Source organism: Scomber scombrus, chromosome 1 (genome assembly GCF_963691925.1).
Source record: "Scomber scombrus chromosome 1, fScoSco1.1, whole genome shotgun sequence".
In the NCBI taxonomy this organism is placed as follows: domain Eukaryota; kingdom Metazoa; phylum Chordata; class Actinopteri; order Scombriformes; family Scombridae; genus Scomber; species Scomber scombrus.
Window position 1 is genome coordinate 19,491,687 of NC_084970.1, and position 72,089 is coordinate 19,563,775.

The 72,089-nt window shown below is 38.8% G+C and overlaps 4 protein-coding genes across 5 annotated transcripts in view; 3 read left to right on the forward strand and 1 right to left on the reverse strand.

The window, feature by feature from the left end:
- The window catches only part of phlpp2 (PH domain and leucine rich repeat protein phosphatase 2), a 48,386-nt gene extending 46,990 nt beyond the window's left edge, over window positions 1-1,396 (forward strand). The window contains exon 19 of the mRNA XM_062422669.1: window positions 1-1,396. This exon is cut by the window's left edge and continues 5,652 nt beyond it. The gene's annotated coding sequence lies outside the window, so the exon portion shown is untranslated.
- Window positions 1,397-1,521: 125 nt separating this feature from the next.
- On the reverse strand, window positions 1,522-4,298 carry marveld3 (MARVEL domain containing 3). Its single transcript, XM_062422682.1, has 4 exons — window positions 4,247-4,298; window positions 2,765-3,031; window positions 2,515-2,612; window positions 1,522-2,329 (listed from the first exon to the last, which is right to left on the reverse strand). Exons 2-4 carry the CDS (start codon window positions 3,019-3,021, stop codon window positions 1,719-1,721), a joined length of 966 nt encoding a protein of 321 aa, XP_062278666.1. The 5' UTR covers window positions 3,022-3,031; window positions 4,247-4,298; the 3' UTR covers window positions 1,522-1,718.
- Window positions 4,299-7,293: 2,995 nt separating this feature from the next.
- On the forward strand, window positions 7,294-33,795 carry usp10 (ubiquitin specific peptidase 10). 2 transcript variants are annotated; one of them, XM_062422695.1, is made up of 15 exons: window positions 7,294-7,540; window positions 15,680-15,748; window positions 16,498-16,543; window positions 16,988-17,047; window positions 19,065-20,294; window positions 23,432-23,523; window positions 24,049-24,158; window positions 24,252-24,310; window positions 24,395-24,498; window positions 24,866-24,965; window positions 26,338-26,518; window positions 27,774-27,939; window positions 28,601-28,745; window positions 29,672-29,737; window positions 30,601-33,795. In XM_062422695.1, the coding sequence occupies exons 1-15, from the start codon at window positions 7,520-7,522 to the stop codon at window positions 30,786-30,788; spliced, it is 2,637 nt and encodes an 878-aa protein (XP_062278679.1). In that variant the 5' UTR covers window positions 7,294-7,519; the 3' UTR covers window positions 30,789-33,795. The 2 variants fall into 2 exon arrangements, with proteins under 2 accessions (XP_062278679.1, XP_062278687.1); XM_062422703.1 differs by having other exon boundaries at window positions 19,068-20,294.
- Window positions 33,796-38,719: 4,924 nt separating this feature from the next.
- crispld2 (cysteine-rich secretory protein LCCL domain containing 2) lies at window positions 38,720-54,278 on the forward strand. Its single transcript, XM_062422714.1, has 15 exons — window positions 38,720-38,840; window positions 41,073-41,436; window positions 42,513-42,631; window positions 43,867-43,999; window positions 45,476-45,591; window positions 46,046-46,146; window positions 46,233-46,412; window positions 46,500-46,560; window positions 46,660-46,726; window positions 46,816-46,946; window positions 47,082-47,125; window positions 47,217-47,289; window positions 47,759-47,834; window positions 48,829-48,959; window positions 52,395-54,278. Exons 2-15 carry the CDS (start codon window positions 41,161-41,163, stop codon window positions 52,444-52,446), a joined length of 1,560 nt encoding a protein of 519 aa, XP_062278698.1. The 5' UTR covers window positions 38,720-38,840; window positions 41,073-41,160; the 3' UTR covers window positions 52,447-54,278.
- Window positions 54,279-72,089: the final 17,811 nt, after the last annotated feature.

Sequence of the window (72,089 nt, forward strand, 5' to 3'; positions counted from 1 at the left end):
ATTGCTGCTAAAATTTAGTTGTGTGTTTAATAATCAGAGAAGAGAGATTATTTAGGAAAAAGACTAACAATGAGCACTTTTGCTGTTTGCCACACAGAATTGTACTCCTGTGAACTTGGAAGATGGACGTTATTTTGTTTAAAATGCTGCTATCATTAGTTTTGAGCAGATGAGCTGTTTTTTAAATTAACTTTAAGCCAAGTAGCAATAAAACTTTTAACTGTGAATTTCTGTCCAGTGTCCATTTTGCTCACAATTTAATGATAATTTCATTCTAATGCATATCAGAATAATTTTTTTGTTCAGCAGATATCTTCAATTTATTTTGCATTTCATTTCAAAGTCCCAAATGATAATGTAATAAGAGGTTATTTATGTGTTTATATTAGTTTTCTTACATTCAATCATCCCACATATACTGATGTAGTACTCTCCAGCTACTGTAGACATTTGTACAAACAAGCTCCATTTGCTGGGGTCTTCATTAATTCCTGAACACAGTTGATCTGCCATCTATTGGTGAAGCCAAGAATGACATCCTAAAGTCAAGTTAAATGGTTTAAAAAAATTAGGACGAAAGAAAAAAACAAATTAAAAGACAAAACTACTAGTGTCAGTGAGACCTTTAGGGAGAAACAAAGTATGTCTCTCGGCTTCTTTCAAATAAAGTCTAAAAAACGGAAAGATATTGTACCTCTAAGGAGAGGAGCCATCATTATCACTTATTCCTTGGGGAATACCGTAGATGTTTTAGGCTTTTATCAGTTTTAAATGTGTATTATGACCAATACGCTTCAGTGATGTCAAAAGGATTTATGCCCAGCCCGATTAGTGAGGATCACTCTGTTGATATGAGGACACAAACAACGTAAAAACTGTTATGTACTAGTCAGACATAATGCTCAGACGGCATTTGACACTGTTAACTGGACATTTTCCTATCAAGTGCTGCTTACATTTGGATTAAAAGAAATGTCGAATCAATCTATCACAACTGCTGTTTGTTTCCAGATCCAAATGTCGGGATTAATTATCAACAGACTGAGCTTCACCCTGACAGAGTCGAGATCTGTGGAGGGTATATACAGTCATGCAGGTGTGGACCACAAATAATTGAAACTTGAAAGAGATCTTCGACTATGAAACCCTTAAAGACTGTACCTGAAAATGTCATTCTTAAAGATATTGTTTGTGGCAAGTTTGATGTTTTTCTCTGCTGCACAACTGTCTCTAGGGTTTTTTTTTCTGGCAATGGAACACATTTACTTCGAGATCAGTACTGTCTGTACAACAAAGAGAACCATAAAATTTAAAATATAGCTGCTTGTACTGTTCTCATTGTTCACTCTTTGCAAAGTTCTCTGAGTTTCACCCTCTAGTTGTTACTTATGCACAGAAGTTGTTAAAATTAGTAATACATCATTTATAAAAAACATTTAAGCAGTTTATTATAACTAAACATTTATATAAAATGTAACAGACAATTTAAAGTGGAAACGTGTAATAAAAGTGGTTAAAATAATAAAAAGTCCTACAAAATACAATTTAGAAACTTATAAAAACTTCAGAGGATACAAAGTGGAATAAAAAAAGCTGATTCACAAATCACATTCAGCCAGAGTACACAAAGTTACACCTGATGGGACAAAAAACCCTCACATGTTCTCTTGTCACTCCATGAACAAATGTGTTCAAATATGTCAAGGAATAAATGGTGCTTAAAAATTATTGTCCTCATTTCTCATCTGCTTCTTCAGCTCCCGCACTGACCTGAAAGCTCTGACAGCTAACACTGTGCCAAAGATGAAAACAAACACACCCAGCACCCCAAATAGACCTCCTGCGATATCAGCGCCGTGAAACTGGCACTCAAAGCCCTGGTGGTTTTTGCTCTTGTAGAGTTTCTCTCTCTCCTTACAGATGGGATTATCGTAGGTGTCCTGTAGCTTTATAAAGTAGAAGGCCAGCGCAGGGATGTAGCCCAAGCCAATGAGGACATTCAGCAGAGCCTCTCCCAGCAGCACAGGGGGCCAGCGGAAAGGGACTCGGAAAATCCCAAGAGCCAACATGGCGCAGGCATAGATCATCAAAACCCCTCCACAGGCCATGGTGAAGACATATGGAGGCCGCTTGAGCTGATGGTACAACCGGTCCAACTCCTTCACCCTGTCTGCATCGGCTCCGGTGAAGGCATTTGCTCCACCAAAATGATAATAGTAGAGTCCACCGAGACTGGCCAGGTCACGGTAACCCCCATTGTTGCTGTATGGCACTCCGGCACAGATGATGATAAGGAGATTCACAAATACCTCCATAATCTGACAAAGACCTGGGAGACACAGGATATAAACATTCTTGATACTAATGTATAGTAAAATGAAGCAATGAAATTAGAGCTGAATTGATTGGTTCATGAATCTGGTAGCGAAATTTTGAATGTTGACAAGCATGAGCTTTGATTGAAACTTATATTTTACTTTCTCACAGAAGAACTATAAAACAAATATGACTTGCCTCTACTGGTTAGGATATATCTGAGATTGTAAAGAGCTTGTCTATGTTGTTGTTCATTATATTCTTCTTCAGAGTGATACACCGAAGTCTCTCTGGACCTGTAAAGAACATGAAATATTTGACATTGAGATGGTATGTCATTTTACATGGCAAACTAATAAAATGAGCTGCATGACTGACACATTAGTCTATGAAAAAGACATGACAGTGAGTGCATGAGGCCATGTACACAAAGTATGTGGTTTCTTACAGTCTCGAGGGTCCTTGAGGATTGTGGCCTCTGTAAGCATGTGACTCCTCATGAAAGTCAGTTGTCATGTCACTCTGTCTGCCTTCTTTGGCCCTCCTGTCACCAGCAGATCCTCTCTTGTCCATGTATATGGGCTTTTGGTTGCGATCTCTGCTGTCGTACATGGAGTGGTCTGCATTGTGTGAGTAGTCTCTGTCCCTGCTCTTGTACTCTGCATAATCATCACTCCTCTGGTGGTGTCTTCCCGTCTCTGGCATCTTTCTCTGCCTACATAAGATGATAATCGACACAAATCCTATTACGGACCCTCATTGACAAAGTTGGCTTGTATCTCTGTAACTGACATTGGTCTACACAGTAAAGCAGCACAAAGGATCATATTATAAAGATTAATAGTTGGATGAGGTAAAGGACCAAAGACTGAAGTTTACTGATACAATGGATAGTGAGCAAGAGGTGGTGATTCCACACAGTGGTCCTACGTCTGGAGAGCAGTGAAGGAAAATAAATAAGTTCATTTACTCAAGTTCTGTTCATAAGTACAATTTTGAAGTACCCCTTCTTGAGTATTTCCATTATGATTCTTTTGACTTCCTCCCTGCTACATTTCAGAGTGAAATATTGCACTTTCTACTCTGCTAAATTTATTTTTAGCTACTTTTTAGATGAATTTTTGACACAATGGATAATATAACAAGCTTAAACCAATGGTTTCCAACCTTTTTGGTTTTTGATGTCATACAAAAAGAGGTGTGCAGTCAGAGCCACCTTTCAGATGTTTATGAACTGTGAACAGCTCCACCAAATTGTGATTTCTTCCCTCTAAGCTTCTCACATGGTATAATTTCAATCTATTTTCAAAGTATCCAATATTTCACCAAAAATCAAAGATTAGAGTAAAAGTGCAACACCTGAAAACAGATTTGCATATCAGACCTTTGTTCCTCTTTCCTCTCTCATTAATCATCTCACAACCCCTAAGATTCATCTGGTGACCCTTTCAGAGGGGCCCCGACACCTACAGGTTGGGAACCACTGGACTAAACCAGCTAACTGTAGGCCTATACAAAGTAGCTCAAACTAGCTCTACTTCCAGCAGCTACAACATCAGTCATCAGTCAGAGGAACCATACCACTACTTGTACTACTTCAACTAGCCTACATTTTGTTGCAAATAGTTATGTGCTTTTACTTCAGTAGGATATTTTCTGCAGGATTTTTACTTATAATGTGGTAGGCTACTTTTACATTGCTGAACTAAAGAGATCTAAGTTCCATCACTGCAGGGTCACGATTTCCTGGTAGGGCCCTATTCAAGAAGTAAACAAACTCACCCGTGTAAACATTAACTGATAACCTATTTTTTCTTGATGTCTGCTCCCTGCCTTCCTCATTCATCCATGTCTCAATTTCATGATTTCAATTAAGGCTAATGGATGTAGGGCTCCTGAATAATTCAGAGATACGCCATTAGTTTCCTACCTTTGGATTATCTAGACAGCGGAGATTGATGGTCCTCTTTCGTTTATGTCGAGAAAAAAAACTCAACCCTTTTTAAACTTCCTGTGTTGAGATTTCCTGCTTCTGCTACTCACCTGTGCCGTGCCACGCCCACTGGTTACGAGGTGGATTTCTGCAAAAATGATTTCTGAAATGTATGCCTAAAATCTAAGCATTTTAGGCATATTTTCAATGTATAGTAGTTCAGTGTGTTTAATGTATTTATTGTGTATAATTGTGCATTGAACAATACGTGTTTTATTAGGCCTGTATTGGGTTTATGACAGAATAAAACCGAACAGCAACATGTAATGCACTCAGTATCAGTTTGGTCTCATATTTCAGAGCACAGGCAGGTTCACTGAAGATCAAGAAAAACCGGAGTGTGAATAAAAATGGCTGGTTTCAGTCGTGCTCTAACTTCCAAAAACAAAAATGTGCGATTCATGCCTCAACCCGGACGTACACACCGCACGCGGTCACGCTGCCATCGTGAAGCACGCGGCTACAGTCCACTACGTCACTTTTACTTTTTCCGCCTAGACATGGATGCATTTCAAAATAAATGTAACGTAAAACTTGTTACCATGTTCCATGTTAATGAAGTCGTGCTAATTGCTAATTGCAGCACTACTGCATTTCTGAATGAAGTCATGGCCATCAGAAGGTTTTTTCCCCAAGTAAACTACTCCTTGCATTTACAGGGAGAAGATCACTCCACCTACTCTGAAGTTGCACTCTGAACTACATTTTCTGGTAGAAGGGTGTCAAGATCTTAGTTTATATTATGCTAACATGGTGCATATTACTAAATCAATTTCAGAATCAGAATCATATTTATTTGCCAAGTATGTTTACACATTTGACTCCGGTTTAGTTGTTCTTAATTTACTTCAGAAAGATACACAAGAAATGACTACAGGTAACACTGTTTATGTGAACTGTAAGCAGGTCACAAACAGCGCAAAGAAGAGGGCAAGGAGTGATAAGATAAATATTAGATGGTAAAAAGTGTCATTACTTTATATACATAGGTGGTTATGTACAATATATACAACCTGTTCAAGTGTCAAGTAATTGCAGTAAATGTGTGTTTAAACGAACTTGAGGGCAACATAGGAGGGATCCCTCCCCTAGAATAGATAAACATGCAACAGACATGTTGTACAGATTAGAGAAAGAAACACAAATTAAAGAAATACAGCATAGACAAACAAGATGACACATTTAACATGACAGCTTTAATATAATTAAGCTATCATGTGTAGTCCTCTGTCTGCAGTTTACTCAAAGGGTACTTGGAGGCAACGTTGCACACACACACACACACACACACACACACACACACACACACACACACACACACACACACACACACACACACACACACACACACAAACACACAATGGGCGTAGGGCAGGAGGTTGTGGTGGGGGATGAATTTGAGGCAAAATATTTGCTTCAGGGTTCCCTGTTAATTCAGTTTTATCATTTGTGAATGTGCGTTAGTGATCATAAAATAACCTGTTTTTTTTCTTTTTGTTGGAAAGGCCCCATATGTACTCCCAGGAGCTTTACAGTACATAAAGTTAGCAGAGCAGTCTACGAGTTTACAAACATGTTCCCACTTTTTATAAATAGCTTTATTCTTGTTTTATTTTGTTTTGTTTTATTATCGTCTCTTCCGTTCATATTAGACATAGGTTTTATAAATAATAATTTAATTTCTTGAACGTGTTTTCTGCCTGGGAGTTTTATGCAACAATATTTCACTTGTATGCAGTGTTGGGGAGTAACTAGTTACATGTAACAGTGTAATTTAATTTTAAAATAAATGTAACTGTAATCTGTTATAGCTACTGAGAAAAAATGTGTAATTAAATTACACTTACTTATGAAAATGATGATTACAGAGGGGGTTACATCTGAAGTCAGACCTTTAAGATGTTGCTCACAAGGATTTTTTCCTCATTTTTTTTACATTTAACATGTTACTGAATACACATATTTCTGTTTTTAATTCTTTGAAAACAATATTTTTTTATATTTTATAAAGAGATCATGACGTGGGCTTATTTGGAACACACATCGGCTTAAATGTTGTCGCAGTACCAATTAAGACCATGCCAGACTTTTGACTTTTTTCATGAAATATGTTTATTTTATATTGCAAAATCTACATGAACTAATAAATACATTTTCAAATGAGAGATAAATCTTGCTTTATAAGAAATTATTTCCCTTATACATCATGCCAGTATCCATGCAAAACACCTAAACCTAGATTTTGGTGGGCTTAATGGGTGCACTTACTCTAACAGCTAACAACATTCGTTAGAAAATTAGAAAAGTAATCAATCAAATGTAATAAGTTAAATGACTGTGATTAAGTAATTGGAATAGTTATGACATAATACATTTTAAATAGTATATTTATATATTCTCACTTTAAACCTGTACAATAACAATCTCAACTCAGATATATTATCACTTAACATCTATATTACTTTTGTAATATTTGTATTTACTTTTGTACATAATATTACTATTATTATTTACTATATATATACAGTATGTGTGTGTGTGTGTGTGTGTGTATATATATATATATATATATATATATACACACACACACAAATATACATATATATATTACCACTATTGTTTTTATTGCTTGTGCACTTATTATTTATTGTTCTTTATTATTTTTATTGACACTTTTTTTACCGTCCACTTTGCTGCTGCAATATTGTAAATGTCCCCATCGTGGGACTGATACAGGAATATCTTACTAAATAGGGTAACTAGTAATCTGTAACCTATTATATTTCCAAAGTAACCTTCCCAAGCCTGCTTGTACGCATAGGTGACATAAAAAATGTCTCCATCTGTCACTACAGGGGATTCATTACATGCACGGGGACTATTACCGTGAAGCCTGAGAGAAAACCGTCACCGGAAGTGTCTGTCGTTATTCCTCGAGCTCACGCTGCCACTTACAACCGACCGCGCGCTGGTTCGGGCTAGCGAGGCGAGGAAGATGCTGGATAGAAATGGCGGTGACGGCAATGCGAGCGGCATGAAGTGCTGATGCATTACACGGATCGAGACGTACGACTGCCAGGACAACATTGGAGAAAATGACAATGGCGTCGAAGTAGGACACCTTCTGTAGCGGTCGTTACAAACCTTACAACACCTTCCCGGTAGAGTTTTCATCTTGTCAGCGGAGGAGAGAAAAATCTCACCGGGAGCATGGCTTCTTACAGCAACCAGGTAGCTAAGCTAGCTCGCTAACGTTAGCCTGCAAAAACAACTCCTGACGTTCTTTATAGACCCACAACCGCCATACATGTATACAACAGTTTGACCTAAAATAGCGGCACGTTGTAGTAGCGGTTTGGTTACGTGTGTGTTGCGATTTGAGACACCTGGGCTAGTCGTGTCATTGAAAATGTGAGTGCTAAAAAAGTGCTTGCTAATGCCCCTCTTTAAGCCTCATTGAAACAGCACCAGCATGGTAGCTAACAGGCCCCGCCGTCCCTTCATTCAAATGAGCCAGAGGCACAATTTGCTGTAGGGTTTTACAATTATTTCTCACAGTATGACAGCCACGTTAAGCAAAATGTCACGAAAGCGTGCTTGAGCCCATGTCAGTGGCACTTTGGTGTGAGATCCCGCAAGTGTCATGAGTTAATTCTCAGAGCAAAGGGACACAGAAAACTGCTGCGTGTATGCATGGCCCACCTGCTCCAGTGTTGCGACGGGCCTTCCCCCGAGCGCACATTTACCATAACTGCTTAAAATTGCACACTAGTAGCAAGGAAGTGTGCTGACGGCTTTGTGAGTTGTTGTGCATGTGATAAGTTGCGTGGTTGTGAGCTAGGGTGTGTTAATTACGTGCCGTTCACTTAGCAGGTAGCCAGCTAGCAGCTTTGCACAGGTGGTGTGGCTCTACTTTGCAGTCAGTTCGCTAGCTCGTGAGCTAGATATATGCGACAGTCTGGGGCCTTGGTTGATAGCAAGGATTGATCTGATATGGAAATACTTATAAACCAGGATTGAGTTTAGCGAATGTTACCACCGCAGGTTTCTGTGTGACATAGATTTTAGGTGGCATGCTGGGTATGATTTCTGAGGAAGTTAGCTATCATGTGGGAAGGCCCATTTTGAAGTCTTAGCTGTGCATGGCAGAGACATGCCAGGTCCGAAGTTTCTTGTAACTTAGTTGATTTGAAGTAGCTTTTAACCCTAGACAGAAGTCCACACAATATAAATAAGATTATCTTAAGATAAATGCTTCAGTGTTCAAACTGGCTGATGAAGCAAGAGTTGAAACATGGCTAACGATCATAGGAAGGGAAACCTCAGTGAGGACCTGACTCTGCATGCTTTTACACTTCTTCCTGGCCCTTAAAATTCAGTGGCTCTATTGGCTTAGTGTTGTGCAAAGTGAAAGCTTAAAGGATAAAACCCGCCCTAGCTTCTTTCAAATACAGATTTCAGCTTTTGTGTGTTTGGTATGATGACCAGGCAAATTATATTTGGCCTATCAAATGAAGGATCATACATGTACTCATTAACATATCAATGATCTTACTATGGTATTGTGTTTGTACTATTATCTAAACTTCAATCAAGTATTGACTAACTTGTTCCTCAGTTTCCTCAGGCAACCAGATTTGGATCACTGTCAACTATTTTGTTTTTTCTGGTTGCTCCTGTTGGCAACCGTTTTTCCAACAGGAAAAAAAAGAATCCCTCTCATGACTTGTCTTATGTGTAAAGTGCTCAGTAAATGAAAGTGCTGCTGTTACATTAATCAACTTTAATAAATTACAAATATGAAAGCGAGTGGAATTAAAACAAGGTAAAAAATCTAAAAGCTAGTAATGTTAACATTTATATTCAGACACTCAAATAAAAGAGAACTTTCGTTAAAACTCCTGAGGCAAGTTAGAGCTGATAAACGGGAGGAGCAACAAAAGAACCAAAGGCAGCAGCACCTCAAGAGACATCATGCTTTTAAAACAGCTTTCCCAAAATCAGTTTCAACATTTCCTCATTTATTGCATCGGCATATAAATAAAGCTTTGATCTGACAACTGTCAAAATACAGCTGCACAGCACTTTTTTTTCTTTTTTCTTTTCTCCTGGTTACAGTTCATCATAAATATCTTCAAAGTGCATTGCCCAAGTGTGTTAAAATGCTTGTTCGTTTAATTTTGCTGAATTAGCAAAGCTGAGCTACTTGTTAGTCATGTTTACTCATGTGTATGTGTACATATGACAAGGGAGAAAGAAAACAAAAAAAAAAACCTAAGTAGTGGTTAACCAGTCTTAATTATAGGGTCATGCGGTATAATTACACAGGGCGATTATTACTGCAATTATAAACATTTAAAATATGGCACATAATTGTCAGCTTTGGCAACCGAATGCTGATGGCCAGTTTCCAACCTTGCAACACCAGTAACCTTATTCGAAATTGCAGTGATAAAAGCTTAGTCAACAATTTTCAGGACATTCAGAAGGCCACTGCATGGTCTACACAGAAAATTTGAATTAATTTATGGTAATGACAATTTAATTATGCATTAAAACTGGCTCGTCTGTGTCACATTTATCCACAAAGCAAACCATGATGATTTTTGGGGCATAAAATTGGGATTATTCTTCAAAAAGGACATTTTTTGATAAATAATTTCATTGCATTCAAGAATTTACCTCAAAAATTAGTCATATCAAGATTTGATGGCTTAAGTTGATACAAGAGATTCATTATGTTTGTTTTTTTAGTTTTGACAGTTCTATAATGTTCATGACACTGACATTATGAAACAGTTCATTAATATGTGGTGAAGTTTTCTGTTAAGGTGTCCATCAACACACACATCCTTTAAAGACTATTAAACACACACAAAATGCATGGGTTGCATTCGGGTGTCATATTTTAATTTTGTAGTGTAGTTTATTCCTCTCAGCTTGTCAAACCAGTAAAGCAGTGTAAACATGGAGCTTCCTTCTAGAAAATGCACAATGATTTCTGAGTAATGTCATCCAGTGAAATTGTATAATCTCATAAGTTGTATTCAAGTGTTTGTGCCATTAAATTAACACAAGTTATCAGCTAGCAGCTGACCTTTTAATATCAAATTCTGATAGTTAACTTGACAGATTATGCCACACAATGTTAGCAGAGAGCTCTTATGTTACCCCATTACCCCACCATATTTATGTCAGTGACTGAGACTACATTTTAGAAACACCTCAAGCCATGCTCAACAATTAAACAGCAGCTTTCAAAATGCTTTAAAGCAGACCAAAACCTTTCTAAGCATTATAGCCTTAATGAAGGTTTTTTTATTTTAATGCATTAGTTTTAGTTAGGTGTACCTAATCAAGTGGCAGATAAGTGTATTAGGCTGTTTTATAAGGAATGGTTGAGGGTTTGATTACAGGGAACAGCAGAAAGTTATTCACCAAGTGAATTTAACTTGTATGCAACACAGCCAATTGTCTTCAGGATGATTAATTAGGTGGTGGGGGAGGAAAGTGTCAGACCAATTCTAAGATTTATCTTCCAAGCCTTGCTGCATGTTGAAATAACTTTTAACAATTCACATTTATTTATAAAAGAGAGACAGGGTTGTTTTGTTGTTGTTTGGTGTAAATGGTGTTGCCACAGGGTTCAAGCAGTTGCTCTTCTCTGGTGGCACCTTTTTAGATGTTTTTTAAGCAGAATAGATGACTCTCCCTTTGTCATACTCCTCTTTATTACTTGTTTGGTGATTATTGTCACTGTATTACTACTTCTAACCAATATGCAGGCACAGGCATGCTCCAGAGATGCATTGAAAACGAGTCTGACCTTATTTGTAGTGGCGCTGCAGCATTTTCATGCTCAGCCAAGTTGTCCATTAATAACTCTGCATTCCAATTTAAGAGAACAATCACATTAGTGCTGGCTGTGTCACCTGTTATGGTTTGAGTACACAGATTGTTTGTGTAGAAGTCAGTTTTGGGGGGTTTTACATTGCTACTTTGTGACTCATAATTGTGTAAAAGCTAATTTAATGTTTAAGAATCTGTACATATTCATGTAGTTGTGCCTTTTAATGATTGCTTATAGTACACATTTCAAATATATTATCCCATATTACTAAGAATACTTGGGCTAACTTTAATAGCATTTAGAAATACTGCTCTGGGGTGTTTTGATTGATTGGATTGTAAATGGGATGCACATGAGGAGTTCATCAGGGAGCAACAACAGTGAGGATGTAGTCTTAATTGTGCTGAATGTCAAGATTCATGTTTTTACATTTGGCTATGCAAAGAAGACAATGTAGTCTTTATGTGACTTTAGTCAGTTTTAGGGTTTAATGTGTGCTTTGGACAAAGCACAAATTTATATTTTCAGTGGCACACATCTATGGTGAAGCTGTTATCAGAGGGTTTTGAAAAATCAATGCAGAGAAAGTATCAATAATGATAGCTTAAAAAACACAATCAATCTCTGGTACATCCTGTTCTTCATTGTTACACTTTTAAAGTTGCGTTCACAATTTGACATTATTTCGTCCCTGCTCACTCTGTCATGTGTGGCCTTCCCTATTGCCCTGTTTTGTGTGGTGTCGTCACTAAACTATGTTGAAATCATACAGATGGCTAATTTGTTGTAATCCTCAGTGCAAAAGAACAGCAAAGGAAGCTTAGTATGGTACGTGTGGCACGCCTGCAGAAAGAAGCAAAGGGACATTCTTTCTGTTGTGATTGTTTTAGCCATCCTGAGGCCTTTGGATTACGGCTGGCTGGCTGTCGCTTGTAGTGCCATTTCAGCAATGTGGGCCCTCGCGTGGGGCCTCGTTTGCAAAGAGTTACATATGCTTGAGTTGCACTTTCTTTTCTGTGCGCCTCCCCTTTCACGTTCCACTGTTTATTTCACTGGGAGGATTAACAGCATGGCTAGTGAGTTCATTTCATCTTTTCACAGTTGCATTACTGTTGATAAAAACATAAATAAAACTGTGACAATAATGGCACTAATAGTATTAACAATACTAAAATTGTAAAGTGACAAAGTTAACTTATTTTAATATAGGAGAACACAGTAAGGTGACATTGCATCCAGTTTTTCAGTCATTTTTAATTGAGTGGGAACACACATTTAGGGTGGGTGAAAAATCAATCAACGCAAGGAATAAGGAAACTGACCAGATGTATAGAACACAAAACACAATGTCACACGCTGAAGAGATAAAAACTTTGTTTTACATGCTCATTGAAGGACGCTTAATTTTGTTAAAATTATCTCTGATGAAAACAGGGATTTCCCGGCGTTTGGCCAAGGTCTTGGAAATTCCCATTTTTATCCAAGATTATGTTAAGAGGTAACATAACCTGGTTACTCTCAATAATTGGCTTTAGGCATGGGATGTTATCAATATTATCTTGATAATCTTCAAAATATGGTTAAACCTCTTAAAATGACACTAAAACATACTGTAATCACTAGGGGTGTCACGATCTCGATTGTAAATCGAATATCGGTCAAATGATGACACACGATCTCAACCTTCGAAATCAAAGGAGGAATCGAGGATGTGGCCACCCCTCCAAAGTCACGTCCCGCAGGCGAGTCAATAGGGGAAAAAACACAGACGTGCAGGGAGCTGCTATCAATATGCGGGAGACTCAGAACTTCTGGGAGAGTTGGGATGTCTGCACTAAAGCAATAACTAGCACTATAGGGGTATTTGTAGGGCTGCTTGATTATGGAAAAAATCATGATCACGATTATTTTGGTCAAAATTGAAATCACGATTATTAAAACGATTTATTTTTCTTACTTTAGAAACATGCTGCATTTATTGGACATTTCTTGCCAAAAACACTTTGTAACTGAGGACTTCCTTGTACTTTCCTCTTCCCCATATCGTATGGTGGAGATAAGTACACAAATTATTATTTGACTTATTTGGTATTTATCTTATTCACTAGTGTTTATCTTACTTGGTATTTATTTATTCATGTTTCTATTTTTATTACAACAAAACATTAACATCACAGTTTAATATTGTGGTATGTAAAAACTTTTGTCACCTTTAAACTTTTGAATTCGGCTTAATTAATTTTCTCTCCAAGCATCTGCCGCTTAACGCAACACATAGCAGAACATGTGCAGAGATATTAGTGCTTAGCAGGTTAAGATGATGATAGTTCACACAACACAACCTGGTTTTTAATAATTAGCCAGTAAACTCTGCATTGTCTGACGCAGGCTGGAAACTGTGCACTTTTATTTATAGTTAAAAACATTTCGCTGTGTGTTTCAGCTTCTGTCAAACTAACGGAGCTGCGGCGGCTTCCGGTCTAAGCTTTCAAAATAAAACCTTTGTTATTATACGCTTCTCTTTATTATTAACAAAGTTGGGGCTTGTAAAATTACGGGACATTCCCGGGAGAAAAGACACAACAGGAGAGCGGCAGGAGATGGGTCTAAAATACGGGAGAAACCCGGGAAAAAAGGGAGTGTTGGCAGCTGTACAGTGCACGCTGTGGAGGAGGGACAGAAATACACATGCGCAGCTTTTTGCAGACTGTTTCTATACAACGTTGCACAACGGAAAAAGACAAAAAAACGTTTACACCGATTTTATTAGTTTCGAGATCGTAAATCGTAATCACGATCAAATTTAAATTAAATGAGCAGCCTTAGGTATTTTTAGCAGGTGGTCGAGTGGTTAGAGCGCATGCCACGTACGCAGCCGACCCCGGTTCGAATCCTGGCCGGAGGTCCTTTGCTGCATGTCACACCCCCCTCTCTCTCCCATGTTTCCTGTCTGTCTACTGCTAAATAAAGGCGTCTATGCCGAAAACAATCTTTTTTTTAAAATGGCATAGACATCTGTGCTAAAAGGACCGAGAATCGAATTGTGACCTTAAAATCGAAATAAAATCGAATCGAGGATTTGGAGAATCGTGACACCCCTAGTAATCACTTTACCCTAACAATTTATTAAGATATAAATATTTTTATTGCATCATAGGACACCTTTTTTGTGCGTGTGAAAACAAACAAGGACAAACTCAGACTCACCCTCACCCAGCAGGTAATCACAATGAGAGAAAAAAAAATCCATTAATGAAAAGAATTTACCTGTCAACCTGAAATCCAAGCATTCATATTTAGAGCTTTCATCTATGGTGACAATTGACTGGAAAGATGCTCCCCCTCGTGGCAAATGGCAATTCAACATAAATCAGGAAAGCAATAAGACTGTTAATGAGCTACACAGATTTTTCCAGTCACTCATGGGGATATTCGCAATTATCCCCATAATGGAAATTCACCATAATTAAATTATCTTGTTAATGTACTGATGTTCTCGCTAGTCAGCACAACCTCAGTGTGACAGAAAATTGGCTAGTCCATACTCAAAGAGACCTGCTGGTTCCAGTCTGAGCTGATAATGCATAAAACCATCTAGTTTTGGTGGCCAGTCAATCGGTGCACCCCTAATGAATTGTCTTCAGTTACATACAGTTTTACTCATTTACAGATATACAGTTATTGGCAATCATTCATCAGTTGAGTACTTGAAAAGTGTTTCTGCTTCTAACGAACAAATCCCCCTTCCCCTAGTTCCACCACACCTGGTTCAAGTGTTCAGTGTGTATATACACAGCCTCCAACTCTGTTATATTAAGATATTGATACATTAATTTGTGACAAATTACTACAGAAAATTTCAGGATGATGTTAAAAACAAGTTAGCAGAGACACTCTCCTGCATGGTTCTGTGTGTTTTTTTTTTTTTTTTTTGTTTTTTTTACAAAAGAATTAGTCAAATGTCTTTCTGATGTCTTCAAGAGGCTCAGACTGCATTCTTAGAGTCATTCTGTCAATTTACAAGCACACATCTGGTTTAGCTTGTTTTGGTGGTGAGGGCACTTTGAGTTATTTGTTTCAGCAGCCTCTAAATTCACTATAGTCAAACAGTATCGGAATTAAATCTGAGCTTTTTGTGTTCATGGTTTATGTATAACGCTGCATGACTCATCACTTCATGTAGTACTTTACCATTGCACAAGCTAGTGTTGCAGTCTTGGCTGGGTGACTGACTTTAGAAGGAGCCCTTGTACCTAGATATCATTGACGTTGCCTTTTGAATCAGTTCCAGGTATGAGGTGGAGGACTTACCTGTCCATTTGACATTTACATTAATTTATCCTTGTCTTTATGTTGATGAATAACCTCAAGTTTTGTGATTGTTTTGATGGTTTGTCAAGCCATTCATAATTAGTTTCCTAATTTTTATATTTTTGTTTTAAATACATATTTTTAGAAAAGTGGATTTCACAATATTGCTTCTCTTTTCAGCTAACTGTTGTATTGATTTCTCTCCTCAGTACATCTTTGGGGAATTCAGCCCTGATGAGATCAATCAGTTTTTTGTGACTCCACGATGTTATGTTGAGGTAAGGAACTGGATTACAAAGTAACTATAATGTTAAATATTTTAAAATGTCAGTAAACAATGTGTAATGTGTGTCATATTTACGTTGACAAATCATTATTTTATTGTGATGGACAATCAATGAGACAAAGGTAGCCTATATTGATCAGCAGTATTACTATAAGTGGAAACACGGTTCATTGGACAGGTTCAAAAATGTTATTACAAAGGCATCATCATTAACCGACAATGAGAACGGGAACACGGTTGCATTTACAGAGTTTATATCACAACTTGTTGACTTTGTGCTACATTGCAAATTTCTCAAAGAGCTTCAGTACAAGAGGTTGTGATATTTAGCACAACAAGCTTGCAAAGCTCAGTAAATAGAACCACATTCCTGTCCATACGCAGTGGCCTTACACAGAACTTCTCTCTGGAGACTGAAAATGTGATCGCAGTTGCAGTCAGAGATGGGGATGGATACATGTATTTGTTTTTCCTCACCATTGCTGGGTTTCCGCAACTCTGACACATGTTGTCCCCGAGAGGCTTTTCTTTCACCACATTTCACTCTGCTGTCTATACAGCTTTATTTAAAATGACAATCTGTGTTCTCCTCCGGTGCTCACTTTGTCATGTGAAGTTTAAAAAAACAAAAACAAAACAATTTTGTTGGACCACTTAAAGATATTCAGTTATCTGCTGAAACGTTAATGAATCAGGTTGATTTGAATATTTTAACTTCTGATTTTGCCTTTTGTCTCACAGCTTCCTCCGTTCAATGACAAAGTCCCATGTGTCAGTCAGTCTTCTGGTATGTACATTTCACTTTCACTCAATCATGTATAATTACAATGTAATGAAATAATGTACTTTTCAAATTCATTGGCATCAAGGTACCCTACCTTCTCTTGTAGGAGCTGGCTATATTCATGCAGTTATTTAATATCACTGTAGTTTGTAAAAGCAGGTCTTTTTAAAATGTAACATTGAAGCCCAGGCTGAGCTGACCTGATCTGCCTGGCAGGGAGATATTTTTCATGTTTTTTTCTGTGTATTTATACATACAATATTTATTAAATTACAAATCCCAGTAGATCTCCACCCTCTCATTATTTTAAAGAATACATCAACCATTTTCATCTTTTGATTTTCAAGCCACAAAGTAATAAAAAATGGAATAGCAGCCACCGTTATTTAAAATGGTACCCATGTGCACATGACATTTGCCTTACCCTGATTTGTATTGATTATTTAGGAAGTTACTGCACTCCTGCTGTACCTTATATTATGGAGTCTATGGGACTGCAGGTTTGCGGTGAGTTGAGGAGTCTGACACCCCGTGGCTTGACTAGCTGTTGTACGTTTGCTGTAAACTCAAAATCCAGGTTTCAAAAACTGGTGGCTTTCTAAACCTTGCACCTATATTCTTTCTCTTGCCTGTTGGTAAAATCTGTAGAGCTTTGCATGCTCAAGATACTGTTAAGTATCTTATCCTCTCTTGCATATAATGCATTTTCACCACTGCAGGGCTCCAGGTTGATTTATAATCAGATTGGACTTTCGTATGATTTAACAATCACAACTTATTTACTAAGGGCATAGTGATGGTTTTATGTGGTTGCTAACATGTGTGTTCCTATTTAGCCTTACATGGTTATGGTTTTACTACTAAGTGCATTTTACATTTATGAAGTGTGATTTCAGTAACACTAACAGAGGACTTTTCTAATCCTAGTAGAGGAGGTAACAGCTGTCTTCATACCCTCGTAACCCTTACAGAATATCAGGGTTTTCAGTTTCGGTGACCAGTCTGCTGTGCCATGATAAAAGACACTTGGATGATTTTTCTGATTAGCACCTACTAATGTTTCCTGTTTGTTCACTTTTCCACCTTTTGCGCCTCACACTGCATAATCATTTATTATTTAAGCTGCCATGCAACACATTTTAACTAAACAATGAAGTACAATTGTTTTATAATGGTGACAGACAGGTTTGTGTACATTGTTCTACATTACTGAAACTGTTTTGACAATGTTAATCTAAGAAGTACTCTGTCTTCCAGAAATGATGCACTTTGATGTACATCATTCATGTGCAGTCCATTGTGAAGTATCCAGACCATTTCACTTTTGGCACATCCAAAATATTTAAGTTGTTGAAATGTATTACTTTCATTCCAGCTACATATCAGGGCATATGAATAATAAAACACAACTGAGGATATTTGTGAAAGTATAAAATTGAAATGAAGACTGAGTTTGTTTAAATAGCCAACTAACTTCATTTGGGATAAAATGGCACACCAGCAAACAGCAACATATTTTGAAATAAACTTATTTTAATTAGATGTCTCCACAAGAATATATCATGCAATACATGGTTCATTTACAGTTTGTTAATTTATAGATGACATTTGAGTCTAGGCCTCAAGTCAGAAAATAACAGTTGTCACCTTGCTATACATAAAAAAAAGCTGTTTAAAAATACATAAATCATGAAGAACGGGACTCAGTCATCTATAAAAGAATATTTCTTAAATACTTTTAAATTAATGTTGGAAGGTTTAACCATATAGGAAACGGTAAGGTAGGCATGTTATTTCTTGTAGTTTATCATTTTTTATCATGTTTATCAGGATTATTTTTACACATCACTTTATTCTATGATTTCTGATTATTTTAATCTTTATCAACGTACCTCCTTTTTTATGAAGATCTTATCACGCTTGTCAAGAGACCAGGTCTCATTAACTCTCAGTAACTTTTAAGAAATGATGATTGTTTTGCTTCTGTGGCAGTTTAGCCTCAACTGTGCAAAGTGGTTGGCTTCTAGTGCCAAGCAAAGCTTGGTTCAATTTTATACATTCAAATTTATGTCTATACATAAATAGATTTACAACAAATCATTCAGTCTGGCTATATAATTGCTAGCTAATAGTGTCAGTATGCTGTAGGATATGTAGCCTTTAGACTTCATTGTCTCTTTGTGCCGAATGGGAAATGTTAGATGTTGAATCATCCTACTTCTGGATTTATTAGCAGTATCCTTGGAAGTTGCATAAATAAGGAATGTGGGTTTAGTCAAGCATAGACTCAGCAATAGTTGTTGGAGCTAAAAAAATAGGTCTAGCAGATTTTTTGTTTTGTTTTTATCAGTATGTCAGATTCAGTCAGAGCTCCCACAATCACTTTTGGGTGATGGCTTATTTGTACAGAAATACAGTTTTTATATGAGGACATCTCATAAAGCAGTGTTTTTTCATATTTAGGCTGTATTTGAGGAAAAAAACGTGTCGTTTCTAATTAATTTATGTGTTATGTTACCTGCAGCAGAAGACTATCAGCGCATTGAGTTTGGCGTTGACGAGGTGATGGACTCCAAGCCTGTTGGGGTGAATGATCCCTTATACAAGGTGTCGAGCACCCTCAACCCCCAGGCTCCAGAGTTCATCCTGGGCTGCCAGTCAGCCCAGAAAGCCCAACAGACAGTTCCTCCAGCAGTTGATGTCCCTGATGGAGCCCACTTCAACTCGCTGGATGGCCCTGACACAGAGGCCTCAGCCTTGGACAATCACCAGGCCTGCCAGGACATGGACGGACTCCCTGGCAGCCTTGGACAGCGTGAGAGGAAGAAAAAGAAAAAGCGACCGCCAGGATATTACAACTACCTGGACCCGGCAACTGGCAACAACAACAGCAGCAGTGCAGCAGATGGGACGCCTGTGACAGCACTGGTGAACGGACATGCACTCGGCGCCCCACACCACAGTGCTGAGGATGTGGACGGTAAGGCATTGTCAGGGGCTGAACTTTCCACCCCTGGTCTTGTCTCCACGGCAACGGCCGCAGTGACAGCAGCCAAGTTTGCCCCCACATCCGCTGCCGATCAGAGGACTTGTGATAGCCCTGATGACTCTTCTTTGGACTTAACAAGTGGAGCTGCCTCTTTATCAGATGGCAACAATGCAACTTCCTCCTCTTCATCCTCCTCTCAAAGCAGAGGGATGACAGAGGGACCGAGGACTGCAGATCAGCAGCCAGATCATTTGGCTCCACAGAGCCCTGAACTTTCAGATACTCCACAAAGCCCCCGCTCCAAATCACCTCTTCCTCCTTCAGATGCTGTGGCTACCCCCTCTGTTGCCGCATCCATTACTACTACTGAACTGGAGGGAAGGGAGGTAGCAGACAGTGGGGTGGCCAATGGGCTAGCAGAGCCTGATACTCCTGTCAGTGCAGATGGACACAAAGAAGACTGTGAGAGTGGGGAGCAGGCTCAGCAAGTCTCCCCAGACTCTGCTGCCCAGCCAGTAGTGACAGAGCAGGCTCAATCGCCTGTGATTCCTGCTGCACCTACTGCCAACCTCCCCAAATCCTGGGCTAGCCTCTTCCACAACTCCAAGCCTCTGCCTGGGGGCCCTCAGGCCTTTGTGGAGGTAAAGAATGTTGTGGAAGTCGTGGCTCCCTCCCTTGCTACGCCAGAGCAGCCTGAGAAAGTTGTGGAGGTCAAAGATGGCCCTGTCCACGTATCAGAGGATCCTATGGCCCCTAAACTTGCAGGTATTACATGAAGATGTTTCAAAAAACAGCCTGTTCTACCTGTTTTGTAGTGCTTTGCTGTAAGAAATGTGCATCACTGCTTAATTCCCTCTCTGTCCACTTGGTGGCAATGTTGAGACAACTGTACTGTTTTGCCTCTTATATTAAGTGATTGTAAACTTTTAAACAATTTAGCAGGAGAGATAAGTGACCAGTTTTATTTTGCAGCCTATGGTCATTTTCATGAAAATCTAAGCTGAATTTGTTCATTAACACATTAACCCAGGGAAATGTTTAGGGCATGTTATATTCATGTTCAAAAAATGAAATGAACACTAGATGGTGGTATTACATCCAGAATAGCTGCCATATACTGAGTCATTAGTCACATTTGTGTAATCCACTTTGTCTCATTCCCCATTTCCAGTATAACACCAATATATGTAGGCCAGGAATGCCTTGGCATGCCTGCCTCCTTCCCCTCACACAGCTGTATCACAGGTGGATGGTCTATATTTTTTTTACATGTCATAAGGATTCGGTTATCTTTTTTGAGGCATCTCAAATCACATGTTCCCTTTTAAGTGTGATAATCAAAGAGGGACATGTGTATTTATCCGGCAAGCTAGAAAATAAACTAAGGCCAAACAATTGTGGTTTGGCTTCAGCAATCGTTGAAGTGACCACAACAACAAGCACAGTTTACTGGTATTTTAGAGGACTTTGGGTTTCAGTCATTTGAGGACTTGCAATGAGATACGGGATGCAAAGTATTTTGCTCTGCTATGTTTAAGACTAAGGATGTGCACTGTCAGTCAGTGGGTTAGTCTAGACTAGAATATCTCAACTATTTGATTTCCATGAACCTTTGGAAAGACATAAATAGTTGCATGGGGAAATAGTTACAAGATGAATTCTACTGACTGCTATCATCTGACTTTTCCTCGAGTGCCACCAGAATGTTCCCATTTTGGGCTTTTAGTAAAATATCTCAACATTGACTGGATGGATTGCCATGAGATTTGGTTGATATATCTGTGGTGACTAGAAGATGAATCCCAATGACTTTCATGATTCCCATGTCTTTTCTCCTAGTGCCTTCATCAATCTAAATTTGTAATTTGGCCAGTTCTTTGGGTATAACCAAAAGCCTTTAAAACCGATGACCTAGCAGCCTCAGCTGAACTTTGTGTTTAGTGCTAACTAGATGGCAAACTAACTAACATGCTAAACTAAGATGGTCATCATGTAGATGGTGTGATAGTGTTCAGCTCAGAGCACTGCTGTGTCTTGTTACAGCCTCACAGACCTGTTAGCACACCTGTAGACCATGTTCTGGTTGGTCTACAGTTGTCTCTCAAAAGACCTAATTTGTTTCTATGTCTCCAGTTAACTTTAAACAAAAAACAGTTAAATCAAATGGGAGCATTTACAGCACACGTTCTCTTAAACTGCCAACTACTTATTGTGTATAAATTAATGCAACGTTTTTACATTACAGCAATAGTATGTTCTCTATTAACATTTAAAAATGGTCTATTTTTTTACGTAGAAAACCTTGGGGCTGTATTAATGTTTTGCAGAAAAGGGTTTCCTTATCTTCATGGGTGTCAGTCAAAGACTGCTCTAAAGTACCAGTGCTTCATATTGATCTCCACAAGCTATAATGGCTTTTTTCTGTAGGAGAAACATACAACATAACACTTTAGACTGTGTTAGGCAAAGCAAGTATGTACAGAAAGAAATGTCCCCAGTGTTTGGATTATTGTGCACTTTAGTTTCTTAGCGCTTTTACTTGAATGTGTTTGATAGTGTTTAGTCTGCTGTTCCAGTGTTTAGTACCATGGACCTCCATGTGAACAGCATTTTGAAATAGATCAGCACACAAGCCACAGACTACCTGTTTGTACAGTCTATACAACTGATTGGCTTGATTGAAACGGGGGAAAAAATTGTGCAATAAGCCTCAGTATTGTGCCAATGGTTTACTTTTTCCTTAATATGTAAGCTGCTGGAACCATTTGCACAGGACATTGAACATTGGCGCAGTTAGACCAGAGTTGGTCACTGTTGTGTAAAATTACAAATGAGGACCAGAAGCAGATCTAGTTATTTACTAAAAACTGACCATAGGTTTTGTCTGTGTGTATTTTATATATTGTGTAAATAACACACACAGTCCACATGGGTTTGAAAAAAAAAAAAGTTTTCTTTAAATTCACAAAGTGCTCTTGTGCACAGCATGTTAGATAGTCAATACAGTCTGTAGTCTGAGAATGATGAGCCTTTTTTTGCACATGAAATGATAGTGAAGTCTTTGTGGGTCAATATGGCCCACTGGCACTTTCTGGTATACATTCTTAATACTTTTTTCCCCTTTTGCTCTATAACTGCATTTCCTTAGGTTATGTTCAATGACACTGTTTTACAAGAAGTCACTGGGTTATAATTAACAGAGTTGACTACATTTTTTTAAAAAGAAAAAGAAATACATCAGTTTGTAGCCAGTGCAAAAGTAAAATCAGTTTGGCCTAACAGTGATTGGCTTGTACTCATAATGCAATGTGTTTCTGCAAAGCTAAATGTTAAATCATGTACATACAGGACCAGTGAAAAGTTTGGATGTTCGTTTCCATTCGCTTGATTGAGATGGTGTGTCCAAACGTTTGACTGGTAGTGCATGAGTGCAATCTATGTAAATGTAGGTTAAAGATGCACATCTTGAAAATGCTGTTGATGTATTTGCTCTGTGTGATGTGTATTGTTTTGTAGTCACAGCTACATCGACAAGTTTAATCATTTTACTGAACATCACTGTTTTTAATATCACTTGTGTCTTATATCCACGTTACCATGGGAGCTGTCTTTCTAAATGACTGCCTCCCTTCCTAGGCGTGGTACAGCATATACTTCCTTTTGTTCAGACAGTCTCTTGTGCTGTTGTCACAAGACGCAGGAATGGAAGAAAGAACATTTGTTTTGTTAAAGAAAACTTGCTTGTTTTGTCATATAGAAATGGTCGTCTACTACATATCATATCAAAGTGTTCATGAATGAAAATATGTACTCAAAACATTATATTGATGTGGGTTTTCATTTTTTGTTGCAGTTGTACAGAGCTGTCTATTTAAGAACATTGTGTCTGTTTGAATCCCCAGAACTTATTGAGAATGTGAAGTTGATACATAAACCAGTGTCTTTGCAGCCGAGAGGACTGATCAACAAGGGAAACTGGTGCTATATCAACGCTGTATCCTTTCACTCCGATGTTTTGCTACAGATTTATTTTTAACACTTCAGAGCTGTGCTTACACATTTACCCATTTGGTTGTTTTTAATGTTGGTGGAATAACTTGTTTTTATTTCAGTGCCAAGCCAAGGCACAAAGGATAGGTGTATCGGCAGATTGCGTGATGTCCCAGCCATTGTGAACCTTTGTGTTTTTCAGCTCTGGCTGGAAACTGTGAATGCCAGGAAAATTATGTTTTTCTTTTTAAAGAAAGCACAAAACATGTTAACAGTGATTAATCTTACTGTGTTTTTTGGAAACTGATAGAACATTTGAGACCTTTCCATCCTCAAGTTCGATTGGAAAAACTTGCAAGATGAAAATATGAAATGTCTGAAGATATTTTAATTTTATGAGCTTCTGAATTACACCATGTGTTTCAAAATGTTAGAATTGATCTACCTGTCAGTATATCAAGAATATTACAGTGACTTGTCACATTGCTTTTACTACACACTGCTTTCCTCCCTGACTCTAAACACTCAGACCCTACAGGCCCTGATTGCATGCCCTCCCATGTATCACCTGATGAAGTCCATTCCTCTGCATAATGAAACACAGAGACCATGTACTTCCACACCCATGATAGACAACTTGTGAGTAATGTTTCAGCAAACTGCTATAGAAGTGATTATCAGTATGCTCTGTCAAAATATGTTAAGCTCATCACCTTTGTTTTTCTCTGACAGTGTAAGGCTGGTAAATGAGTTCAACAACATGCCTGTGCCATCTAAAGCCAAACAGCAAGGTACGTTGTTAGAAAGCTTTTACACATTTTGATTTCATTTTCTTTCCACACAACTCGTGTACAATTTTGAAACCCTGTCCACAGCTGTTGGCGATAAGGTCATGAAAGACATTCGACCTGGTGTACCTTTTGAACCGACTTACATCTATAGACTTCTCACTCTCATCAAGTCAAGTCTCTCTGAGAAGGTAGGATCTGCTACCACAGGATCTCATTAATTACACATTTTTTGAATACACTTCCTCTGGAACAGACAGTGCTCGAAGGAAATGTGCTTGTTTTTTCAAAAATGCTTGTTTTTTTTTTAAATTTGTAGAACAGAATTTGATAACTTGCATGAATAATAGTGAGTCAATTATGATTCACAGTTTTAATGAATGAAATTACTTAAACCCTGAATGAGACTGTAATCTTTATCCAATGAGGCCTGTCTGTTTACCTCAATGAATGACTGTGTATGCACATTCATTGTTAGTCATTAGTGTTTTATTTGACTGTCGGCATTTTTAGTGGTGTGTTTTAATTGGTGGCGCTGTCCTCATGCTCTGTTCTCAGGGTCGACAGGAAGATGCGGAGGAGTACCTTGGCTTCACTCTAAATGGATTGCACGAGGAGATGCTGGCATTGAAAAAACTAATCTCGCCTCAGGAAGAGAGTAAGCACTTTTACCACTTATCAAAAGCATATCACAAGATGCATAAAGTCTTTATAGATACTGTCTAATTGAATTAATCTGTTGAATGTTATTGCTCCTGTGTGTAAACCTTAAACTTTCTGCATACTCGAAGTACAACGTAGTAGACAGAGCCTTGAGCTTGTGAAGTTTTTGCACTGTTCTTGTTTTCAATTAAATACAAAGCAAAAATATCTGACCAGCTTTTTATTGTCAACACGGATGTATTATTTACTGAAGTGATAAAGTTAGATGCCGTTTTCAACTGAACAGGTGTAACATTTCTCAGTAGAACAGAGTAGCAACTGTCTACAACTACAGTAACATTTTTAAACTCACATCACCAAAATGAAACTTAAATGTATTTTGAATAACAGGTATGGCTAAATTTGATCCCATGGCAGTGCAAGTATAAAATCAACTTTACTGAGCTCATTTTCCTAGTAGTGATTGGCTGGTTTGGGTTTTTGTCAAGGGAAAATGATTTATGTAAATACATGTTAAAGATTGATGCATTCTTTTTGTCTGATGTGGATTATAAAGTCACAGCTGCACCAAGTTTAATGATTTTTAAAAAAATCATATTTTAATTTATATCCACGTTACCATGGGAGCTGTCTTTCTAAATGATTGCCTCCCTTCCTAGGCGTGGTACAGCATATTCCTGCTCTTGTTCAGACAGTCTCTTGTGCTGTTGTCACAAGAGACAGGAATGGATGAAGGAACATTTGTGTTATTAAAATGAAAACTTGAATGTTTTGTGATGTAGAAATGGTCTACCATTTACCACTGGAGCTGCAATGACTAAATTTGATTATTTCGATAATTGAATAACAGTAATAGTACATTTTTAGCAAAAATGTCTGGACTGTTGGTTGGACAAAATAAGACATTTGAGGAGGTAATCTTCGACTCCAGGATGTTGTAATGTGTGTTAATCAATATTTTTATTGACCAAATGCTTAACCATGAAAATAATCAGCAGATTAATTGATAATACATAATTATTGTTAGCTGCAGCTATTTACCATACCATCATATGAGTGGTAACGACTGAACGTATACACTCCAAATAAAATGCTGACATTGAGTTTTATTTTTTGTTGCAGTTGTTCAGAGTTAACTATTGAGGAACATTGTATCTGTTTGAATCCCCAAAACTTCATGAGAATTGTTTAAAATGAAACTTGTATCTTTTTATCCGTATATCAGTTGAAATACTATTGAATTTCTAGCTAACATTAAACTGAGGTGGGATTCAGGAGAGGAGTTCATTTTCAGTGTATTTCAAGGCAGTTTGAAGACTTTGGTCTCTGGACCTCTAAAATGTTTTTCTTTCATTTTCATTGAGCAGAAGCTCCCACGCCTAATGGACCAGAGTCCCAGCCAGGTGTGGAGGAAGATGTTGCTGATAAGGAGGAAGAGGGTAGTGAGGATGAGTGGGAGCAAGTTGGCCCCCGAAACAAGACTTCCATCACTCGCCAAGCTGACTTTGTCCGCACGCCAATCACTGACATATTCGGCGGACACATCAGGTACATTGTGACTGAAGGACTTCTGGAAGTTTGAGTTTTTGACCTCGGTTCATGGTGGCATCACAAATCGGTTTGCCACCAGCCATCTCCAGCTTTTATGCTACTAACACCATAGTCCTTCAGAATAACAGCCACTGTGGACTGAGTGTGGTAAGAAGTCTCGACAGTAAGATGAGGGGCACACATTCACAAACAAAGGTCTTAACTTTCAGACGAATTTGAAAGTTAAGAATCTGTGCAGGCATAGCCTGCCTAAATAACATGGTCTATGAGGTTCTGGTCTGGCACAGTCCAGGTCTATACTAGTTGTGCAGTGGCTCAGAGGATTATTTTCTCAGAAATGGTTGCAACCAGAGAGAAATGGAATACAGAAGTGTATGTTTACAGAGTGTGGTATGTACACCCACTGAGCTTGGCTATAACCCATCGCTTTTTTTGGAGGCTCTAGCAAAAGTAATTTGTTTGTCTTGGGGAATCACTCAGTGAGTTTACATGCACTTAAGTAACCGGGTTACAGTCGATTTTCTCCAGAAAGCTCTCGGGGTAGGGGATTAAAGAAACCTGGTTTCCCCAGATAGATGTCTCCTATTACTCACCTATGTGACAGTTTTTCAATCGCACTGTGAAGTAAGGTGTCTGACTCTCTCTCTCACTGCATTCTGACAAAGACACACACCAAAACCCCCCACAAAAAGTCCGGAAGTAGCATATTCTATCACTAATGGGTTAAAATCTGTCAGCCTCTCTTCCAAAATTAGGTTGGGGTTGGAGATAAATCTGGTTACTGTTCTGCTGCATGTATACACACATTTACAGTAACCAGGTTGGTTACTATGGTGCATGTGTAATTCTGCAATTACCCACATAACCTGGTTTCTGAGTAACCTGGTTACTTAAGTGCATGTACACAGTAAATGACAATTCAGTCTTTTTTTGTCTTTTTAATGGAATTATAGCAGCCAGGATGTTCGGTGCCTTTTTTCCTTAAAAAATTTGATGTTGCATATATGATTTTATGATTCCAATGTCAATAATCTTGAGGATCTACAGATGTAATTACATTACACTTATAATAATTTAAAGCCACTTCACATATTAAAGACTGTAAAATTCTAAATATGTTGCATAAAGTGTGTGTATACTCAGCAAAGCAAGTTATCAATAAGAACCTGCCCTGATGGGAGAAGGCCAGGTTCTTCATGCGTAACTGGTATTTCCTCTAGATATCTTACCTGGTGTTTTGATTTTCTGTCAGATCGGTGGTGTATCAACAGAACTCTAAGGAGTCAGCCACGCTGCAGCCCTTCTTTACTCTGCAGCTGGACATCCAGTCAGAGAAGATCCGCACTGTCCAGGAGGCTCTAGAAACCTTGGTGGCACGGGAGTCTGTCCAGGGCTACACTTCTAAAACCAAGCAGGAGGTATGAAAAAAGGCTCTTTTAGGTGTCAGTAACACTATCAGTAGCACTCCGGATCACCATCAAATTTTTATATGAAACCCTGCCTCACTGATGAACTGACTTCTCTTATTGCCTTTTATTGTGTTTTTAAAACTGTAAAAACATATATTGTGCTCATTGGATCCCTTAATTTTCTTCACAAAGATTGTAATTATTTCCTTGGGTGGTATCAAATACTTAAAACAGGACAGTCAGTGAACTTTGAGCTTCTATTGTACTGAAATAACTGCTGCAGCTTTATAATGGGCATATTTATAGTTTTTTAGGTTTTTTTTTAATAGATGAAGCTATCATTCTGGTCTTTTTTATTTCAGAGACAGTAAACATTGGTCCACAGCCTGATTCTTGTCCCTTTTTTAAAAAACCCCAAAACAGAGCGATTTATGAGTCATTGCTTTGAAGCTCTAGCGTTTTGCAATGAAATGTAACATCTTGTTTTGTACTTGTTTTGCTCTGTTGTTTTGAAGCATTTTATTGGGTTTAAGTCTATAGCTATAAATAAATGTTTGAGTCTTTTAATGTTTGAAGAAAATGTAACAAAGCTGTCTGGGACAAATCTTATTTCTACCACAATGTGTTCTCTGAATGCACGTCTGTCTTGTCTTTTTGTCCTTCGTTTCAGATTGAGATCAGTCGGAGGGTAACTCTGGAAGAGCTGCCCCCTGTGCTGGTGCTCCATCTTAAGAGATTTATTTTTGAAAAGACTGGAGGCTGCCAGAAACTGACCAAGAACATCGATTACCCCGTTGACCTGGAAATTAGCAAAGGTATGGACCACACCAGGTGTTAATATTGGCCCACACATTCTGGTTTGGGGGGGGCGGGGGCGGGGGCACTGATTACACTGTTCCTCATGATATCGAAAGTTGACCTGTATTGACCAATGGCATCTAACTTTGCATTTAGCTTTGTATTTGTGATCATCACCAAGCATGTGTACATGTTAATGAAGGCCATCCTTTTTATGTAGTTTTGTAAAGTTGATGTCAGCTAATCATGAAAGCGCTATTGTGGCTAAGAAACAAGTTTACAGGACTCCATATTAGTCATAAGAACTCTTAATGTGGGGCAAAAGTTAGTAAATATGCATCTAAAGTCTGACAGATAATTATTTCCATGATTTGGCCAAATGAGATGCTGGTGTCGGAACGATTTATACTCTGTTCCCTAGAGAGAGAAAGAGGAGTCTTTGTTAAATTCAAAAGGAAAGAGTGGTGAGTGATAATCTATCTGCTCAGCTTGGGAGCCACACATGAATATGACACAGTATTCCCCGCACAGCTGTAAAAGAGATCAGGTTCAGAATGAGTCAAAATGACAATGTTAAAGTTTTTAAATACACGTAAATATTTTATTCTCTTTTTTTGTACAGAAAAAATAAATAAAATCATATCTTTCAGACTTAAAGTGAAATTTACATTTCAGTTTTTAACGTTGTCGCCCAACAATAGCTGTTAACATATCACACTACCACAGAACAATGTCCCTGTCTGGCTTCTAAGCTGTTTACAATTGAGAACTCTGTATGAACATAAAGCCAAAACTCCCCCAAACCTGTTCATTTTTCTGCAGTATGAATCACAATTGGTCAGCAGCAGAACATGGTGCAACACATCCTGTATTTTATTATACTTTGAGTGATTCTTTGGAACGTCATTGTCTAATCAGGGTATTTTCTGTTATTTTCTTTCAGATCTCTTATCCTCTGGAGTGCGGAGCAAAGTTGTCAAAGGCCAAAGAACTTACAGGCTTTTTGCAGGTGTGTTTTGTTTTTTTATGTACTACAGTCACATTACATCTGCTGAAGGGGGTTACATATTGTCACTGTAATAATTGTTAGTTAAACATGATATGGATCCTTCATCCATCCAAATAATAATGTTGCCAAGGGTGCTTTAATGTCAGTCCTCTCTGGTGTTGACAGTTGCTCTTATGTTTGACATCAGGGGGGACTTTGGGATCGTAATAAATGAGAGATTCTTTGGAATATCTCAGGGTTTTGCTGAGTTTTCCAAGTAACACTTGATCCAGCTGGAGGAAAAGCAGTTCATAATTAATCAGCCTGTGTTTTCCCTCTGCTTTCATAATTGCTGAATTAACAAATGAGCATCAGAGCTGCCTTGACCAACAGTCGAGGAGTGTGTGCTAAATAAATGAACAAAATGTCAAAACAACTGGCAATAACTATGATTGATTTAGCTTTAGTTCTGTCCCTCTTTTAGTCCCAAGACTACATTAAGCTAAAGTGTTTGAAGATAATAAATCACTCCCTGTGCACAAATTAATAAAATGGACCTGTGCAGTTGAACACAATGTAATCACATCTGGCATCTACTGATTAATGGTTATTTTCAAATGCTGAGTGTCCTGTAGTCATAATTGTGACTCTAAACTAATGCCCGTCCTGTGCACTGTATCAAGTCATTAAATCTCTGGACTGTGTTGTCAAGCTAAACTCACAACATGCCTCCTTTTAAAAACAATTAGTTTTTTATTGGTGTTTTGTATGCATTATTGCAGTTACATTGCACAGCATTGTGGTTCAGACTTCAGGTTGAAGTCAACACAATTTCCCACTCGTTGTTTATTTCTTTTTTTCCCCCTGTCACTTAACTCTTCTAGTGGTCTATCACCATGGGAACAGTGCGACAGGCGGTCATTACACCACGGATGTCTTCCACATTGGTCTTAACGGCTGGCTGCGCATCGACGACCAGACGGTGAAGGTCATCAACCAGTACCAGGTGGTGAAGCAGACTGCAGAGCGCACCGCTTACCTGCTGTACTACCGCCGTGTCGATCTGCTGTAGACACGCACATCACACACATCACACACATCCTGTCATATACGCAAGCATCCCCGAATATAATCACAAACACACAAAACATACATGCTCAAAATGCACTCGTTGACAATACATGTACACGTGATACAAACACACACCAAACAAATGAACAGGAACACTGCCCAACTTGTTCTCTTGCAAGATTTTCCTCTTCTTCCCTCCTATCCCTGCTTCCCTGAGAACCAGCTTTTCCAACACCCTTTTCCTTGTCTCTTGGAAGAAGAGAAACAAGCTGCATTCACGAAGATTTCCCTGTGACTGCTCTCTTCTCTGTGCACCACTGCTGTGTTTTGTTTTTGTTTTGTTTTTCTTTTACTTTTAAAGCAGCAAGGAAGGACTGTTGAATAGACGGTGAGTTTCGGTCACAGTTATGGACCCAAGATTCACCTCTGGCTGAGCTGAGCCCACAGCTCGACTCAGTGGACTCTCACACAGGAAGAACTATCCACCACAGGCTGCAAATGGACTGCTGGGGTAACGTCTCTTGTTTGGATTACCTTTTTTTTTTTTTTTTTTTTTTTTAATAAAGGAAAATGACATAGAAATATCAGTGTTTGCCTTTTAGTAAGGATAACTGTTGGCCTAATGAATTTGCAGCAGTCTAAAAGCATATTTGAATTTGCCCTAGTGCATTGAAAAGACCCAGCACCAGCATTTACAAGTCTCTCTTCCCAAGACCAGATTGTCTTTTCTGCCACCAACACCAACTCCTCTTCCTCCATTTCCTCACTTTTATGATGCTTTTAAACCTTACTTGAGCCATCAAAGGCAGGAGATGTGGTACATTAAATGAGAACTGAGCAGCTTTCTTGTTTGAGAGAATCTTGTTATGGTATCTGGGTTTAGATTTAGAAAGACTATCTTAAAAAAAAAAAAAAAAGCGCTTTAGAATTTAAGTGATAACAAATAAGCTTCTGTGCACAAAATATAAACTGATTGATTACGATATGACAGGCAAATACGTATTTTGCAAATATTTAGACTAAAATGTAAAAAAAAAAAAAAAAAAGATATAAAAAATTAAAATCTAGCTGACTGGAAACTTGTTTGGGTCCTAAAGGACTTTGCTAGTTTTTAGACTCAGTTCTTGCACTGGAGAGATGGCAACCAATCAAGACAGATTCCACTGCAAAACCCGCCCTTGTTTACGTTGTACATTTCCTTTTCTTTTCCATTCTTTTATTTTTATTTTTGTCTTTACTTGTCTAAAGGTTCCACCTGTGTATAGGTGGCTTATCAGTGTAGTTTTGAGCCACACCTCCCATCTAACCCCCCAAGTCAGCAGAAAGTGGGGGCTGCCTTAGGTTCAATCTGTGATGTTATTCCACTCAGTGTACGTTTCTAACCTTAATCAGGCAAATTAAATGTCTGTGAAGTGTTAGGGGAATGTACCTGACACCTGTATTACTCTTTTGTGGCTCAGCATTGCCTCCCAGTTGAGGAAAACTGAGTGTTATGGGGAAGTAGGACTACATCTGTGCTTAAGCTGTGCATAATGACCCCAGAAATGCGCACAAAAGGAGAGTGTTTGCTTTTGTCAAAGACATTGATTTTTGGATCATTCATTCATTGTGACAATTTTTGTTTGTTTGAGCTACTAAAGGATGTTAGTTTTTTTTTTTTTTTTTTTCTTTTCTTTTTGTCATTGATCATTTATTGGATGTCCCCATGCTCTTGCTCCCTTCTGGAATATGCTTGCATTTGAATTGGTGTTTTGAAAAGAAATTACACAGGCTAAAGCACAACAATTAATAAAATTGAACTAGTTCTTTGCTTGATATTTATTTCTATTTTGTCATTTTCTCTTTTGTCATGTTTTTCGACCCATTTCATTCCAAACTACAGTGTCAGAATCGCAGTATTAACACGTAACAAAAAGTTATCCGCTCAAGTATTTCTACATGATTGTAGACGTACACTTGGACTTCTATCTCCCTAAGTCTTCTTTTTCTGTGAGACTGTCCATCAATTAAAACAATGTACACAAGTGAGAGCAGGTCCCTGTCTGAAGGTGGTTGTCCCACATTTTCATGCTTCAGATCAAAGAGATGGTGCAGAGTGAAAATGTCTATTTTAATAGAAGGGCAGATATTTAACAAGTCCCTTATTTGATTGTAAATTCACTGACACTGATTTGTTTCAGTCCCTTCAATTTGAAAATAATGTTAGATATTTTCCAAAGTGACTCATTACTTTTAATTTATTTTTACCCGTATGTGATATAACATCTTTATGTGGTGCGTAGTCTCAATTGACTTTTCTTGTGGGGTTTCTAAGTCAGAAACCTTTCCCAGGTAAACCAAAGGACAGCGTTATATTGGCCCTACTGCCTCTCCTTCAATTTATTTTCAAACTTTATTTTGCCTTCTCCATTTGAGGTCTTGTTGCCATTTCTTGTCACAGTCCACGACTCATTCCACACAGAAAAAGGAGGCATGCTGTTTAGACTGTCATTACATCTTCTAACTTTTAACAATAGTTCAGTTGTGCTGCTGGCTTTGTAATCATTACTGCACAAATTGTGACACTGTTGTTTTTTTGTTGTTGTTGGTTTTTTTTTGTTTTCCCCCCCCCCCCTTTTGAAGAATGTTTGGATGTTGGGACATTGAAACGGACACCTTGAGCTTTCTGTTGTACAGTTTTATCTCAGTCTCTCATGGCTGGTCAGGAAATGTGCTGGTGAAATGCTTCAATAATATCTCTTTTCAGTATGTGCTCCTAACACTATTGTCTGCTGGGATTTGTTGGGATATTGATCTAAAAACAAAATCTATACTGTCTTTTAATTTTAAGCCTCCAGCATTCTATTTTGTTTATTGTTCAAATAAAGGATTGTGCAAAAAGCCGTTTGCTAATGAAGTTTAGTCAGAAGACTACTTGGCTTTCTTATGATACTGAAAACATCTGCAGTCTCTACACCTTGGACTGGCCTACAAAACAATGTGCACAATAAACCAAAACAAAAAAACGATCCGCAGAGTCTTGGTCTACCACACACGCTGCTAATTGGTCTCATGTTCGTGCATGTCAACATATACTATGTGTAGTGTGTTATATCTCCCCTCCTGTGGTCTTACTGGATGCTTCAGTGCCCAGAGTGATCTTTAAGGCCATGGCTGAGCTCGCCTCTGTTTGGTTTAATTGGAAGCAGACCCATCATTGAAAAATCTGCCATGTCAGGTTTTTTCTGCTCTTTGGTATTCCTTACTATTTATTCCTTCTTTACTATAGCTCAGCTGTCCACTGAAATGTGGCTTTGCTCTCAAACTTACAATCAAGCGGAGTATTTTTCCATGTTAATGTCAAAAGGCAACTACAAGAACTCTTTCTTCACAGGCCCACAGCATGAAGAGAAAATTACATGTTTGGACACCCACTGATAGACCACCTTTACTCGGAATTGTCTCCTTTAGCCATGCTGTAGTAATGTTTCAAGGCTTTGACTGTTGTTTTTTTTTTCAAACTGCATATTTTTCAACACAAGCAAGTCTTTTTTTTATGGTCGCAGTATTGCAGCAATCACAAGAAGTGGGCTCGTACAACATGATGCTTTCCTGTAATACCATGTTATTGTGGCATTTTGGGTAATAAAAGTACCAGGGATCAGAATAATTATTCAATGTGGAGATGAGAGATCCAAAATTGAGAGCTGTCTTGCAGCAACAAAGTCAAACCACATGTAGCATCGGGATGAGAACAATAGGGACCTGTCGCATCTACTCCAACTCAACCTCTTATGACCGAGTTACCCTGTTCTGAGTCATGTGACGGCCATTAATGCCACCATTGCTCAATATTGAAACAGTGCAAATAGTAGTGCCTTAGTCCAAGGGCACAGTTCACCAAACTGGCAATGTGAGATTGCAGTATTTCCTCACTCATTTTGACAGGTTTTACTGGTCAAACCAAGCCATACTTGCTACTCACTGCCAGTTTGCCAAATCTGGATTTTTCCATCTGCAGCATCCGGTAAAGGTGCCGTTGAGCAGTAAAAAGCCTAAAAACATCCATTACTAAACCAAATGGTGAAAACAGATGCTATGTCCATGTGTTTCCACTGCGTAATGGATATATAGTACCTATTATTGATATGTTGTGGGCACTTTCTACCTATCAACATGCCAGTTACCTCTATCATGATTGTTGGCTATAACATATCTTCCATTCAGGATGTCATAAACCACAAAGCGGCAGTACAAATTCCTCTATACAGCATCCTTATGCTGATCACTTCTCCTATTGTGTGCTGGCTTTGAACTTATCTGGCCTCCCATCACATGTTTATACTTGTGGGAGTGATTTTTGTGCATTTCCTGTTCCATTTCAATACACCCACTGGTTTGTTTTTATAATCAGCCTTGTACACCATATGGTCTCTTCATTCAGTCTCCCCCAGTTTTTCCCTCCACTGCATCTCATTTTCATGTGTCTTGTTTAGAGTTTCTGTAGCACTCCACAGTTCCTATAAGGAAAATAAGCATGGCAGGCAGTTTCAAGGACCTCCAGAAGCCACTGTCCAAATCAACCAGTTCTGTGTTGTATTTGGAAAGCGGTATGTGTGTGTATGCACAGTGGATGTAGGGTCCCCTCGAAAAAAACTACTAGGCCCCAACCCACTCATGATTATATAATGTCAAAACGTAAAGAACCAAAAAAAGTTGGAGTTATATAATCCTTCTGTCAACTGAGACTAATGCAGATTTGTGAGTTTCCAGTTTCCATTTGTACCGATATGAATTATGTATCAGGGTTGATGCGGCCGAGTAATGAATAATGGTTCTGAGAAGGAAACCATCCCATGGACTTTTGAATACAGTCATCATATCTGACTTACATAATGATTACTAACCGTTATCATTCGCACAGCTCAGGACCAGGAAATGCAGATTGAGGTTTTCTCATCAGGACATATACAATAAATTATAATCCTGACAATCCACTCATCCAGAATCCAGCAATATGGACCACGTTCACAGAAGTAAAGATGTCCTCATACTTATGATTTACAGTGTGTTTGAAAAAAAAAAAAAAAACACCAGCAAGACAGGACGTTAAGCCATAAAGTTGAAGGTCAAATTTGTGTTCTTGAAAACTCAGCATTGCTTAAGGAGTTTTGAAAGTAACATGGTGCTTTAATGGTTTGACAGAGCACATATAATTGCTGACTGGTATTTGTGAACTGTTTTACATCACCCACAGAGACAAAAAAATGTTCAAAGAGGTTCTACAATTTTAAAAGATCAAGGCAACATACCATAAATGTGCAAACTGCTACTACAGATCTAAAAGAGGCACTTAGTTTTTTCTCTTCCATAAAGTTGGGGGACTCACTAGGGACATATTGAAAATGATCAAAATGGAAAACAGCTGAGGCAAAAATATCCTGACTTTTAGTTCCTAGTATGGGGGACACTCCAAAATACTTGATCCTACAACTGCAAAATGATGTCTTTCATAAGACCTTACTTTCTAGATGCCCTTCTCTTTCAAATCCCATGGGGTTTACTGACACTGGCTTCCAGTAAAAGTCAGGGATGATGATGATAATGATGATGATGATAAAACTTTGACATCATCTGGGTTGTTTCTCAGACTTTACAATGTTCATCCAGAGCTGTTTTTACAGGCGCAGTTGTTGTGACTAGTAAACTTCATGTTTAAATCTGTGGAGTACCCCTTTAAAATCAGAAGAGACCCGTAACACTGTAAAGATTCACAAAGCTGGTATTTGTGGATGCTGCTCTCATTGTCAATGCACAAAAAATAAAAACAAAACTTCTACAAAGAGTCAAATAATCTGTAATGTGGTGTAATATTTCAAATGTGTTTTCTTCATGTGGATGAATTTATGATTGGATAACTGATCTGTAACAGTAGCTGCAGCCAACTCAAAAACCATTAGGATTTGATTACATCATTGTGTAATAGCTAAGGAGAATGGCTTCATATAAGTTCTACATGATGCACCTGGAGGAGAAAACACTTCCCTCATAAGGCCTGAGGCAGACTACAGACATCAGGACAGATCTAAATGTCATTCTTAAGATTTAAAATCTCCATTTAGGGAATCTCTGGATTGTACTATTACAATCCCAGATGTTACTAAATTATTAGTCTGATATCCCACGATTTGCAAACTGTAAATCACAATTGATGGGTTGTTTGTCAGATGGGTGAGTTTCTCTGACAGGGATGAATGAGGGCAAACTGTAGATTAGACAGATGAGCTTGATCTTCTAGCTTTTCTTTCCCTCTCTCTAAGAAACATAATTTTACAGTAAACATCTCACAAAAGCTACCCACTACAGCATCTTTGCGGGACACTGAAGAAAGAAAACAGATGCATGATGGGCCAGACTTCCTGTTAAACATGTATTTTGACTGAGTGCAGAACCCAAACTGGCAGACTCTTTGTGGGAAGACAATCTGTCTGTGGGTTCAGTTGCTGGCATCCCTTCTGAGTGGCTGTATTCTTGTAAATATCTGAGATGTTTCAGACAGAAATCAAGCTCATGATGGAATAAGATGTGAACTATTTGGGTCACAACACAGCTAGCTCTCTGCAAGTTCAGTAAGGAGATACAATACAACAGTAACACGTGATGAACCTTGATTTTAGATCAGATGAGCCTCAATACCTCTCTTCCCCACTTTAACCTCTCCAGGACAAAATCTGAAGTGTTTTCAGGCTGCATTTACTGATAACACTTTCATGCTGTGGAGATATTAATGAAGGTAATGTGTTGGGTTTTTTTCTGTAGTTTGTCTTAACTAGGGATGTAAACCCTGAGTGATGTTGTTCCAGCCAAACTACAGAAGCTGATTTCACTCAATTATCCTTACAATTAGTGAAATTCAATTCTTAGTTGCGATGGTTCCCTGCTCAAACGTTGTGCTAAAACAGAACTTTTACAATAATATGTAATGTGGAGTAATATTTTGCACTTATTTCCTACATTTGGATGGATTTATTATTGAATTATTAATCTATAATGGTATGCGTATGGTTGTTTGACCTTTGACATCCCTGTTGGGTCTTGAGCAGCGATGAAAAAGTGATTCAGCTGTTATCTGTAAGAGTTATTGTCCTACAGTGTTTTTAAAGGGATTCTCTCACAACTTGTCAAGTTGCACTTCAAGATCAATTGACTTACATGAAACTGATGAAAAAAGAATAGTTTAAATTGAAGCAGCAGGAGCTGAAATATCCTGATTTAAACACCAAAAACTGGATGCTACATTTTCCATAATTCAGGTCATACAGGAATAAAATACAGGTAGCATCCTTTATACCACAGAGGGCATCATGGAAATGTTTCCACAGGCTTTATCTGTAGTAGACTACTCCTTAGGAGAAGTAATTGAACTTTATGTGTAAAATCTGCACATTTAATATTTGTTTTTTATAAGTGATCCTGAAAATAACACTGGTAGGATTAACAGTGAATAAACGCTATAATAAAAATGACAGAGTAAGAAAAAATGGCTTAAACTAAATATCTGATGATTACTTAAAAAAAGACTGTGTATAAATTTATGACGGAAAAGTTTATGAAATGATCACAGTCTAAAATAATCCTTTTCTCGTGTCCACTGCTGTTCTTGTTAAGTTTGTTTAAATATCTTGTGTATGTGTCTCTGTAATAACTGTCACTCGATCGTGATTCAGAGATGGTGATCCTAACAACCCGGGGACTTACATTATGTGTAGCTTTCCTGCAGACAGTAGGCTGTGCGCCGGTTTTCCTGCATACTTAATGGAGACTGGTGGCGAGTGGGTGGGGGAGGGATTGGAGTGAGGAGAGACTAATTTTTTCCTCTGCTCCCGAGGGGTCCCCCCCTCTATATAAGGCTCTGTGAGCAGCTCAGAAAGTTACACAGTTCCTATGCTCCAGGAACACCGCCAACAAGCAGCAGCGAGTCCCGCGGCAGCCTGGTCCTCTCACAAGGGAATAAAATATAAACTGCTCCGTAAACTACTCCGAAATCAACCAGCTACAAACAAGCAAGGTCAAGGTGAGCAAGATGACACATTACACGCGTTATATTGCATGCAGCTACACTTTGATATGGCAGGGGCTTTATAAAGGCTAATACATCATTTAAATAAATAAATAAAAAATTCTTTTTTAAAAAGAGAAGACTATAAGATGTGTAGATGGTCAGGTTGGCTTTGCAGATGTCTACGCCTTTAGACAGGAATAACTTGCGGTGAATGAATCTGATTTTTTGTTCTTTATTTACAATGATTTTTTAAATTTTAAATACCATGACATTATGAGAGAAACAACCCCCCATGTTTTCAGACTTGGCTACTTTACTTGTAAAATAGGCTGACACTTTACTTTACAGCCATGTCGGTGGGACAGCAGTACCTACTGAGCAAACTAGGGAAATATTTTAATATTTTCAATCCTAAATGTTAAGATATGATGCACATAAAGCCATAGATGTGCTTATGAAAATGCATTTAAATGAGATATTATATATTGTGACATTAGTTGTGTTTACATTCAACATAGTGGTGAGGTGAAGTGGAGGTCAGTCCTTCTTTAGATCACCACCAGTGGCAAAGATTGTTCCAGGATCTAGCAACATGTGGATATGTTCGTGTCTGTCACTCTGGTATAAAATTCAGGAGAGCTGTGAGAAGGGCCCAGACAGAGAAGTTGGTAGAGGTTCAGTGTGAAAAAGGGGCACAAGGAGAGGAGCAGGGTGTGGTGCTTCAGCTGCCCGCTGGCTCCCGGTGTCTTGAGCTGGCACAGCATGTTGACACAGAGCCGGTGCCAGACCTCAAGCTGCCTTTTCAGCTAGAGGGAAAGAGGTGAAAGGATTCAAGGAGAAGAGCAACCAGTGCACTAGCTAGCTTTTTTCAGAATCAGAATCAGAATACTTTATTGCCATTGAACATTAACATTATTTCTTCTCTAATAATACCGACTGACTGCTCCTCTCTCTAAACAAAAGTTTCTGACTTTGTGATATTTGGTCTAGCTCAAATCTTAGAAGTTTTGTTTTCTTCCAAAGGGAGGTCAGCTGCTGGGTCAGTTAGAGAGTATTGCCCCTGGATGTGTCAGGAATGCACTGTTGTGCTCAAATATGCTTCAACAGGGTGAACACTTGTCAACCTGACATGAACTCAGGTTTACCTCCTCAGTGTTACATGCTGCTACTCAGTTTGATTAGAAAATAATGAGAGAGGGTAAGAAGATGATGTAGACAGGGTAGCATTTCTCAGAATCTAACAGTAACAATAACAACTCTAAAGCAAAGTGAATGCCATATTTACTAAGAACAAGGTATCATTATATTCCAGGTTAAGAGTGCTATATTATCACTGATAATATATAATTAAACTGATAGATGTATAAACTTTGCAAATAAGTGGAGTTTTTTTATTCATATTATTTTTTGATCTCATTTGTGTTCAAGTTAAATGTCGCACTCATACACTGGGTCTGGCCAGTGTCACAGTATAGTCTCACAATATGTTACATAAGATAATGATGACATTATGATGTTGGCTATTCAGTAATGTACAATAAAAAGCCAGATCACAGTATCTTTGTAGATAAAGAGGAAAACATACCTTTTAAAAGTACAGAATAACTTTTCAACATACAATAGACACTGAATCACCACTTTACACCTGTATAATCTTGTATAGTCCTATACAACAAGTCTGCTTTATAATGTTCCAACTGGATTGTAATATATTGACTGTTATGTATCTCATACTTGTGGAGGAAAGAATATTTTAAACAGGAGTTGTTAATGCGTCATTATAACCACACTAAACATCCAAAGCATCAGATAGGACTTATTGCTGGTCAATTGTATTAGATTGCATCAGCTTCTATTAGGGTATGTAATACTGGTGACTGTTTCTATGCAACAACCATAAACTGAGTAAAGGCTAAACTGACAGAAAGCAGAACTCATGAGAATAAAAAGCCCAGAGTTGAGTGAGGACTATTGTGAAGTCTCAGTTTACTATGCCAGTCAGTATCACAAGAGAGCTTTTGCAACAGGAGGGAATGTATAAGGATAGACACTGATATTTTGTACTTTATCAAACTTCTAAAACATTGCAAAAAGTCTGTTTGTGCTGACAATTTTATTTGAGGAAGTGGCTCCTACGCAAGTTTAGTAATCTGTACACTTGTATTTTGTAACTGGTACTCAGTACCCAGTATCTTGTTGACTCACACAGAGAGGAAAAACTCATTAAATGTTTCCTCCCTGCAGGTTGTGTCTGGGACCCAGGAGCTGCATTCGCACAAAAAACGCTGTCTTCTGTAGTCTGAAAATTAAACTCAGACATCTGGGTGTCAGAATGACTTGTGCTGTCATGGCCTGGCTCCCTGTTCTCTCCCTCTCCCTTCTGCTGTTGTGCGTCAGGGACTCAGTGTCCCTCTTCCTGCCTGATTCCAAGGAACTCAGACAGCTGTTGAGCCGCTACGAGGAGGAAATGGACCAGAACAGCACCAGCAACACAACTGGCAATAGGAACCGGCGAGCCATCCGCTGGTCAGACCGTGAGGAAATTGTCCTGCTTCACAACAAGCTGAGGGGCAGTGTCTACCCCACTGCCTCCAACATGGAGAACATGGTGAGACATGTCCCATTAACCACATTACCTTCATCTAGCAATCATTCTCAGTCAACAGACAACAAACAACTTTAATCTCTGGCTTTACCTCACAAAGAAGTTCATTTTAATGTGTCAGCAACACTGAACTCTGAAATGAGGCTGGTGATTAGGGGTTTAAAACACTTTCAAAAAGTGGCGTTGCTTTAATAAAAAACAACCTTTTCTCTCTGTTGGAAACATGCAGTCATGATGCTGAACTATTACCAGCCTGCTGTGCTGCTCTTTTACAAGGAGGATAATAATGCTGACTCTGTCCTACCTGCAAACAGCTCAGCACTGGAGAAGAGCGAGGGAGGGCTGGGTCAATAGAGGACAGAGAGAATAAGGGTAGAGAGGGAAAAATCGTGAGACTACGTGGCACATCAATGGGTAAAGTAGATGAGGAATTATTGTTGAGACACACAGAAAGTTATTGAAAACCACAAGGTCCATAAAGTTGAGAGAAGCAGTGGTGGCCTGTGTCTCTGGAGTGCGGTTATAGCCGGGTAGGAAAGTGTCTGAAGATTTACTCTGCCCAGCGCTCTCTCAAATTCCAGCAAACAGGCAGTGTGTGTGTTTGTGTTAGTGTATGGGTGTTTGGGGTTACAGTGGTGTCTGTGTGCGCATGTGTTAGCGACCACCAAAAGGCTGGAAATTTACTGAGGAGATGTGCTTTGAGGGGCCACGCTGTATGCAGTCCTCCCTCCCTTCATAGTGCCCCCTCCATGGTGGGAGTCAGGTGTCCTCTCTGCTTTCCACTCTCCTCTGCACTGCATTAAAGAAACCCACTCAGGAAATGTGGATAATTCAGCTGTGATTGCTGGAGATTTGTAGTGGACTGGGGCCAGGCGCCAGCTCCTCCACTCAAATGTCACTGTCTAAGGTTAATGTTGTACTTGTATCCAGCTCAGTTTCATCTCGCCGAGAAAGAGGGAAGTGCGGGAGGCCTTGAACAGGTTGCGGTTAGATACACAGCTTCACATTGTAGTGGATGCAGCAGGTGAATGTCGCAGGTAGATTTACTGTGAGTAACTGTTTTTACTGAATGCATGCAGGTATGGGACGATGAGCTGGAACGGTCTGCAACTCACTGGGCGGAGGCATGTCATTGGGATCATGGACCTCAGGACCTGCTCATGTCTATTGGACAGAACCTGGCTGTACACTGGGGCAGGTGAGATGCACTGACATTTTTATCTGTGTTTATTTTAATTATTATGGAGTAATAATTATTACGATAAGGTAATAGTGCCGATACAGCATCCAAAACTATACTTTTTACTATCTTACTTTAAGGAATATAAACTTGTGTCTTCTGAGGAAGCTCTCAAATGTGAAACAAAAACAGGTGAAAACAGTTTTCACTGATGTACTAAGTGACAGATATTTGTCATTAGAGTATTGAGGTTTGATACACAGGCCAGAGTCAAATTCACATTAACAGCAGCTCATTTGAACTTTCTATGCACTTCTCCTTTTTTGTAACAGTAGGTATTTCCCAAGTTATCCAAAGTTGTTGAGTGCAGGAAATGCAATGACTGTTGGATGTTGCAAGAACCAAAATCTAGGTCAAAATCAATTCAAACAGATTTGCTTCTTAAAAGAAATCACTGCATTTTTCAAAATCAATGATGCATAAAAATGTGTGAGGTGCAAGCATATGTAACGCTAGTCAGTACGATAGTATTAAGTTTGATGTTCTTAAGTGTGTGTGTGTGTGTTTGCACAGACATCAGACACAGCAGGCCTCTGTGTATAGTACAAGAGCGTATGGCTATCGCAGCAGGTGCCCTTCCAGGAATCTGCTCTCATTCTCACAGCCCCTTCCCTCCCTCCCCACTCCCTTCTTTTCTTCCTGTGCCAAGCAAACCCAGTGTGGAGTCCTATTTTTCCACTCCCCCTCCACTCTCCATTTATAAGCTCAGCACTTTTCAATACCGTAAAAAGAGATGTTTATAATAAGGCCTAAGACTGATTTGTTAGAATGTGGAGCCATGTTTAGGTTTGCTCTGATTCTTTCTTCTTCTTTTTTTTAACCTGATTTGATTTCCCCTGTTATGGAGGGGAACAGACTGCTGTTCTGTGTGCCAGGTCAAATTCAGACTCATCATTTGAGACCTGAAGCAAGGGGAGGAGCAGTGAGGTTCATGCAGTGTTTCTTAAGTCTGGCCAAAGCACCTGGCAGCTCCCTCAGATATTTCCCTTTTGCCCCTGGTACCTGGATGGCCTGTGACTGAGCCTACTGTTTGTCTGTGTGTGTGTGTGTGTGTGTGTGTGTGTGTGTGTGTGTGTGTGTGTGTGTGTGTGTGTGTGTGTGTGTGCGTGTGTGTGTGCGTGTGTGTGTGTGTGTGCCTGTGTGTGTGCCTGTGTGTCTGTGTGTCTGTGTCTGTGTGTACATGGGCCCTACAGATACCGCTCCCCTGCCTTCCACGTCCAGGCCTGGTACGATGAGGTGAAAGACTACACTTATCCCTACCCCCATGAGTGCAGCCCCTGGTGTCCAGAACGCTGCTCTGGGCCCATGTGCACCCATTACACCCAGGTGAGATAAAAAAGAGAGTTCAGGGAAAACTTTTTTTAGACAAAATAGAAGTTAAAGGACTGCTCAGTAGTGAGTTGCTTACTCTCAACTTGACCAGTTATTGCAAAATTCTGTCTTGAGGAAAAGTCTTGCACCTAGTTTGAATATTAGATATATTAGACATTTGACTTCCATTTGAACTATAAACTGTTATCTCTGCCATATTTATGACAGTATTTGTGCTAGTGTTGACCATGTGGCTTCTTTTACCTTTTAAACAAAACACATGTAACATAACAGGTGTTTCTGGGCAATATAAGAAAACAACATGAGGTTTGCACCCTCTCCTTCTGTATGACATATTTCACAGTATTTATGGCCAAAGTTGTTGAAGGAAAGGGGGGTTAAATGACACTCAGGCATATAGTAACTTGTAAGCAGCGAAAACAAAGATGTCACCAGTGGTAAATAATTAAACAGTGCAGAGTGGGAGACAGAGAAGAGAATTTAGGAATGGGTAGGAAAATTAATAAATCAATCTAAAGGAAAAAGAAGTGGAGCTGGCCCCTTCTTCGACTAGACTTTACTTTGTAGCTGCTGGGATGAGTTTACAGAAACATCCAGAATCCTCCCTCTGCCCTCACCCTGAAACCTGATCACTGCCATCTGGTAGTCATTTCCAGACACCAGACATCCCTCACTGCTTGACCTGGATTCTTTTAAAGATGCTGCAGAGAGGGGACAGTGCCAAATCTGAGCATCATCACCTTGTCTCAGTCTTTTTATTTGCTGGAGGTGCTGATGTATCTGCAGTCCTAGCAGTCATACCCCTTAACTACCTCTGCAATGGAAGACCCTCTGAAGCTAGAGATTACACTGGGCTAAACTACTAGCACTCAGCACACATCAGTCTGTGTGCTGACTCACTGCTTCCAGTGGCCTCGAACTATACCAAGAAAAAGATGAACATTCCTGAGGAGAGGGAGAGCGCACATGTTTGAGAGTTGGGAGGAAAGTGAGGAGGAGTTTTGGAACAGGCTGTGTTGAATTCGCCGTCAAATGGCACATCATTCATCTGTAACACCACTGCAGCAGCTTTCCATTTAAAAAGGCATTTTATTTGACCTCAGACAGTTTTGGGTCTACGCTGATTTCTGTTTGTTCTGAGTAAGATATATTTTTTAAAAACTGTCATATTTTCCACTTCTAACTGGATGATGAAAATGATCACAATTGTGTCACAGAGGGCAAAGTGTGTTCACACATGATGAGCATCTGTCTGGGGCAGAATAAAATAACAGACAAGGCGCTGCCCAAAGTCCCAGTGGCCCCATTAATTGTGACTGATGATCTAGTTGCCTCCTCTCGAGTGACCGATTGACCCACGAGCTGTGAGAAGTGACACAGGAAATCTAGGCTGCAAGCTGTATAGTTTACTTCATTATACTTTTCTTTTCATTCATACCACTGGCCATTCTTTTATTTCCCTCTTTACAGCTGGTCTGGGCAACCACTAGCCGTGTTGGCTGTGCTGTGCACGTGTGTCCAAGGATGAACGTGTGGGGAGAAATATGGGAGAACGCTGTTTACCTTGTGTGCAACTATTCCCCAAAGTAAGATCAATATTCCTTCATGTTCCACTTTTCATCATCACCTTTACTCTCTGGACTCTTGTTTAAATTTCCTTAAAGCACTGACAAATGCTACAGTATGTGTTACTGTTAGCTGTAGAGTTGATTTTTCCTGTTTGAATAGTTGTGCAGGGCATTTGTGTGACATATTGGGCCTATTAAAATTCCTCCAGAAGTCAGAATAGAAAAATAATAATGAACACTGGGAAAGAAAAATAAGAGCTGAGCAGACGTTTGTTTTCCAGACAGCCCACAGGATGTAATTGCCTGACAGACAACGAGGAGGGTTTTTATTAGTTTGTGGGACTAATGACTGTTAGGAGTGTTGACCGCAGGCAAAGAGGGCTGAAGTAATTATAAGGCCATGAGCCCAGAGATGCTTGACTGATGATTAATTTCCACCTTAGTCAATCTGTCCACTGTGCCACTTCTCCAGGGGCAACTGGATTGGTGAGGCTCCGTACCAGCATGGCCGCCCTTGTTCCCAGTGCCCTCCCAGCTATGGAGGAGGATGCAGGAATAATCTGTGTTACAAAGGTGAGCAAAGCTGTATGATTTTCATTCAAAGATGTTCAAATTAAACATATTACCAGCCTGAACTCTGTCTGTTTATCCATCATTAGACTCTCAGCGCTCAGAGACAGAGGACATGAATGAGGTGGAGAGGCCTCAGGTCCCACTCCCACCTCGCACCACCGCCAAACCTGCCCCCAAACCCAAACCCTCTGCTCCAAAGAAACCGGTGTCCAAACTCAACATTCCCAAGACTCCATCTTCAAAGACTCCCAGTAGTACCAACCTGGGTAGCTACAAGAACTATTAAAAATGACCCCACACTTTCATATTCTCACACATTTCTTTACTGATTCTTTCTTCTTTCTGTCTTGCAGTTCAGAACATTAAGTGTGAGACTAGACTGCGAGATAAGTGCAGAGGAGCAACCTGCAACAGGTCAGATTATTTGGATGTACACATATGTCTACTCAGTTTCATTAACCTAACACTTCCTCCAGTTTCATAAAATGTTTTTTGTTTTTTTTAACTCTGCAGATATAATTGTCCTGCTAACTGCCTGAATAAAAAAGGGAAAGTTTGGGGGACTCTCTTTTACGATGTGGTGAGTCTTTTGCATGAAACAAACGTACATCAAGTACCATTTTATAATATAAATGTATATTTATATGTGTCCATTTTTCATTGTTTAAGCAATCAAGTATCTGCCGTGCTGCTATCCATTTTGGCGTGATTGACAACAACGGAGGAGTTGTCGACGTCACAAGACAGGACAAGTTTCCATTTTTTGTCAAAGCCACAAAGAATGGCATTGAGTCTTCCAGGTAGATACCTTTGCTCAGCCTCATTGTTGCCCAAATAGGATGAAATCATACATATCCTTGCTTCTGTGATTCTGTTTAAGCAATAATAAGAACCGGTGTTCTCCTAATTTCTAAACACTATGATGTCTTTTACAGCAAATTTAAACCTGGCAATGCATTTGTGGTAGCCAAAGTGGAAGGTGAGACCCCCTGTCCCAATTGTATGTACATTCACCCAGTAAGCAAACAAATATTTGGTATATCAAGTATTTTCTATTCTCTCTGTATCAGAAATGACCGTTGACTGCTACACCACAGTCGCTGAAATCTGCCCATTCAAGAAGCCTTTATCACACTGCCCAAGGTGCGCTTTCACATCCATTCTTTAAATCATGCGATAATCAGCCATTTTGTCTCATACAATTGCTCTGTTAAATAGTACTGAGAACTGGTACTTATCTATAACATTAAATATCCATGATTTTACACTGAAAAACTAATTTAATCTACTTTGTTGAACAGTAATTAACCCACTTCAAACCAGTAAGAGTAGTGAGTGAAATAAAGAAATACAGAAATCTCGATATAAAAATAATCTAAATAACCAAAAGTGTTGTAGAAAATAGTGAGTTCATGTAGGTTCCCATGACTGAAATTAAGAAACTGACTGAGAAAATGAAAAAAATTTTCAAGGCCTTTAACGCTCTTACTTGTTGTAAAACTTTTGAAATCTAGACACACATCAGGAAAAGAAGCCTTGAAATAATAATTAATGTTAATATTACCCTTTCCTGTTGCTGCAAATTCATACAAATATTTAATATGTTCCTCAGAATCTCCTGTCCGATCAACTGCAAAAATCAGCCTTCCTCTTGGTCACCAGTGATCGGGAACAACATCTATGCAGACGTAAGTAATACGCCATTACAAACACATAGATCAAGAATCACATCGGCGCAGCAGCCATCCAGTGCTGTCCCATTTAAACAAAAAGGTCTCAAATTTTGAGTTAAATTGATTAAGTTAGGCACTTTTTCAGACTTAGTGATGCTTGGTAGCTAAGAAAAGCCATTCACAGTAAGAACATGGCTCATGGGGAATGAGCGTAATGGTGAGGCAAGCCTGAGGTAGCCAGGAATGTGTTACCCTGCATGAGGCTTGATCATTTACAGGCTCACTCAAGTGTTATCTTAGACTATGTGCCTGTGTCTCAGAGGTAGAAGAGAAAAAGGACATGGTTTCAAGAAGGCTAGTTCGTACATCATTACTTTGACGTCACCTAAGACATGTTCAAAGTGTATTAGTCACTGTAAATTACCCTTCATACGAAACGTAACGGACGTACACTGTGCAAGTATTCCCATCACTCTTGTGGCTCATTTTGGAGTTGCCAACTGGCACATGAAGTCTATGAGGGGTTTAATGGGGTTTCACCATGGATGAAATTGACTCTTGATGACGTCCAGCTGGCTACAGATCACAGTTCCAAAGAGATCCTTAACTAACCATACCAACCGGCACAGAATCAGGCAGCAATGTGGGTCATAGCAAATGTGCTTGAGAATGTTTTGCAATCTCAGGCACCCAAATGTATTGTACAGCTTTGTCGTAGTTGGATGTTGGTTAAATATGAGACATGAACCGTCTGGTAAGAATTGTTGGAGGGGAGTATGGACAGTGTGATCTGTGTTTGGACTAAAAAAGAATGATTCTGCTCCAGACTGTTGATAAGAGCTTATGGTCTGTTATGCTGGAGCCAGACTTCTGGCTCAGACTGTGGAACAATTGTGTGAGTGTACCAGTGCATATGTGGAGACGTGTGTCTGGGTGCAATAGATTTTTTACTGCATTTCATAGTAGAAGAATTACAAAGGCATTAATTCAACTCTCTTTCTCTTTACAGCACTCCAGTATTTGTAGAGCAGCCATCCATGCAGGGGTGATCAAAGCAGATGGGGGCTTTGTGGATGTTTTGCCCCTGGACAAGAGAAAGAAGTATATTGGCATCCTGAAAAATGGCATCCAGTCTGAAAGGTACAACTCATCTTTTTTTGGGTTAATTATTTTTTTCTGTGATTATGTTTCCCAGATGAAAACTGTTGCACAATAACAAAAAGTACAAAGAGGGCACCATGTCAAATAGTTGTAGCCTAACATGGTGACATTAAAGATAGCCTGAATTCCAGAAATGTATATTTTTAGATTTGGCTCCTTGCAGTCTCGCTGTAGCATATTTAAAGAGAAGCTATGTCTAAAAATGAAAACAACCATTCATATTTCGACATACTGTGTGATGGCTTCCATTCGCAAGCAATCGTTTGGCAGCTGTGAAACTGCAAAGCGTGCTTAGTTGCAATGTCAGCTATCAGTAAGAAATGAGGGAAAATGTTTCCTAGTAACATATTTTAGTAAAGAGTAACAGCACTCCCCTAACCTGCCATGATGGGCCATTCCCTACACATTATATAAAAAGGTTAAAAACACTGGTGGCATGTTGAGGAGTATAACCTATAATCTGATGAAGTGTTAAAGGAGTGAGATGAGTTTGATGTTCAAAGTTACAAAGTATCATTCTGTGTACTAGATTACTGGATAAAAAGAGAAAATGTGTTTGTTTATTGATTTTTAATACACGAATAGACAAAAATAAAGTGCATGTGAATGACATTATCATATACAAGCAAAAGAGAAAAGAAAAACAGCAACCTGCAACATAAAACAAAAACCCCCCCCAAAAAAACAGTCAGCTCGGCCATATTTCACATATTACAGTAAATGCGGTAACCTCACTTTACAGGTCATAGTAGAAATAAATAAATAAATGACAAAAGGTAAATAAAATAAAGTGGGATCTTATTCGGGCGTATCTGGGAAGGTGATTTTCTCTGCATAAACAAAAGAAGGCCCCCATATTTCTCTAAATTTTCGGATATCGGATTTTTTCAAGCCTCAAATTATTGAAAATCTCCTTTATCCACAGTGTATGGGATGGTGGTATTGGTGATTTCCACCTCATTAGGATTAGAAGTCTTGCCAATAATGTCACAAAAGCTATCAAATGTGCTTGGAGTCTAGGCAAAGGCAGTTGAGAGATGCCAAACAAAGCAGTAATGGGATTAGACTCAATAACTGTCCCAGTAACCTCCTTCAAAGTGTTAAAAATCGCAGTCCAGTAGTTATACAGAGATGTACATGACCAAAACATGTGCACATGATTTGCAGGTGTTTGAGGACATTTTTCAAAAAAGGGATCTACAAAAAGAGAATATTTGTGACACCACTTACAACTTGAGGCAATAAATGGTGCAAAGGCCTTATAAATCTTTACAAGTGTCCCCAGTTATTCTGTCAGTTTAGAAGTATGCTATGATTTACATAAGGTCAACCAACTCAGTGCACTAACAAGCATGACGAAGATGAAATTGAATCCAAGCCAACTAGTCTCATGATACCAGACATGGGAAATATATGCCTACCGAAATCTGGGGATTTGTAAATGCATGTTAGTTGCTTGAATGGCCACTAACAAACCTATGCCACATTTTGTCAAGGACATGCCTTCCCGAAAATTATTGGAGACTGATTTGTGAGTCTACACACTAACAGGTGCAACAAAGCTAATAAGAGAGTGAGGGTGATGTCAGTCAACTAGTGTCTGTACACATCCATGCAGTGAGGAGGTCTAATTGGGCAAAATAATTGAAAACATCTGTGTTGCTGGACAGTTGATGTGAAGGGGCTTTAAAGAGAAATAATTATGAGACTGAGGCTTTTTCCAAAATCATTTCATCATTCACTCATTTACTGCTCCCTGCATAATAGACACTCAATAGTGAGCAGTAAAATGTGATTTCAGACACTCACTAATCTTTGTCATTTTGTGAAATCATTGTCGGCTGCACAGTTGCACAATTGCACAATGGTAATTTTTGTGTTAATAAAATGCAGGGCACAGCATAATGGAATTATTAGCAGACAGTGGTGTACATGTCATTGTGGAACTTTTTATAGTGGATAAATTTACACACTAAGAATTCTAATTGGTAGATAAAGTATAATATTTATCTTCAAAACCATGCATAGCTCAAGCTTTAATATTTGACCAATGGGAGTGTGGTGAAGAAACCTTGAGATACAACTGAAATAGAAAACATGAAACTTGTAGTAAAATTGGATGAGTAAATATAACAGAATATGTTTGAGAAAGGTGCTTTTGTTCACCATACCCTACTTTGATTTATGTCTCCTGTAATACAGTACTGTATGTAGACTAGAGGGTTTCTTGCATGCACACCATGTTTCTCACATCACTCTCATGTCTGTGGCCGGCTCCAGTGGACTAAGCTTAGGCAAGGAAGCCCTTGTGGCCAGTTCTGCTGGCATGTGGGGTTGTAAGAGTAATGGTGTGGTTTGGTGTGTGGACGGGCCACACATGGGATCTCTGCTTACTTTACCCAGGCATTTCAATTGAGTGTGCAAAGTGCTGAATGGCCAAAATAATCGCAGTAGTCGGACTTATATGAAATCTAATGCTGAACTGTGAAGGCCCCCGATCTGGGCATTGGGATAGAAGGTCAGTAAATGCCTGAAAGAGAGTCCGTGCCATGTGCCAACACCATGCCAGGGTGGGCAGTTTGGACAGGAGTCTGATGCCGGGGAATTAATCACAGCCTATCCAATTACTCAAGGATGGAAATGCTGTTGGCCAGTGCTTTCCTATATGGATAATTATTTGTGATCTGATACCAATCGCATAGGCCTATCACGATTATTGATCATGGCAGAGCTTCAAGGTCTCTCCACTAATAAACTAATTACAAAGTCATCAAGTTTAACACGTGTGGTAGCTGGAAATGTCAGAGTCAGTAATACGGCAAAAGTGAGTCATACTGCTGACAGGCCAACATGTTGGTTTTTTTAAAAAGATGTTGTGAGCACCATGATTTTGTACTTTTTGATGGATTTGGCTCCTGGTACTGTAGGACTTTGGCAAGATTGAATAGCCCACTTCCAAGTATCATGAAAACAAACATTTTGTCCAAAAAGATGTGTTTATTTGGGGAACTCCAATAATTTTACACATCACAATACTACTCAGCCTTCTGTGGCGTTGAAGGGAACTTTGTCATGTCTAATGTGATTAGGGTTACTTCAGCACACATGTTTTTTTTGGGTTGTTTTTTTTACAGAAAGCCTGCATTACAAGTGGGAGGGGGGGGGGGTGTTCCAGTTTGAAAGTAGCCATTTAATGGGGCAGGAAGTGTCTAATGAAAGACAGTGTTGGATAATATTGCATGAAGTAAAATGGTAGGATCCAGTGTTTTTAGAGGTTAAAACTAAAAGTCATCAGAAATCAACCTGCTGCTTCAGTTTTGATCAACTGCTTTAACTCAAGTAGCATACTAAAACACTGCAGCACCCCTCCAATACCCACAAATGTAACATGTTCTTGCTATTGTCTGTTTGCAGCCAGAGCAATGTGGATGGAGGCTCTTTCCGTGTCTTCGCTGTGAGGGAGTGAGATTCCAGCTCAGAAGTCCAAACACCAACAGAGTCACCTCAATTGCTCTGGAAGAGCAGGAAGTGCCCGCAGGTTGGATACCATGGCTATTCATCTGTCTCTGTGCCTTCAGTGGGAGCAAAACGTCCTATGTCTTAACAGATTGATAGACACCTTCCCCTCCAGTTAATAAACAGTAGCCACACAGTAAAAGTCATCCAATATTTTGATGGACCTTTATTTTCTCAGCTTTTAACTCCAGATATAAGATATAGATATTTCTTAATCACTCAATCTGTGAATACATAATGTTTTTATATATTTTATGATGCATTGAACAGCTGGTGCTGGATCTTTTGTTTTGACATATGCCAAGTTTTGAGATCAACATGTTTAAAGAAAGTATTATGTTTACATTGATGTTCTTATTACAACGTTTAAATTGGTTTTCATACACAGGAATGTTTACTGATCACACTGTATTTAATCAATATGTACAGAATATATGATATTTTGGTTGATCGTTTTAAAAAGGAGTACAGTATACATTTTTTATGCTCTATTCTATTTGTATTGTATTTTATTGCCTTCTTCTGCTCACTTGGATAATCATTACTTTTCTAGTCTTGAAGATTTAGACTGTGAAACCAAAAGTCTAAATTGTATTTATAAATTTAATGGAGGGATGATAGTGTTTCATTGAGGAGGGATGTTTTGTTGGCTGGGTAGATCAAGACTTGTCAGGCAGATACTACAGGAGAGGAAACAGTGTGGTAACCCTAACCCTAACCCAGCAGGCGCTGCTGTGGGGGAATAATGTTTCCCTTAAAAAGGCTGGTGTCACTTCAGTGCCAGACATGTGGAGGTGATTAAGAGAAGGTGTTACATTGCTCTGTTCGCTGTGGAGTCAGCGATAGTTGGTGAGGATGGGCCTCAAGAATGGCAGCAATATTGTTCGATGTATTCGATGACAATCACAGACAGCAGATATGTTTAAAATAATAAGCAGTCATATGTCATTTCTGTATTTATTGTTGCTTGCTGCTTTCCTCATTTCATTTTTTTGGTCACTGTATTATATATAAAAAAATAATTGCCCCCTTCCCACACCTAAGACAGATGAATGTGTCACATGTTTCAGAGGTTTCAGGTACAGAGAGTTTTTTTGTGTAGAGATTATTTTTAGGTGTGTGAATGTGCTTAAGATTCTCATCATCAAACTGCAGTTTATGCACTTTGGAACAATTTACACTTTGCAGTGCAAGAGGCAGACACCTCTAATGTCCATAACTGTAGTGGATTGAGGCACTGTTGCTATTGGTACAGCCCTGATTTTAAGGATTTTCATTTATCTTTACACTTTTTGTAGTGGCACTTAAATTGACAGAAAAGCATAATTAGCATCCCTCCCGGAAACTGACTTCAGAACTGGTTTGGCAAGTTCTGAATTAATACCATCAAGCCTTGTTGCTGTAACATTTGGTTTCCGCTAGGATACAAACCATGTTAACAGATTGTTTTTTAGAGTAAATACACAAATAACTGGCCAAGAAAAAAATGACTAACTTTAAAATCTCTTCCTTAAAACATATTGCAACTTTATCTCTTTATTCTACCTCAGTCCTATCGCAACGCTAGGCATTTAGGTCTTTCTATATGGGATTTTTTTAATGGGAAATTATAAAAGTTTTGTAAAGTTATGGGAACTGTAAATACTTTTTTGTTCATGGATCGTCCTTTATGCAGCAAGATTATAATTAAAATGTGTGAATTTGTTTTAATTGTCTTTGTTGTATCATTTTTATACAGGTGTAGGATGGGTTCTATATTTTTTGCACAACGTGAAAATAAAGTATGACTTACAAATACTTCAACACATGTTTCTGCTTCATTAAAAGATGGGTTAAGTGAGTACATGGTTTTTATGAAAAGCGTGTTTAGAATGTTTCTCCTAAAAATGCTTTCGGACTCTGTGGCACTGAATTCAAAAATCGACTAACAAACATTTTTTTCAAGATTGTGGGTTTTTGTTGATTTCTTTAACCATGTTTGATGGTTCAATTATGATTAAGTCATTTCACAGGGGGCCAGGCCATGCTCAGCACAGCCTAACCTGACAATCAGCTAGCTGAGTTTGTGACCTCATGGTCCATTAAACCTCAAAAGTCCTTTTTTGTTACACATTCAAAGAAACACAGCTAAAACAACAGTGACCAGAGTGAATTAATTTCTTCCCAAATAAGTATGTGAATTCCGGGTAGTGAGTGGCAAAAGATGATGAAACTATATAACTTCATTAAATGTACTTTGATCCTAAAATCTGTGTATCAAGCAATATGAATGAAATTCAGACCCAGGCCACCCAGGATTTATCCGTCATCCTTGGAAGAATATCACTGACCATGTTCATAACTTGGCTTAGCTTTTTGTGGACATACGCATGCAGAGTGAAGTGGAACAATAAATTGAGGCAATCACTTTTATTCAAGGACCACATGCATAATCTGCCAATTGTGCCGTTAACTTATGGTGGAATGATTTCAGAAGAAAGGAAGAAACTCCATGGCTCAAATTTCATGTTGTCCTTTTGGTTCTTGACCTTGTAATTTCCCATTTCGCACTGCAGGCTGTTTGTTACAGGCTTACTGAGCTGATAAGATCTCTGTATGTATTCCATTAATAAACATCTTATTAAATTAGACCCTGAGAAAAGGGAAATACATGGAAAAAAGAAGGGAGAATGGCGGAGAGAGAGAGATAAGACCAGAGCATCCTTGTGCTCTTATTAGAGGCAGATGTTTGGTTTCAGTTAAGCCCCTACTTAGACAGGGCCCTGGCCACTTTATTGATAAACAGCTGCAACTGGCTTGTGTAATGACTGTTTTACTCCCATTGTCAATGGAGATAAAGATTTGTACTCACCCTGTAAATCCATGAGCTGCACAGAGAAAAAGCTTGAGGACCCAGTCCAAATTTGAGTTTACTTGTCCTTAAATGTGCTTTGCACAGCAGAGTATATTGCTTGTCCAATAACTAAATCACACAGCACTCAAAGGGTAATAGGGTAATGTGGGCAATAAGAAATATATATATAAAGAAATTGGCATCCTTTAAAGACTCTGGAAAATATTAATTTCTTAAACCAACATCTTCTACTGTTGTCAACAATCCATTAAAACAGCTTTTCAGAACATGCTGCTCCACTGATGAACATGAAACATTATCTTAAACAAGGTAATTATGAGATGTTGTGTTGTTGATGTTCCCAACTACCTCTAGGGATCCAGTCAGGAAGGCTGCACAACATGGCCTGTAGGGAAGAAAATTTCCCCTCAGCATCTCTGTTGAACTATTAAACTAACTCTCTTTATTGACCAGCTGTCCCATGTAAAGAGTCTTGAATTCAAAGAAAAGGGTGTTCAAGAAGGAGTCTGGTAAGCAATATGTCTTTCTAATAAGTATTTCTCAAGCTTTTCCTTTTTGGGTGTAACTTAGGAGTATTTTGACTCACCCTTGAATAAATTGCTGACTCTAGCAGAGCTGAGAGACACCAAAATGATGTGTAATGCAGTGTTCCATAACAACTTGATGTGTTAAAATATTTGAAATTAGTTTTAAAAAGTATTTGCATGTATTGGATGAAAGCAGAACAACATACAGCACTCAACGGCACAGTTCAATTTTGAACAATTGTCTGTTCTTTACTACCATGTGCAATTGTACATGGTTATACAGAGGAAGAGCCATGTGTTTGGCTGTGCTAACACTATTATTACCAGAATTCAAAAATTGAGAATTTTACTGATGGGGTTTTGGAAGGTGGGATGGGAGGATATAACGGTATAATCCATATATTCCAGACAGGACAGGACCTCCAGGCAGGATGTTCATCATTATACAGAAATTGATAACAGATTCCAGATTCCCATATTATATAATTGTGATGATATATCTCTGGTCAGAAGTGTTATATAGCACATGGTTTCAAGAGAGTCAGTTGGGAACAGGCCTGTGTGGAGGAATTTTAGATTTAGAGAGGTAGGAGTTAAAGTCACCTTCTTCCAAAAAGAGATGAACTGGAGATGTGGCTGATGATGTTATGAGAGTGTGTCTTGCCTGCTTGTTCATCATAAGAATGTGGTATGATTTGTAGATAGAAAGGAGGATAACAGCTTTACTAAAGAAATTTGTCTACAGGGACCAATTTGGAACATATTTGGTTTTGATAAGTTTACCTCCTCTTCCTCTGTTTTCTGGCTTACAATAAAAAAACCAAAAAAACAAAACAATTTTAGTCATTATTTTTGCTTCATTTAATTTATTCATGTGACTCAAAACCATGAACACATAGTGTGGAGCACAAACAGAACATACAATAATAACAAAATGATAGCACACAGTCTTACTTAAACAAAGGAAGGACATTCTTCAAAAAGGTACCTGATTTACAAATAACTTTTGGCTTATGTGATTGTAATAACAAAGTAATTTAAACATAGACGGTTTCAGTAATTCTTTGGCAAATACCTTTGTCTATAGTTCATTATGCTTACATTCTTACATTCAAACAAAATATGATCCTCATCTCCCAAACGATTATTATCTCTTCAGGTTCCTGACTACTGTTTTTTAGTTGATCTCATAGGACTTGGTTTTACAACTCTGTATTGTAATTGGCAATCATTCCTTGAGTGGGTGTAAGGGGTAAAAGCTTCACTGGGTCATCAGGTGGGCACCCTCTTTCCTTGTTTTGCTCATAGGCCCATTCAGGACTTCAGGAGAATCCATCAAGTCCTGATTTCTTCTGTCCATGATTCAGTCCTGTTCATATGGATTGTAAATCATCAACAAAACTTCAGGAGGATCAGTCGAGTCCAGGTTTCTTCTGTCACTGATTCAGTCCTGTTTATGCTGACAGTACATCATAGCCAGTGGCAACAGAGTTTCAGGAAAATCAGTTAAGTCCAGGTTTCTTCAGTCAATGATTCAGTCTTCATTACGCAGATTGTGAATCATAACCAGCAGTGGAGGTAGGGTTAGAAGCTTCACTGGGGTCATCAGGTGGGCACCCTACTTCCTTGGTGTTTTGTTGATTGACCCATGACAACTCCTGTCTCCTGAGACTCCCAAGTGCATCTGAAAAGTCAGGTGTTGGCAGAGAGAGGGCATGGTTGTTAATCTTCCTTTTTTCTAGCACTGTGTCCTTGTGTGAGGCTGGTCTTGCAGCTGGTGAGTATCTACCCTAGTGTTGCTGGTGTCTGGCAAAGGGGACATGATGCCCAAGCCACTGGTTCAAATTCTTGGGACAGAGGAGAACATTGTAGATGGCTCTCATAATTACGCTAAGTCTGTCTATTCCGTTTTCAAGGTTTTCCAATCTTGTCCATTGGCCCTTTTTTGCCTGTGAGACTGCCTTTGCACATCATTCTGTATCCTCTGGCCACTAGCTCTTTTAACACCAGCCCTCTCTTCTGGGCAGGTTTTTTCTATGTGCCATGTGGGTCATCTGCCTAGCAAGAGCCTACGGTTTTGCCTACTGAACAATACAAATGTGGTGTACTACATGCACAAACTTTTCTCTCCAGTTTCTCGACTTTGATGATAGGAACCTCATAGATTGTAAGTGGCCACATCAGATGGGGGAGCAATCAAACCTGCAAGCAATATAGTTTCAACTTACCTGGAAGAAGGATCATATCTATGTTAGCAAGGCCTTTGAAAGTTTCTTTATTCAGTTGCTTGATCTGGCCTGAGTCCTTAATGCTTACATTGTGCATACTAAATTTGAACAGTTGTATCCAATCAGAGTGTCACGGACTCATGTTTGTGGACCCTTTGTGTTTGTTTTTTCTTATAGTGCACTTAGTCCATTGAGTCATTTGGTTTGCTCTGTGTTTTCCTTGTGTGTTCCTTTCTCCTGTGTTCATGTGCTCCCTCCACACCTGCCCTGCATCAACTTCATTGACACCTGCCTTTGGTCTCTGCATTTGGGTCCACCTGCTCTGCTTTCTGTGACACAGAGAAGCATTTCAATAGTTGCATTGTATCTGCATCTCTTCCTGCAAGAAGGCTCATTGTGATTTTAAAACTGACCAAACTGAATACCAGCCAGCTAGTGGATCATCTGATGCAAGTAACCTGCAGTGATTTATATACCTGTATTCTGTCTGTAAGGAAGAAAACCAAATCAATGTGGACCAAATAAACATATAATGAGAGGAACATGTGCCAAAATAAGTGGAATGTGATACATCAGAGAAGGTTTTCTGAACTCAAAATCTTATAACAAATTCATATCAAATATTTTCAGTAGGAGTACTGGCTAAGGTCTAAGCTGGTTTGTATTGCTAAAGCACTGCTACATCATCTGATTTTTTTCAGTTTCTCAAATAAGAAAAATAAAATATTAGATTAACAAAACAATAAAAATTATTAGGCAAGAAGTATTAAAATGGAATTATGACCTGAAATCGATTGGAATAACAAGTTGAAAAAGTTAAATTTGAACAATTTGTCACACCACTTATATCCATATTTGACTAACTGTAGTGTTGTTGATTCTACATTACCGACATTAAGAAATTCAGTGAGTGATGAATTGAGAAAAATGTGATGTGGTTCTGTCAGCTAAAATCAAAAGTTACTTTAAGTCTTAAAAGCCATAAAACACTGAGTTTCAACATCCTGCATTGATGTCTCCAAACCACTCAGTGATGATGCTTTCCTTAGTAATGTATCCCATTCCCTATTTCATTTGGTTTGCTCTTCTTTGTTTTTTCTTGGCCTGAGAGCTACCGCAGTGAATCCCTGACTCCATTCCCTCTGGACTTGGTTTGTTTCTTCTGGCCCAGAGGGAGGCAACCCCAAATGAGAGAACAAAGGCTGTTTGAGAGAGAGAGATGATGGTGTGTAGACAACCAATATGGACTGGAACAGTTGAACAAAGCTTTGCTGCCCGGGTAAATGTATAGGCTCTATGTATTAGTCCCAAACAATAAGATGTCAGTGATTTCGGTGTTGACAGTCATACAGACAGTTTTTCTTTGTCCCTTGTGACACACTTCCATTCTGGGAAGTGGAGTGTGCAGAAGATTCACAGCCCATTGATCAAACACAAGAATGTTTACTCATTCGCCTCACTCAACAGTCAGTGTTTTGTGGTATAAACCATAATCCATGTTATTTTGAAAACATACTTTTGTCCCCTCCCAAGGATGAACATACATTCATATGGAGGATGATTAAGAAACAGCTGTCTTTTTCTGTCAGAAGTGGAAAAATGCTTAAACTCCTGGTTGTCTACTGGTTAAAATGCATACCACATAACTGAGACTGTAACATCCGCAGACCTTTATACCATGCCATACCCTCTCTTTTCTCGTGTTTCCTGGCTCTCTGCACTTTCAGTCATCCAATAAAGGCAAAAAGCCCCACAACTAATCTATCTTTGGGCACATATGGTTTTTACTGAAAGTTTTCATAAGTGAATCTCTGGTGCTAGACCCATTAGTAATCTGAAGGATTCAGTTTTTCTCTTAGAATTTAATTTTTGTATTTGATAATTTAATTTTGCTTTTACAAGTGTAATTACTTTAATTCAAGCTGCTATCACTGCTAGCTGCAGAGTCAAAACACTGTACCCACCACTCAGTTTTATTTTATTTAATTTCAATTGCTATTCTTGTATTTTTTAACTTTTATTTCAACTTCTTTGTTTACTCATCTCATTGTGTTGGTGACTTGTATCATTAATGTTTATCATTATTAATTATGTTGGTGCATTGTGTAGTGCATTTAGTGCGTTTATTTTTAGTTTTTCATGCCATAAATGCAGTGTATTATAGGTTTATAATGTAGTATATGCAATGTAGTGATAAATGATCTAGCCACCTGTTTTTGTACTTCTACTGCTTTGACACTGGTTTTTCCTGTTGGAGGATCAATAAAGCTTATCCAGTGAACTGATTTTAAGGTTAGGATAAAGAAATACACTCCAAGCTTCAGTTTAAGAATTGTGCCTTTGTTGTCGATGTCAACGTGATAATTATTGATATGTTAACGTCATAATTATGTATACATATTAACGCCATTAAAAAGATCTGAATCATCACTGATTGCACATTTGTTAAAAAATGTAACGCAATTATTGCACAATATGAAGTAATAAGCAGCAGTAACTTTTTATTATGTTTTATTTGTTATTGAACTTAGGGGTTGATATATGTTGAAATAATGTGATGTAAATGCATAAATCTGACTATATAATCATGTAGAATAGAAAAAAACACCAATATATACATTTGAACACTCCTGATTACAAAAAGACTGGAAGCCAACATTTCTTACACCACTGCTTTTCACGATGACAGGTTTATTTAGGTCCTAAATGATGAAGTAGGTTCTCTCCTCCACATGACTTTCCTCAAAGGATCCACATTAATCCAATATTTGGCTAATGATATGTTCATGAAAAACTAGTTACATAACACAGCTTTGAGTAAAGCAGTCTAAATATAGAGAACCTCGTTACAGACAACATAAAGAACACACTCTGTTTTCCAGCATCACACACCAGAGCCGACACATAATCACATGCTGATGATGGTTGGCTGCTTCTTTTGTACTTCCTCTGTTGGTTGTTGTGTTGCTTGGTGAACTTCCAGTCCGATGAGTAGCAGAGGTTGTCACCACTTTGTTCCGAGTGGAGCAGGAGTGGAGCAGGAAGACAAGTGGAAAGTTAAGCTGAAGTAAACATGACTTGATGGCCAGTGATATTGTCTGTTTGGATACAATTAAATCCTCAGAGAGTTTGTGCTGGTATACAACCACTGAACCACTGAAGAAGGAATAAGCTGCTTTGGAAAACCTCTGGTTTGTTGAAGTTATGTCTCAGTCTGAGAGTTACGATGAAATTGAACCCAGCCTTCTATGGGGTTTTAGTTTGTCCAATCAGTCTGATGTCTTGACAGCAAAGAGCAAAACAATGCATAAACATTTACCCTCAGCGGATATAGAGATGAAGCATGGCGGAACAACAGTGAACCACAATTCGAGTGTGACTTCAAATATTTTTTTTCCGTTTATCAAAAGAAATGTAAAGGGGCGTTCAGACCAAAAGCGTCTGATGCGAGAAAATCACTTGAATCGCTTCTATCGCGCCGCTTGATCATAAATATCATTTTTTTGGATCATCGCTACATTTGCTTCATTCGCGCTTGTGACGTCAGGAGAAACTCGCCGCTGATTGGATGTCACGGCGCGATGTCGCCTGAAAAGTTCAATTTTTCCAACTTTATTTGTGCCGCTTCAGACATTTGATTCATTCATTCATTCATTCATTCGCTTCAGACGCTTCATTCGCGCCGCCTGATATAAAATCGCGTGTTATCGTGCCATTTACATTAATTTTCTATGTAGACTTGCTGCTCAATTCGCGTCAGACGCTTTTGGTCTGAACGCAGCAGAAAACTGACTGAAGCTTGGGCATAGGGTTGTGGAGCCTCTCTTTAACAGTTAACTGGTGTTGTTGAAATCTTTATGTCAGACGTGGAGTAGTTAGCGATCTTCTTAATTAACAGCAAATTCAAGAAAAATTTGGAAAAGGTCTAGGGAAACGTACGAAAACACACATTTTAAATGTCTTTTTGAATGTTTGTGTGTCTTTCTTCTTTATTAAAGCTGCTATTGAAAAAAAATGCACAACAAAAGCAACATTAGAATGAGCTTACATGTGTTTTTTTTGTGTGTTCATATAATGAAGAATATGGTATTTGTGCATAGTAATATATTTAACAAATTTAAAATCTGATTTTGTGCAACTGCTCTTGTCAGTGATCATAGATTTGTTATTCCTTTACGTTATATAACCCAACTGTCTCCCAGACACTGTGTCATATACAGCACCACACAATATGTGTTAGATCTTGGAGGAAGTCATAAATCACCCCACTCTTAGCACCCACTGTCTATGTTGGACTGTTTTCAAAATGAAAAACAACCCATTAAAAAGCTACAGTATAGTTCCAGGTATGGAAAACTAATGTCAAACTCATTTGACTTTTCCCAATTCGGAGAAAAATGGATTCCCTACTTGTAACTGCTTACCTCAACTGAATGCAGTGGCCATTAATTATAGGCCACTTAATAGAGCACAGAGCACAGATGTGATGCATCCATCACACTTGGAAAGGAAGGACCCTAAATGATGAAGTTCAGACAGGTTATATAACAGATAGTGTTAAGATGTGTCGGGCTCTCTGTATCTCTTGGAATGTGCATATATGCATACATGTTATTGCGTAAAATCTGGTCATAAATTCAGGTCAGGTTTCCACTCCAGATCTGGCTTCGACTGGGGTATATGAGCTGGTTTTCTCCAAGGGTTGGAAGATTTGATGTTGGCCTGGAATTTGTGGATTTATTGTCTGTTGAGTGTCATTAGAAAATCATGCTTCTTATAGTTAAATCTGTCAACTCAGTGAGGGGCATCTTTTTCATTTGCTCCCTGGATGATTACAGTCACCATCTGTAAGACAGAGATGGTGACAGTCAACATTTGCCACAAACTGGAGCTGGGAGTGCTGAGAGGAGCTAAGCAGAGCTCACACACGTGAATTGTTGACGTAAGTTAGTAAAGCCCAGAAAACTTTTAAGCCCTTTCTTTACAGTGTGTTGTGGATACTCAGAGACCTCCTTGATCAAATGCTTAATGATACCTGACATGAATGCATGTGCCTGCCACACCAGTTGAACATGCTTTTCTCAGGATTTAGAAAGGATTGAAATATTAAATATACAGTTGATATAGCAGATGTTGCCAAAAAAACATGCTTTTCTGCCCTTTTAACAAAGGTTTGATTGACTTTTAACAATAGCACACAGAAGAATATATATAGAATATATGTGACTCAACCAAAGCTTGCCCCCACCCAATGAGTCAGCCAGCACATCACAGTGTATTGTATGACATATAGATAAATGAAAAGTGTAAATTAAAGAAAAAGTATTAAAAAAAGAAAGATACATTAATTAATATGAGCAGGATATGAAAAGTATATATTCAATTGTGCTATAAAATTGTAAGAATTAAGATTACAAGTTACAATGTTTCCCTTCAAACTATTTCAAACTGATGTTTTTCAAATCGCTTTATTGATCACAAACAAGAAGTCTGCACAATGACAGCTTCAAAAAATCTTTATCACAACATGCCCACAAGCAACTGAGTAAGGCATCAGTATGCTGCTCTTCATCAGTCTCAGTTGGAATCTGGGTTTGTGGGTTAGTGTTGTGTCTTATAAATTAGCAGGGTGATGGAAACATTACTCATTTGTTTGTGGTAATAATAAACTTTTAGTGCATTGGGTGCTTTCCGTGTGCCGACTTTATTGCTTCAGTTTTTGTCACTGTTTTCTCTAGCACCTGTTTTATGTTTTTTCTTATTCCAAGTAGGGTAACTATGCATAATTTGGAGCAACTTTTGCCAATGGAATAAGTCAGTTATGATGCAGACGTTGAAGACTAACATTTTGCAGTAATCTTCCGCAATTGCAACAACTTAAATTAGGTCTGTTGCCACTTCTGTGTCATTGATACAGATTCTCATTTAGCCAAATGGAATCAGCATCTGAGTGAATACCCTAAGGTCACTTTTCCCATGTTACTGATGTCAGAGAGCTATCCGCGTTCACATTGGCACTGACTGCTCATGCCAAGACAAATGTCAGTCTGGGCCTCTCAGTCCAAGTCCCAGCTTGCGGTGAGTTTATTATATTAGACTTTGAAAATCTCTTGCATTTTGCACAGTGGTACCGTAGGGTCTCTGGGAAAGGTTTGGTTCCCAGACAGTGCTGAGTGTGAGACAGGTTTTCTACGCTTGTTGGTGGCCTTTTCTCTGGAGGTTAAAGCAGCTGATTGGTTAAGAAAGCGCTCTCTTTTTTATCTCCTTGCACACACTGCTGGTCTCAAGAGTTCAACTTACAAGTATGTGGGCCATTGTCGAATCATTTAAATGCCAGCTTTCCAATTTAAGGCTAATAATGACTTGCATTTACGTTTACACATAAGGTTCAGGCAGCTGTGATGAATGTATGTCATGTTTGCTTTTGTCTGTGTAATTATGCATGATTTTGTATGAGCAGCCTTCATTCTAAAGGAATGTTTCTCTAGCTGTATCTGGACTTTATTTGACATGCACTGTTTCTTGTTAAGAGAGCCAACCAATATGTTATCATGGTATAAAACACAAACCAGAAGAGTTTCTTTTTTCCCTTCTGTAATTTATAGTCACTAATTATGATAGTGGGTGGATGGCTGTACGTGCAGTTATATTTAAAATCAGGTTGAGGCAACCAGACGGAGGGGGGAGATGTTCTTGTCTCTCCAAGAACCATAAATTATGTTTTGGGAGTGGTGGTTGGACTTTGACGTCTGAGCTAACCAACTTACTCACTCATTGTGGCATTGTCTCTTTGGATTGAGTAGTAAGCAATAACAAGAGATCAGACCGCTGACATTATTTTAAAGCAATCCTGACAGGCCTGCTTACGCACATTAGCTTGAAGGGGACCCATGGATGCTGCTTCAGCCAAGATGCTTTCCTGGAACCCATGAAGTGTTTCTGACTGACAAGCAGGCATCATAGTACTGCTGTCACAGCAGAGAGGTCCCTCCACAGTATCCAGAACAAATGTCCCAACATGTCTGTCTTAATGACTATTGAATAATTTAATGAAATAAGTTATATTAACATAACAGTAAACAATAGTTTACATCTCTAATCCTAGGAAATATTTTCTAGTGTATAGGTCATTCTTGATACTTACCTTTAGATAACCCATGCTGTGCATTTCTTTCCTGAATCTTCATGAGCTCTGCATTTAGATACAAAGGATGATTTGCTCTTCTTAGCAAAATGGTTTAACTTCTTTAGAATTTCCTTCAGTTCCAGTTTCAGCTTGCTGATGTCCAAGTCTTGCTTCCTAGGGATGAGGTGGCAAAAGATCAAGGCACAGGCATGGTTTGTAGAAGAGAATAATTTGAATAACATTTTAAAAAACCTGGAGAGCCAACCAATATGTTACCATGGTATGTTTGAGGGTCAGATATGACCGAGTTGAAATACTGAGTTGATAGACTTTAGCAAAACCCTGACATCATCAGGGCCCAAACTGTGCAGTGTGTTGTGGACATTCAGACATTGCCTGACATACAGTATACATGACCTGCCATACCTGCTAAACATGCTCTTTCCAGGTATGACTGTTGACCAGAGTTTATGCAGTAGGAGATAGTGGATACAATGGGTTATGACAGGCTTTTAGACCATAACACACAAAGGGAAAGACACAAAACTGCTTAAGAGCTGCAAAAGATGAGATGTGGACACCAGGCATAAGTCTCATGAGACTTGAACAGACCTTCCCCACAGGATGACAGGACCACTCACCAAGGGAACTGTGACAAATTACTGTTCAAAATCACCCAAGACCAAAGGCACCTCAGGAGAATTGTTAGAAATTAGACTAATCACATCTGGGAGTTCACGCAAAGAGCACCAATCCATTGCTTTTATCTCAGAACTACTTTAGGCTGACCTTCAATTAGCTGTGAGTTAGACAACAGGCACAAAACCTCTCATCTGTTTTCTGTCACTTTCTGTTAGTAAAAAGTTACCTAATAGTTTGTCATGTGTATATAAACCTTGGAGTCTAAATGTAGTGGGGGAAAAATACAGCTTTAAAAAAGGCAAGCAGCTGGTTGCTACACATGCTAGAATGATATACACATTTTTCTGATGTGCAAATGTCATCCCACTATGTCTCTGTTTTTTAATGTCCGTCATCATCTCTGTGCTTTCGTCTTTCTGTTGCGCCACAGCTGTAAGTCCTTCCCAGGAGAAAGAACATAATATATTTAGCACTGGCAGCTCTTGTGCGTTTGTGGATTCTTCTGTCCTCAATGTGCGCAATACTATCAATCATCATCCCCCCTTTAGAATTAATGAGGCTCTTAAGTGATTATGCTCCTCAGTAAATTAAGTAAAGAAGTAAACAATTTAATGTAACTTTGGTGCATCAGGATAACACGTGGCTTTATTTCTCATGAAATGTTGTCTTAATTTTTTCTGCCAAGAATGAATTAAGCAATCCTGCATCTATTCATTTCTTGTCTGTAAACAGCCATTATCAATTTTACAACTGTTATTGCTATAACTTCTACTGCGAGATACAACAGATACCTCTGCTACTATTGGTGCCACTGCCACTTCAGAGACAGTTACAAACAAAAAAAGTTAAAGTGTGATCAATGCTGTAAAAAGGTTGACATTGGAGCGCCTTGGTAGCCGAGTGGTTACAGCGCATACCACGTAAAAAACCTATGCTGCAGGTCACCCCCCTCCCTGTTTCCTGTCAGCCTCTCTGCCACCTACTAACACAATAGAAAGGAAAAAACAAAACAAAATATAACTTTAAAAACGCTGACATGAATTCAAAACAACATTAAAATGTGATAATATATCCAACTCAAATACAGTAGGCTAGTCATAAAACAAAAAAAATGGCTTCATCATATAAAAACATGACTATAAAATCTGTTTGAAGATGAGACTTTAAAAATGACTCATTCCGACAGCGTAAGATCCTGGAAGGTCCCGAGCCTTGAGGCCCACATGGAAAAACATCTGATTGACAATTAGGGCTAGACTTTGTGGAAAGTTTCGTTCAAGTTTTGTTTGTTGAAGACAAAATGTCAAGTCAAGGTTGGCGTATGAAAACTCAGGAAAGGCAGATGATGTGCAGAAAACATTTTCCTTAATCTATACCAAATTGTTAAATCTAACAAAATTACCCCTTTCACTGAAATAGTCTAATCAGCTTTATATTAGCACAAACAGTGTACCAAATGTAGACTATGTCACTTCTTTTGAATTATTTATATGATTAAAGAGCTAATTTGTTTGTAAAAGGTCAGCCATATGCTTCTAGGAATTAGCCTGTTAAGTTGTGATGTGCCAGATGGTATTAAGGTGAAGTGTGCTGCAGCTGATTCATTCATTTGTAAGTGTTGAAAGGAGGTGGGCAGTCAGATGAGGTTGTTCACTGTGTATGTTTATTTAAGAACAAGGTTATCAGAGGTGAGCCAGATCCAGAGCCGAGTCATGTTTTATGCTGAGGCTGAGAAAACTAACACAGTAGAGTGGGGAATCAGAAATCTTTTGACTTTATTTTAATTGTTGCCCAGCTGTTTTGAACACTCTTGAGGATTCCCAGGAGAAAACTGTCCTAAGAAAATGACAATTAGAAAGCCATGCATATGTTGCTTATCTCGTTTTAGATTTGATAATCCTGAGCGTGAGTAAAAGACCAACCACTTCACTCCTTGTGCAACTCAGTGTCTGTTCTCCAGCTGTCTTTGTGATGAGCCCAGACCACAACATTTAAATACTTGCTGTGTCATTTCTGACATTCAGGAAACTCAGTGTCAGTGACCAGATTGGAAGCCCTCTCAAACCATGACGTGTTTATTTAGGGAAACTAATGCGAATACTGGAAGACTTTGCATATAAAACTGGCACATCTCATGAAGAAAAGAGGATCTGTAGTTGTTTTAATTGCTCCATTTATTGTGCAAAAACAATACTTTTCAGACTATGCTTCTCTGCAGTGGAAAAAGCCAAACTGCAAGGGGTTGTGTTGAGGTTTGATCTCATTGGAGTGTCTCTCTGTGTTTTTGTGTGTAACCAGGTGCTTTTGGGACTCCAACATACCACGGTGGGCGACAAGTCTGCTGCCTCTCATCCTACCTCCACTTGTTAAACTTTTGATGAACAACTCATTCACAAGTAGAGCAACAAGTCTGGCATAGGTTCAGCATTGTGGGGCTCTTGGAAGGGAAATAGAGAAGCAGCTCAACACACGTCTCTGCCTTGTCCTAGCAAACACAGCTGTGTCTGCGTCCCCAGAAACCCCTCTCTGTCTGAACTCTTTAGCCCAGAATTCCATTGGCCACAGCAACAGTGGCCAGTTCATGCTTCATGCTGTGCTAAACAAGTATTAGTTTAGAGCTCAGAGGCAACTCTGGTGAGCTTCTACAAACTCAGTGACTGCCATGCTTTTGTCAGGGATATCAGTGTCATGTTATAAAATTCACTGCCTCTGAAAACACTCACAGGAGGAAGCAGGAATGTCTTATTCATTACTTTTGAATCACAGGTAGATTTAATCAAAATTATCAATTTTCACCATATGTTTATGCACTTTTGCCAGTATGCAATAAGGTAAGACTGTTTTCCTCCTGTCTTCATTGTAATTGTTTACATAACTGTTTATAGAAGCTTGATTTTGATGACATTGAAGTTGCTCTTTGATAAACACTGCTTCAAAAAGCAAACTGTACACTTACTGGGAGAACTTTCTAAAATGAGTTTAATGTTTTTATTATACATTAGCAACAGTTATGTCAGTTATTATGAGGAGAAAAAAAACAAGGTAAGATTTTAAAGATATATATTCTCTTTTGTTTGTTGCAAAGCTTGTTTGTTGTCACTACCCCTATTGTTATTAGTCATGTTTCTATTATTATTATTTTTTAAATTGTTATTACTGTTGTTGCTATGCTTCTCTGTGTCTCTCCCTCACTCCCTTTTTCTCTCTCAGCACAACTGGTCAAGGCAGATGACCGCCCACCTAGAGCCCTGTTCCGCTTGAGATTTCTTCCCGTTAAAGGAGAGTTTTTTCCTTGCTGCTGTCGCCAAGTGCTTGCTCATGGGGGAATGTTGGGTCTCTAAATTAAAAAGTACCGTCTAGACCTGCTCTATGTGAAAAGTGTCTTAAGATAACTTCTGTTATGATTTGGTGTTATATGAATAAAATTGACTTAACTTGCACGTGCACACACACACACACACACACACACACACACACACACACATACCGGACCTTTACAGGAATACATTGTTGGATATTGTCACATCTACGGTTGCATTTATATTGGGGACATGTAGAACTGTCACAGCAGTCATTGTTTTATTTTAGAGTCAATTAGATTATGTTAACTGAAAAATAACAGCATTTGACTTTTTCAAAGAAAATTCTTTCCCCATATGTTCAGTGAACAGAAATTCAAATATATTTGACATAAAGTGGAAAGTGAGATTATCAATGTAATGTCATCAACTTACTTTCCAGCTTCATTACATGATGATGTCCATGACAAACCATTTGGACCTATCCATTTGTAAATAGGTGACTGATTTTTTCCTTTAGGAACAACTGCAATACTTTCACTTAACCTTTATCTGCAAGAGACAAAAATGTCACAGATTGCAAACTCTGAGATCACGTCAGGACCCTTGCTATCAGTCAGATCTTGTTATCTAAAATGATCCCATTACATAGCATAAATCACACTCATATGATGGTAGTAGTAGTAATAGTAGATGGTAGACTTTGTAGTCTGTGGTGCCATTGTGTGCAGTTTTTTAAATATATTACTACTAGTGGTGCCACTGCTACTCATACCAATAATGGTACAAACGTGTTGGGTCTTCTATCTTCAGACTACAAGATACTGTCGTGTGCAATACCACTGGAACACGAAGACCCTCTTTTGTTAGTTTGATTTGTTATATATTGTGGCAAGTCGTCTACACTTAGAACAGCCTTGTGAAACTTCATACACCCAAACCAGAGACCTGGACATCTAATAAAAAGATCTTTAAAGGTTTGCTTAGGTATTGTATATTCTTTGAGGCCATCTTATAAATTGGATTTGGACTACAGAGTTTAGGCAGTAAGGATCCTTTATAGTTACACTTTATGGTTCATCTGTCTCAGAGAACTGTTTGAAACCTGAATTTGCCTTGGCATCCCAAGTTTTGTCTGTCTCCACCACTTAAGTGGTTTGAAATTTATTGGACAGTAGAGTACACTTATGTTTCTCAGAGAACGAGAAGCAGACGTTCAATTTTGTTCTTGACTTACCTACCATCAAGAACAAAAATGAACAAATTTTCTCTTCAAGGTGATTTATGGGACACTGACAGCAGATCTTATCTTGCCCAACTTTCCTGTCACAGCTGTTGCTCATACTTCAAAAAGTAACTTTTTTTTACCACAATAATTTAACTAATTTGTCCTCAGTTGAACATTAAATTCAAACTTCAAGCACTAACTCTCCCTACAGAGTCCCTGATTGAAATTCAGACCACGGCATGAGCAGCTCTCTGCATGGCTATATTTAGGCAGAGCGGTTTCCAGTCTTAAATCCATAACACAAAGAAGACTGCTGTCTATCTCTGCTACCTGAGAGGCTAGAGAAAACATTTGGATGATGGACTTCACTGGCCTGACTGGACAGAAACACACATACTGTCTCCCCTTACTAGCTAACAGATGTGTTTATCATAGGATGAATATGTATGACCACTGTAAATGCTTACTTCCTCGTCTGTCATAAGATCAAGTGAAAAGATGATGTTCATAGCTTAAAAGTTCCTGGTATAAAAAACCCAACAACACCAAAACAGGAAAAAGCAATGCTACTGCAGTTTGAGAGTTACTGTGCCTGTATTGATGCTACAGTCCAGTGTAACAGTGAGGTGGAAATGGACCAAGTCAGGTGTAGGTACTAGTTTATCAGTATTATTGTATCAGTGGAGGTAATTTCATGCTGTCTTGATAAGAGTCTTACACTCAAAGTAAATGTATTTTGGACTGAAAAGAAAGAAGGGTAACACTTTACTTGAAGGTATCGTCATAAGAGTGACATGACACTGCCATAACTGTTACATGACACAGTCATGAACGTGAACATTATGTCAATGTCATAAATGTTTATGACTGTTGTCATTAAGTGTCATTCGGTTTTTGTAATGACAATTTGACATTGTTTGGGATGTCCTTATTATGACAACTTGACATTGATCAAAGTGACATTAATCTGTTGTGAGGAAACATTTTAGTTTGGTAGGAAAGAGAAGAGTGGAACCAAAGAGCGCAGGTAGTGACAGAGGAAAATTAGGAAGAGAGGTACCTGGTTCATGTCTTCATTCCTCTGAACATGTCACCTGTTTTTCAGGTTAATACTGTCCGCTGCACAGATGACTCAGCCCCGTCCCCGCTGAGACAGAGGAGAGATTAGCAGCTAACGTTAGCCGTTTGCTGTCATTTCTCATTACTGTGGTACTATTGTTGGGGTCCGTAACAATACCACTAGGTTCATTAGTGCTCCTGGCTGTTGTAACAACAATTGTTGGAGTCCCTTGACTCACCAGAGGCGAAGTGCAAACAACAGTTGTAGGAGTTGTCATATAAGGCCAAATGTGAGAGGTTGTTAAATCTCCTGGGAAGAGATGAAAGGACAGGATTGTAGGTAGGGGATATATGATGTTGTTGATCACCTCTCTGTTGAGGGATGGTTTCTCCACTAGTCAGTCACTTCCCACCGGTCAGATAGAAGAAGACCCTTGTGTGAGAGGCAACATATCTTCAAGTGTCTACAACCAAGTCCAGCTGCCCTTGATTCAACCCTCCTTGGATAACCATCATCTTCATGACTGAGAATATTTACAGACATCTACTGAGGAATCAGTAAGACATGGCCAATAAGATGGACTATTTAGAGAGGAAATCACAACTTAACTCAATTGGTAAAAAAAAGGA

Excerpts from the sequence above, each read along its gene's own strand:
- marveld3 (XM_062422682.1), bottom strand. The coding sequence starts at position 3,021 with ATGCCAGAGACGGGAAGACACCACCAGAGGAGTGATGATTATGCAGAG. Across the intron at positions 2,613-2,764 it reads CCTCAAGGACCCTCGAGACT|GTCCAGAGAGACTTCGGTGT; the intron begins GTAAGAAACCAC and ends TGTTCTTTACAG. Across the intron at positions 2,330-2,514 it reads ATATATCCTAACCAGTAGAG|GTCTTTGTCAGATTATGGAG; the intron begins GCAAGTCATATT and ends TGTGTCTCCCAG.
- usp10 (XM_062422695.1), top strand. The coding sequence starts at position 7,520 with ATGGCTTCTTACAGCAACCAG. Across the intron at positions 15,749-16,497 it reads CTCCACGATGTTATGTTGAG|CTTCCTCCGTTCAATGACAA; the intron begins GTAAGGAACTGG and ends TTTGTCTCACAG. Across the intron at positions 24,966-26,337 it reads AATCTCGCCTCAGGAAGAGA|AAGCTCCCACGCCTAATGGA; the intron begins GTAAGCACTTTT and ends TTCATTGAGCAG.
- crispld2 (XM_062422714.1), top strand. The coding sequence starts at position 41,161 with ATGACTTGTGCTGTCATGGCCTGGCTCCCTGTTCTCTCCCTCTCCCTT. Across the intron at positions 46,147-46,232 it reads GAATAATCTGTGTTACAAAG|ACTCTCAGCGCTCAGAGACA; the intron begins GTGAGCAAAGCT and ends ATCCATCATTAG. Across the intron at positions 48,960-52,394 it reads AATGGCATCCAGTCTGAAAG|CCAGAGCAATGTGGATGGAG; the intron begins GTACAACTCATC and ends GTCTGTTTGCAG.